Genomic DNA, 72,089 nt, shown 5'->3' with positions numbered 1-72,089 from the left:
TGTCAAATAGGGTTTTCCAGAAGGACGTGTTGTAGCAATATAATTTTTCACAAGAGCTTGCAATCAAGAATAGGTCTTGTTTTGTCAATATTACTAACAATAATAACAAAAAAATGTGAGATTTGTTATATAAAAGAATGCTTTTGTAAGGAATCTATGCTGGTTCTTTGCCATTAACATTTGCATGTCAGGAAATCAGAGATCAGTGCTTTTGCATTAATTCTGCGTTTCTTTTCCATGCACCACCTCAAGTGTTTGCCATTAAGTGCAGATGTGCTTGCAAATTCATATAGTGTAAGCACATCATTTGGCTAATCTTTGCTGTAAAAAGATCAAGCCCATTTAAAGAAGTTTTCTGGTTTTATAACTCACTGAAGCACCAAAATTTCACTGTAAGCAAGAGCAATTCATGATTATCATGTAGTGCTGATTTAGGGATTGACTAACAAATGATTAGAAAATCATATCTCCACTGTAAATAAACAAATGTTACACTTTTGCTATCATTATTATTACTTAAAGTCTATCTGTGAAACATCAAAATGCTTTAAACACAGTTTAAAACTAAAATCTTTTTCTTGAATCTTATTTCAGTAAATTATCACGCTCATTTGTCTCACCTTTCAAAATTTTTTTATAACTTAGCTTCTTTAAGTAGGTTCCTGAGTTGCATTTAAAAGCCCTATGTAAGTGGGGTTGGGAGACGTAAGTAACTGACTATTTCACCCTTCAAACCAGCATCTGATGAGGTGAATACTGCTGTGAATGTGCAAAATTTCAGCAGAATACTGGAAACCACTAGAAGGAATAAATTTGGATGAAAGTCTTAGAAGGAAAGAAGTAACAAGGACCTGTTAAGATACAATAGAAACTTTTGTAGGTGTGGTGGGTTGACCTTGGCTGACTGCCAATTGCCCACCCAGCTGCTCTCTCATTCTCCCTCCTCAACAAGATGGGGGGAAATAATGAGAGGGAAAAGCTCATAAGTTGAGATAAAGACAGGGAGATCACTTACCACTTACTGTCACAGGCAGAACAGCCAGAATCTTGGGAAAATTAATTCAGTTTATTGCTAGTTAAAATAGACATGGCTAGTGAGAAACAAAGACAAAATTAAAACACCTCCCTATCCCCCTGTGGTGGGTTGATCCTGGATAGATGCCAGGGTCCCACCAAAGCCTCTCTATCACTCCCCCTGCCCCAGCTGCACAGGGGAGAGAAAATATAACAAAAAGCTCGTGGGTCAAGATAAGGACAGAGAGAGCTCACTCAGCAATTACCATCACAGGCAAAACAGACTCGACTTGGGGAAAACTAGTTTGATTTGATTGGTAATAAATTAGAGTAGGATAATGAGAATGAAAACCAAATCTTAAAACACCTTCCCCCCACCACTCCCTTCTTCCTGGGCATAACTTTACTCCTGACTTTCTCTGCTTCCTCCCACCCCGAGCAGCACAGGGGGATGGGAAATGGGGGTTGCAGTCAGTTCATCACATGTTGTTTTTGCTGTTCCTTCCTCCTCAGGGGAAGGACTCCTCACACTCTTCCCCTGCTCCAGTGTGGGGTCCCTCCCACAGGAGACAGTCTTCCATGACCTTCTCCAATGTGACTCCTTCCCACAGGCTGCACTTCTTCACAAACATCTTCAGCATAGGGCCCTTCCCTGGGCTGCAGTCCTTCAGGCACAGACTGCTCCAGCATGGGTCCCCTGCAGGGTCACAAGTCCTGCCAGAAGACCTGCTCCAGCGTGGGCTTCCCACAGGATCACAGCCTCCTTCGGGCACCCACCTGCTCTGGCGTGGGGTCCTCCATGGGCTGCAGGTGGAGATCTGCTCCCCCATGGACCTCCCTGTTCTGCAGGGGGACAGCCTGCCTCACCATGGTCTTCCCCACAGGCTGCAGGGGAATCTCTGCTCCGGTGCCTGGAGCACCTCCTCCCCTCCTTCTGCACTGACCTGGGGGTCTGCAGGGTTGTTTCTCTCACATGTTCTCACTCCTCTCTCTGACTTCTGTTTCACAGCAGTTTTTTCCCTCCTTCTTAAATACATTATGCCAGAGGTGCTACCACTGTCACTGACTGGCTCAGCCTTGGCCAGTGGCAGGTCCATCTTGGAGCCGGCTGGCATTGGCTCTATCAGACATAGGGGAAGCTTCTGGCACCTTCTCACAGAAGCCACCCCTGTAGCCCCCTGCTACCAAAACCTTGCCACACAAAGCCAATACATGCCTTTTTTCCTAGGGTCAACTTCTCTCCTTCATTCCCGACTCTTCTACCTCCCCAGTAAAGCATCACAGAGGGTATGGGGGTTGTGGTCAGTCCATAACCGGTCCTCTCTGCTGCTCCTTCTCCCTCACATTTTTCCTGTGCTCCATCATGGGGTCCTCCACAGGCTGCAGTAAGGCTATCTGCTCCACTGTGATGTCCTCCATAGACTGTAGGGGAATCTTTGCTCTGGCACCTGGAGCACCTCCTCACCCTCCTTCTTCTGTGACCGTGGTGTTCGTGGGCATAAGTCTCTCACATGTTTTTTCCTCATTCCTCACTGACTATGCAGCATTTTGACTTTTCTTAAATATGTTATCACAGAAGCACGACCAGCTTGGCTGATGGGCTCAGCTGTGTCCTGTGATAGGTCCTTTGGAATCAGCTATGTCCAGCACAGGGCAGCCCCTGGCCACCTCTTACAGAGGTCACTTCTTCAGCACCCCCGCTACCAACACCTGGATGTGGACACCCAGTACAGTATGAATAAGAGAAGTCAGAAATTGCTTGGTTTCATACTATCTAGAGAATAATTATAGCAAAGAAATCATCTGCGTGACAGATGTCTGTAGAAAATGAGAGATACATTGGTGTTTGTAATCTGATGTATATGGTGCCATACTTCTAAGTCTGTGAGTTAGCAATGTCCCAAGGTAACACAGACATTTCCTGGCAGTTTCTATAAGCTTAAGATCCAGTCTTCTGCCTTCTAAGGTATATAACTACTATGAAGAGAATAAAAGAAAATAAAAACCTGTTTTGCAGAGGAGGAAAAATTCAGTGTAACTCCGCCAAGTATTATGGGAACATAACTTGCAAGAAATATGGCAATCAGCTCCTCTCACAACATGTTTTAAGAAATGTGTTACTTTTTTGTTACTAAGATGTGAAAAACGTGTATATTTTGAGATTATTCTTTTTTCTTATAGAACTGATTTTTATCACAACCTCCTATAAATCAGGATTATACTTGAGAAAATAATTTCTCTCCCTTGCTTTATTGCTGTCTCACCGGTATTAAAGACAGCACAGATGAAACTGTTACGAGATGTAGTTAGTAACATTCGGCCTGATCTGATCTACTAAATGGGTCAATTGCTGTTTTGTATCCTTTTGCTCCTTCTTTCCCCTTTAGCAAGCTTCCTGTGCTTTCAGCATATTCCCATATGCTAAATACTATTGTTTTGCACATCTCCAAATAAATAGAATAGCCTACAAATGGTAAGAATTCAATTTTGTTTGTACAATTAAAATTTAGTAAATATTCCAAAATGGTAACTTGTTTTTTCACCAAGTTACTTAATAAAATACTTTACTTTGAGTTGAAATCAACCCAACAGAGCCTCAGAAAGCAAATGTAAATGTAAAAAAATATGTTTATTGCCTACAGGAAGGCAAAACCTTCCTGCAATGATTTAAATCAAGAAGGGGTAGAAAACTTTTTGCTGATTTTTTTTTTTTAATACGCTAGCTTGGAGGACTCAATAGAAATGTATTTGACGATGCTTTGTTATGCTTGTATTAGTAGGTTTTGACTATCCATGATGACTGAAGTCTATCACAGGGCTCAGTGATAACGGTGGTGTTTGCAATTCTGGATCCTGTGACCACATCTGAACAGATTCCTACAGACAAATTGGCTGTCTCTGCTCATGCTTTGGACTGTCTGGATAAAATCCAGTCTTATAAATCCAGTCTTACATCCATAAAGCAGTATTAGTATGTCTTAGCCCACTAAGAATCAAGACCTTTTTTATAGACATCAATCTCATTGTCGTTATCCAGGCTGCCCTCAGAGAAGGAAATTCCTTTGGACAAATTATATCTAATGAAGATAAAGGCCATTGTATCCAGCATTACCTTGGCAAGACAGCTTTGGCAGAGAGAAAAGGGGTTGGTGGTCATGGGAACTAGCATGACTAGACAGCTTTTGTAGGAGGCAAATATGCAGAAAGGAAGAGGAAAGGGCAGGAAGCTGACAATATTCCAGGAACCTTGGTCTTAGACAAAGTAGTTGAGTCTGTCTAAACCAAACAGACAGCTGCTTCTTGGAGTTCACTGAAACTTTCTCAGTTTTTCCAAAGCATATCTGCTTCAATTTATACTCTAAAACCACTTCCAAAGTACTGGACCACAGTATCAGAAGTAAATGAACTCATGCGAGATTCCTCCAAAGCTTTTACAGGTAGAAAACTGACAATACTAATACTTAAAATAATGAAAAGTGGTAGTTTAGTGTTGGAAAAGAGGTACAAGAATGGAATATACTCAAAGAACTTCACATATCACATTTTGAAATTAAAGTTAATTGCTATCTATTGACTGTAAATCCATTTACATCACCTGTTTCATTAAGGATCATAGGATGTATTAGTCATGATTATGCTAAACTAAAAATCAGATAACACTGGTAATTTATAGCTTCATTCCCTGGTTGAGAACTAGGTGTCACGACCCGAGCTGGACAGACCAGGTAGGGGTTGTGGTGAATTTGGAATTCCCTCAGGCTAAATCAAGGTGAAACAACACCAAACTATCCGTTAAACATTTTATTCATGGCAGAAGCAAACTGAACTTGGAAGCTATAACAGTAGGTGGCGGGGTTTCTTACAACAGGAATTGGCATGAAACTACCTCAGTAAACCGGGTAATCTGTGGTAACCGTATATACACATCAATTCGGGGAATAAGGAGATCCCTCCCGTTGGGTCAGGAGGTTCAGAGCAGACCCCCTTGCTTTCTAGACCCCTTCTCAGAGAGGAGCCTGGGGGCAGCTGGATCCGCTCCTCGTCCCAGACTTGGTCAAGGGTTTATGCCTAAAGGGATGAGGTGCAGGGACCATGAAAGAGGAAAGAGAAAGAGAGAGCAAAACAGAGAGAGAAAAAGGAAAAGAGAAAGATTTCACCGGCCCTGGGTCCAGCATTGGTCCAGTCAGCCGAGGGGTCTGGTTCCAGAGGACGCATACATGTGGGGCTTCAATTTGTGCCCTTTTATCGTCTCCTTGCCCCTTCTTCGGGCGGGCGCTCAAACTCATTAGGCTAATTAGGTGTAACCTTTGGGAAATGGGTCGCTGGGTTTGGGGGTCATTTGGGGAGTAGCTTCTCCTTCCCCTCAGATGTGACCATAGTTTGATCTTTGGCTATGCACGGTGAGCTGCCCTGCTCAGCACATCAGAACAACGTTATCAGAACCGGGAGCTGCGCACCCTCCGGCCTGACCTCCCCTTCTGTTGGTGACGGGTGCTGATCGGCTTCTTTTCACCTGGGGTTTCTTGCTAGGCAGCCTTAGTAGTTAGGCAGAACTTGCCCTGCCACAATGTTTGAGACATTAACTCTTTCAGTCTTTCACACTAGGTACACAAAATAATGTGTTTCCTCCCACATGTATATATTGTAAAAATTAGAAAAAGTCACAAGTGGTCCGTGGCTTAGTATTTTATTTAGCTACTGAGTTGCCTACCGTACCTTGTTCATTGTTGTAGTCAGGACAGTTTAATCACCTACCGGTTAAGTATTTATTTTGTTTTGGAAACGTCTTATTTGGTCTTTTCACTGAGATGAACAACAATGAAGAGTCCAGGCCTACTGGTAATCATTGAAAGGTTTGACAGCTGTGAGACCAATGCTTTGGCTTAGCTCTCTATGAAACCTAATGCATCTGAAAAAGTACCATCCTTTTTCTAGGTCTGTGACTAGAAAGATAAAAAAGTCTCTGCTCCTAAGACTGCATTTATTTATCAACTGCCTTTTACTAGAATCTTTTCTTCAACTTGAAAGTCCACCACATAGATAAGTGATATTCCATCTATTTCTTTGACAATACTGGATTTATAATCCTTCCTATCTCAAATTCTCCATTAAGAATTCCTGCCACATAGGAATACAGCCATACCATGCTTCACAACAAATATTCAAAAAATCTTACATAATTTATTCTGACTAATGAGGAACAGTCATTATAATTTGTTTTGTGGGGTTGAACAGCCTCAGAATGGCTTCAATTCTACTCACATTAAAATATATTTTTAAAGATTCTAAAGGAAAGTGTTTAGATCAGCATTTGGTAAAGTTGAGCGCTGTCGCACAGGAACAGGTTCCTAAGATGTGTCTATGCTCTTAAGTACTTTTACAGCCTTTATTTAGTCAGATTACATACAGGTGTCTGTCAGGAAGAAGACAATGCATTTTTAATAGTCAAGTAAAAGATATATCAAAGTTTTTATTTTTGTATCTTCATTTTCCAAGGTCAATTCTGGTTTTGGTTTAGTCAGTTACTGAAAGACATCAATTTCTTTCACTTGTCAGCACCCAAAAGATATTCATAATCCAAACAATTCTTTTCCTGTCAAGAGAATAAAAGAAACAAGTCACCTTTGATTCCATGATAAAAATGAGACTTGTCACTCAACACTGGAGAAGAAGCACTGTAAACTTCAACATCTAGTGTTTTCTATTTATTTATTTATTTATTTATTAAAGAAGAATAAAAGTACATTTCTTGCCTGATGAAATAAGCATTGGTTTTGATTCAAGGTCATGTTACCATAATAAAAATTACACATTTTCACTGAAAAAACTTCTTTTAAATTTCATTTAGATGAAGATTTATCCATGTGCTGTATATTTCTTTTGGGGTAAGTGGAGTTTTGTTCACGTCTCTAGCTAGGCCTTTCAGAATTAATAGGGCAATGATCATGGTCTCATAGTAGAATGTGCTACAATCTTTCTATGATCACTACTGTAAATATTTTAGTCTCACTGTGAGCAGAACTAAATGTCTACCCAAATGTGCAAAACAGAGATATTGAAATCTCCTATAAAATGAGATATAATGAGACTAAATCTTTTCTGTTATCTCCAGATATCTGAATAAAATCAACATGAATGGAGTTACTCTGCTTTGCCCAAGTATCAGAGAAAGCAAAATTTTACTTGATTAATCCAAATCACTTTTCAACTTGTGAAAGATGTTTTAAAGGAAAGCTCCATTTAACACTTAAATACAGGATGCTGTAATCAGAAATGTCACGATTAAATCTTCCATTTACCAGAATATAAATCAAAGTTTTAGTAAATTTTTTTCTAGAACTTTTTAAGTGGAGATAAACAGTTTGTTGTTAGGGTCAGTGATTTGAACAGAAGACTAAGAGGAGATAACAATGGTATTTAGAGGTCTGTGAGTGATTTGCAAGTTGAATTCTGTCAAAAGATTTATGTGCCTGAGTCTCAATTTCCAAATTTGTGAAATAGGGTTAATGATCTCAAAAGAATATTGTGAGGTGTAACAATTGGTTGTAATGCTTTTTTAGAATATCAGAACAACATATTAACTTTACTGTAATAATTTGCTGGAGTTCCAAGGGGACATAAAACATGACCCACATTCTCAAAAACAACTACTTTGACTTTGGGAATAGAGTGTAGTACTACGAGATGGGAAATGCAATTCTCTTCCCTGTCCTTTATTGATCTGTTGAATAATATGAGGTTTTATTATTATTATTTTGCTTCTGCTCCTCCTGTAAAATGGAAGAAATTTCCCTAGTAAAATGTTCTGTCTGCTGACACAGAAAGGCAGCAGTATTTGTCAGTTGTTCATGGAAACACTTCTTGAATCAGATTTTTAAAAAGTTAATTTCTGCTGCTAACTCTTGCATTTCTATGGTTTGTCCTAGTCCCTCCAATACTAACAGTGTGATATAGCAGATCATCTGCTTTGTCTATGTGTGTTTGTGTGCATATGGTGGTATGTTGATTGGTCCTTGTAATATGTAATTTCTGAAGTTTAGTTTAGTAGCAATTTATGGGTTAGACAAGTGGATATTGAGGTAGATTGATTGAAAACTGGTTGAATGTATGGTCACCAGAGGGTTGTGATCAGTGCTTCCAAGTCCAGTTGGAGGCAAGCCACTACTGTGTGCTCCAAGGGTCAGTACTGGACCAATACTCTTTAACGTCTTCATTAATGACCTGGATTACGGGGCAGAGGGCACCCTCTGCAAGTTGACAGATGATACAAAACTGGGAGGAGAGGCTGATAGACTAGAAGTTTGTGCTGCCATCCAGAGGCACCTGTTCACCCTGAAGAAGAGAAGGTTCAGGAGTATCTTATCAATGTGTATAATACCTGATGGGAGGGAATGAAGATGAGGCAGGCTCTTCTCAGTAATGCCCAGGACAGGACAAGAGGCAATGGACACAAATAAAAAAGTGTGAAATTCCATCTGAACAAAACAAAGCACTTATTTACTGTGAGGGTGGTCAAACACTAGTGCTGGTTGTCTAGAGAAGTTGTGGAACCTCCATTGGCCAATCTGCTCTAGCTGACCTTGCTTGAGTAAAGGGTAGAACTAATTGATCTCAAGAGGCTCTTTCCAACTGAAATGATTCTGTGACTCTGTGAATTTAGTACTGTAACTACTCTAAAGCATCTACACTACTGGAAAACACCAGACTAAAGTGCTCCAGTGTAAAAGTACCATCTTCCACATATTCTCCTAACCTTACAGATGATTCCTGCCCAGCGCTGCTTACTGCAAAGTAGATATAAATATTATTGGTATTTTGGCTAAATTGTTCCTCACCACATGCACTTCACCCAGCCTATTTTAATAACCACAGTGTGTGAATTGTCCCTTTGTGAAGCTAAGATCTAGTTATGTCCGCTGGAATGATTCTGTTCTAAGACAAAAGATAATCTTCCTAGCTGTGACCATAGTTCCAGCCAGTTTTAAGGGTGCTACAGTACAGCTTTTCATAAAAAGGAATCAGAGAAGACCTCAGTATATAGCAGGAAATCACTTGTAGCATCAAACTAATATAATTATGTAAATAGTTTTAATATGTTTTAAATTCAACACAGAAAAATGAAACAGGACAGATGTCAGTTATATTACAAGGAATTTTCAGCTTTTCTCTATATGAAACTGAAGTCTTTGTCCTACTAGTGGGGTTTGGTTTTTTTCCCCCATTTTTACACATTGTTCATGAGTTTCATTGTTATATATTTACACCATGTATTTACCAATGCATCCTTCCATACTTTCTCAGATAGAAGATACAGGCATTATATGATAAAGTAATTCACAGATTGATCTGATATCAGTTAAGGGACTCTGTTAAAAAAAACCCAACATATATATACACAATTCAGTAAAATCCTATTGGAAAAGATATCCCCAATCTTTACTTCAGACCTGTAGGCACAAGTTTGTAGTACATAGTCAGCCTTGTTTGCAAAAGAATTCTTAATGCATTTTGAACAAAAGCTTTACATATCTCCATTGACCAGTTCCATGGGGATTCATCCAGATTTGTAATTTTTGCTAATGGTGTGGATCATAACAAGTATAATCTAGAGATTATGTTCACTACGTTTACTTCTGAGCTAATCTAGTTAGTACTGTCAAAAAATTGGAAACAAGCTTAGAATTTTGATACAAAGATACTCTCTTTGGAGCAGAACAAAAGGATATTTAACATGTATTTAAAGATAAGTAACGTGTAGAAACTACAAAAAGTAGGCAGCAATAATTGACTACACAGATACATGATTGGGAAGAGTTGCCTACAAAACAATTTTGCAGAAAACAGTCAGGTATGTAGTGGATCACAAGCTGAGTCAACAATCTTGTGAAAAAAGAAAGCACCATTATGGGTTATATAAATAAGCATATAGAAGCCACAGAACATGAGGTACATCTTTGATAAACATACTTCAAAGAAGACCTGTGCTGGAGTAATGTATTCCATCCGGACAACTGGGTAAGTCTCAGTAGAAAGCACTGCTAATGGTAAGGGAGGTAGAGAACACAACTGCCTTAAAAAAAACAAAAACAAAAACCACACCACCACCCAAAACACAACACCCAATTAAAAAACACAGATAAAATAATTAAAAAAACAAACAAACCAACCAACCAACCAAACAAACAAAAACACCACAAAAAAAACCCAAACGACCAAACCAAAAAACAGGGGTTGTTTAGTCTAAGGAGGAGAGAATTCAAAGATGCCATGATAGAACCCTTTAGCTGTGTAAAAAGTCACTGTGAAGACAAAAGGCAATAGGCTATTTTGGAGGACAAGGCAAGAAATAATGGCCTTAAACAGCAGCAAGGAAGATTCAGGAGAGAGATTAGCTAATACTTTTCACTGAAGCATTACATTGCTCAAGGAGACTGTAGAGGCTCCATCATTCAAGACTTTTAAGAATGGCTTAAACAATGTCATGGTGGATCCTGCTCTAGGCAGGAAGATGGTACAGGTGTACAGTTTAGTCTCACAACTTTATACAGTGGGGCAAAGAAGCATGATAATGAAATACAGGCTATTGTCATTCCAGAAACTACACTATCATCTTTTGAATAGAAGACTTGGACTGCAGTCCTCTTGGGCAGGGATTGACTTTGTTACAGGATAGAATAGCATAAGTTTCAGTGATGTCTTGATTTGTAGGTGTTATTCAAGGGAAAGCACAGATCTTAAATTAGTACAGGGAGTCTGCTGCTTGCTTTTCTCTTTCCCAAATCCAGCCTTATTTCACACTGATAAACAAATATGTGAGAAAATATAATACTTCCATATCATATCTGTCATGGAAGATGAGTTTCCTAACATGCTTTGGAAACACAGTTCCTGTGGTAGGCAGAATCTATGCTTATTCTCTTCCTGGGCTCAGATATTGCCAGCAAAGAAATCCACAAAACCCCAACAAATTTCTATTCAAATCTACTCTTAGTTTTGTCTGCGTCTAAAATTACTTTCTTAATGTCTCTCTCTAAGTCTACAAGCTAAATCCTATTTCTCCACAGCAAGCCCTTTTCTACTCAGCTAGGGATAGCTTGCAGCAGAGGATGCACTGAATCATTCCAGTTCTTTCCCAAGAAGATCAATGATTGTTAACATGCCTGTCTCCCAGCTTTTTCTTGGCAGGTTTACTTGATTATGAAATGCTGACTACATTGTTTTGCCACCAAATCCTGAAAAGAATACTAGGAAGTAATAAAAACATAGGAGAGTATGTAGGTATTTCCATACACATCATATCAGTAAAAGCCAGCAGTGTGTAGTCCAGATAAGCAGGAGACCTGTACATTGACAAGAGATGTGTTAATCAACTGAATAGCTTACATTCAATGTACAAAAGCAGCCTTGTGGCTACTCTAATTCAGGAATTGTTACTATGATTGTTTGTAGAGGAGATGGACTTACTAATGATTGTTCAAAGTTCACATTAATAGATTTTAAAAAAAATTGGTGATTAGGAAGATCATCAAGAGAGAACAGATTTCTCTCCACATAACATAACCACTTCAACAGTAATATAAATGTGTGATCAACATAAACATCTGCAATACAGATATCTATATATGGACACCCTGTCAATAAAGGTGACTGGCTCAGATATAGATGTTTACACAGTAAAAATCTATCAGAAAGGTGAGACGAAATTCATAAATCTTTTTTTCCTATTCAAGAAACCTCAGTGGATATCTCTGACCAGTATGCAGCTGCTGTCCAAACATAAATGAAGTTGTGCTCTTGAATAAATGAAATGTTGATTTGCTTAGACAATATTAGGGTAATGTTATATGTATCAGCACTACACAGTAATTTGGTATTCTAAGAATCTACACACTTCTAAGTCACTACAGATATGTCATCTCAAAAAATAAACTGTATTATGAAAGTCAACTTATAGAAGGAGAACTGAAACTACAAGGTCTGCAATAAAATTCCAATAACAAGACAGTTTATACTGCTTACTTCAGATAGCAAATGCATAAAAAAAGTGGATACAGTAATGAAGGATATGAAGAAATAGACCTGAAATGTTTTCTGTAATTGTTTTGGAAAACAAAAGGAACAAAATAATTAATGAGACAGATGTTATTGGGCTATCTACTTACAGGGTGGCTGGACTATGGAATCCTAACAACAAGAATAACTGCAACACATGCTTACTGCTTTTCATGATTGTACTTAGACTGAAAAGGAGTCTCTCAAATAGCAGCCTTTTTAAAAGACAGATGTTCTTTGATATATGTTATTTGTTCAGGCTGCTTAAAATGACACAGAGGAATGGATTGATCTGAGAATTAAAGTAAAATAAATCATAATCTTTAGTGATGAGCAGCCCTTGTAGCTCCTTTTCCTATTTCAACATTGTTGTGGTTTAACCCCAGCCAGCAACTAAGCACCATTCAGCTGCTCACTCACCACCACCACCATTACCCCCCCTCAGCGGGATGGGGGAGAAAATCGGGAAGAGAAGTAAAACTCGTAGGTTGAGATAAGAACGGTTTAATAGAACAGAGAAGAAGAAACTAATAATGATAATGATAACACTCAAAAATGACAACAGCAATAATAAAAGGATTGGATTCTACAAATGATGTGCAGTGCAATTGCTCACCACCCGCCCCCAACTCCCCCCAGTTCCTATACTAAATGGGACGTCCCATGGTATGGAATACCCTGTTGGCCAGTTTGGGTCAGCTGCCCTGGCTGTGTCCTGTGCCAACTTCTTGTGCCCCTCCAGCTTTCTCGCTGGCTGGGCATGAGAAGCTGAAAAATCCTTGACTTTAGTCTAAACACTGCTTAGCAACAACAGAAAACATCAGTGTGTTATCAACATTCTTTGCATACTGAACCCAAAACATAGCACTGTACCAGCTACTAGGAAGACAATTAACTCTATCCCAGCTGAAACCAGGACAAACATTCATACAAGGATCATGGAAAACAGCCTCACTAGGCTGCTGAGTTATAAGTGGCTGTTGTACATAGGTCTACAGTGCAAGGATAATCATGATGGATGGAAGGCAATGCCACTGAAGATTGCTGTGATGCAAGTTGTTTGTATTCTATTTTATTCAAGACTCAGAAAACACTAAAACACTGTGCTTGTCACTTGAACACATATTTGTAGCAAAAGAGTAGTTGGCAACTTTCATCAGTGACTTCATTTTGAAATATCATGGCCCCATTTTCTTCCTTCACTCCCACCCCCTCAGTTGCACCTCTCCACTCCCTGAAATTCTTAGTGAGAAAAAAGCATAGACAGAAAGGTCTGTGAATGCAGTCTATAGCAGGATCATATCTCTTGTGGTGTCTTGGCATGCCATCTGCCATCTGCCACAGCTGTGAATCTGCATGGCCAGATCTATTCCTATGGACCAGGCACCTTGTGCAGGGGAATTTGTGAGACTTCCCATGGGCCTCTCACAGACATGTACTTTACCACTTATGTGAGCATCTCTGTATTTTGCCCCCCTCTTCCCACTGGGGAAGAAATTAGCCGCACTGCTCTGCCTGCAAACTCATTCACTCAGTGTATCTTTTGAGCTGCCTGTGGCTGATTTAACGTATGTTCCTCTTCCCCTTCTGCTCTGCCACTGCACTTGCAGAAAAAGATGGCACATTGCTAACAGCAGGGGTGGCAACCTCTGCCTGGATGCCACTGATGATCGGTGCTGTGCACATAATCCCATGCTAACAACTTTTTGCCAGTACAGTATTTTGGGGTTCAAGTATATTGTATTGCTAGGTACTTAGTAAAATGTATACATTTCTAGTCTTGTAAGCAGCATGCCTTAATGGAAATGTTCTCTAATTGGGGGGGAGAAGCTTACTTTCAGTGCATACAATACAAATACTATGTCTCTGTAGACATATGCATTATATAATAATCCCCTCTCCTCTACTACAATAGACTTCTTCTCTTTTACTTACATTAATAGAATGAACGCATATTTCATTCTAAACAGTATTGTTATCTTTATACATAGCATCATGTCTAGGGCTTTCTGCCTCAAGAGTTGCTTAAACAAGAAGTAATTTCTTTATAATATTATGAAGAAATTTTCTTCAATGCAAATAATGTAAATATATTTTTCAGCTACTGGCTTCCCTCAGCAAATAATAGAAAACATCTAACAATGTCATCTGGGAAATTAGTACATCTGGAAAAACTGTAAAGTGAACAGATATATGCTTCTTATGTTAACATGCATAGGGGATTTCTTTCCCTGTATGGAACTAAAATGGATTGTTTCCATCGCACTATTTGTTCCTACCATAAAGCACAGCAGAAGCCTCTGTTACTTTGAAGTTTTGATATTCAGGGAAAAAATAATTTTTTTTTTTTTTAAAAAGGCTGAATAGTATTCCTTTTATCACCTTCCCTGACTTAAGGAAAAATATTTGCAATCATGCTGAGTTTATTTGGATGTCAACTAGATCAGATTTGATTTGCTATAGCTAGCGCAATCCCATATACAAGGCCAATGGTTCATTAACCTATTTCTATAATTTTACCTCCAGATACTCTTATATTCTAAAGAAAAGAAATTCCACCAGTATGGGCCCAATTCTCTAAATACTGAGATAAATTTTCTTAGACCAGCATAATGCATGCACAGACACGCTTCCAATTTTGGTGTATATTACAGCAAATAAAGAACATAGAGTTGAAAAATATAACACCCCTAGAATAAAAACAGAAGACATATAATTCATGAGTTCTTATTTTTACAAATCCAAGTCTTTGAGTATAGAGAAAACACACTGTAAAGGCATTCAATATTTTTTTTCTTGTGCTCTTAAGATCAAAAAATGCCTCCAAAACTAACAGTTATGGGAAAGGATGTGCTTTCTTATGAGTCTTCAGACTTTAACCTAGAATTGTGCAAGTATTCTCAGCATTCTATGTAATAAAATGATGTGCTACTCATCTTATCTGGATCAATGTTGTTAAGCTATTCACACTGAGCCCTCCTTAACCACTCCTTGATAGAGTGAGAAAAATTCAGCATTGATGTAAGTGGGTGCAATTCCAATGACTTAACTTGATTTATGCCCACTTATACCTGAGATGAATTTGGTTGACTCACTTAGGCATGGGCCGAATGAATGACTTAATCACATCAAGCGACTGGAGATAAAAGCATTTTACTAACGTAAGCCTCATTCTGTGAACACTTGCAATTTTCTGTATAGCTCACTAAAGCTGGTTTTTAGACAGACTTGCACAGGCATAAGTCATTCAAAAGAAAACAAAACAAAAAAACCCGCAAAAGACCAGAATCCAAAATCATACTTTATCTCACATCATTAAAAGCTGTCTCTGTAGTTTTGGGGATGTAAAAATCACCATGCTTTCTGATGAACGCTTACCATGGTCTGGTAGGCATGATCCACATCAGCAATGTAACGATTCTCACCCTATGAACATTTATGTTTTATTTTGGTGGAATCCTAAGAGAATTCCCTATTAGCTTCTTAGCCTTTATAGACATTTATGGGTTCCTTCATGTTAATTAGAACCTAAGCAAGAAAACTATGTCAATAAAAATAATTGTAGAACCTCAACATGAGCAATATCTTTTTTCTTTCCTTTCTGTAAGCAGCTCAGCTTAATGAAATGTACACAAGAGCTTTAAATAGAACATAAAGCAGAATGGTACTGTCCTATAACTTTTTCATTTTAATATTTCATAATACCTTGTATAGTATGGTTCAAACAGAAAATTGAAGTGAATGAAAACAACCCACTACCACAGGTCTCACACAGATGTGGAAAAGCTGCAGGCTTTAATTGTTTCTATGCCATGGTGTGAAAGCACTATTAATATTAATTAAGAGATCAGGAATATGTTATCTGTAAGTCTTATAGAAAAGTCATTTAGGACTTGGTCAGGCTTGATGTGAAATAGAGATCATCACAAGTCATTTTATTTTCCTCAGGGCCCTTTGAAATCTATATTGAGTGAGCAATTCCAAATACACAGTTGATGGGAAAATGTCTGTTTATTTCATTTTTTCCCTACTAAGAAAAAATGTAAAGGCTAGGTAGAACTTTCTGTTTCAGCTTTCAATTACTAGTTACGTGGTTTCATTGCCTAATCACCATGCAAAATTACCCATATTTCTGTCAGTAACAGTACACAAGTTGTACATTAATCCAGAAACAAAACCTTTGCCTAATATTGCATGTCTCCCAGTAACTGCTCAATTAACTCACGATGCTGATGTACAGTATAGGTCTCATCAGAACCTCTCCAGAGTCAACTCTCCAAGGACTTGAAGTTCAGCTGCTTGCCAGGAATGAAAGCACTTCATTGTCATTGAAATTACAATGACATAAGGAGTATTAATTAGTTTATTTGACAAAGCTACTTGTTTACAGTTTCATATTTTGGGGGTCCTTTTTTTTATTTGCATGTTAATTATTTGCACAACAAATTTGTATTAGAAATTGAGATGGATCAGACCTATTGAGTGAATTATTGACTAATATTACCAGTTTAATACATGTTTCCCTAACTCTCTGCTGGTACTCAGAGTCGATCTTTTATCCTTGACTAGCCCTTGCAGTAAGGTCATCTGCCTCCAATATTTTCAGTGTGCCTTATTTCATCATTTTACCTCTGACTAACTTCTCTTGCTAATTGAGAATCCTGCTTACAGTTTTTTGGAGGCATGTTCACAGATCCCCAAGTTACTTTGGAGGACAAATTAGTATGTAATACTCTCTTATTTGGAAGCAGTGATAGAAAGAGTATGCAAGGCTAGTGTTCATGTAGTATTTAACTCAAAACCTCCAGGATTAGAGGAGCCTGGAGAGCTCACTGATCTAAGAAGTGTCCCCAAGCCCACAGTGTGCTACCAGTACAAAGGGCAGACACTGTTGAAGAATGTAGGACTTGGCAAACTGCTTGCTTAGAGAATATAGAGATACATGTGAAAAAAGCAATAAAGATGTCAGAGGAACTCAAAACCCAAATTAAGTTGTGTAAGCTGATCTCAACGTATAGTTTATTTGGATGTAAGAAGCTAGTTTGGAAGTTGACACATATTTTTGAGAAGAGAGCCTAGAAACTGATGCCATCCATGGCTTTCAAGATTAGAAGCAGATTCTTGCAGTTAGTAATTTAAGTATTCAACATATTTAGCTCCTCTTTTTTACATGAATTTCCATGCAATAATCCCAAATATGTACACTATCCATGCAGACAGCTATACTTCTGTGCATGCCCAGTGAATTAGGCATCTTTATCGATGATCTGCATATGCAAAATATTTAATGAACATTTAATAATTCAATATAGCAATATTATGCTTCCCAACATCAGGTTTGCTATTTGTGTGCTGTGTAGTACCTATATACAGACTTCTGCTTGAAACTACCTCAGGTTCATAAGTCATCCTACTGCAGAAGTCCTGAGCATACTTTTAAAAGCATGTCTCCAAGCACCTTCAAATGATCAAATCTTACACTCTTCACAGCTCTTTTTATGACACTAGACTTAACTGTCATGAAAATATGAAGCCTGGAAGAATGGAAACTTTGTGGTCCCTGATATTGGGGCTGAAAGAAATTCACATTTTTGGTTGATTCCTGCACAAAAAACTTAACCTTGTGGTAGAAAAAATAAAGTATGTGAGAAAGGAGATTAGATGTGTGAAGGAAAGCAGAACAGACAGTTAATATGGGGGAAGTAGAAAGAGGATCAGACAAGAAAACAAATAATTTTACTTCAGATTGAAAAATAAGCCCAAATATTTATATAAAGCCCCAAACATATCACTTTTCAGACAATGGATTTAAGTATTCTTTTCAGTATTTCCAAACCAGATACTTTTTTCAAGTACTAAAGGACAGCAGCAAAAATTATTTCAGCTCCTGAGGCACTGTCTTCCTTGGATTATCAAGACTAAAGAAAGTGTTTCTAGTAATAAAGGTAAAGATGTTGGTCTGATTAAAATTGGTGGCTGCTGTATAATGTTAAATTATAACTCACTATAATTTGAACTTCTAAATACAAGAGAAGTGATAAGAAGTAAACTTCTTTCAGACACCTTGGCTGTATTTGTCTATATACACAAGAAGAGCTTTTTATAAAAATGTCACATCTACAATCTATTCTTCTTATAGCTTACCTGCCAAATGGACAAATATTTTAAATATAGTAAGGATTTTAAAAAAAAAAAAAAAACAAAAAGCAAAAAACTATTGGTTCTTGTGTTTTCAGAAAGGACTGCCTGAGAGACAACACAAAAAATTTAATTGCTAAGTACTCAGAAACATGAAGAATGTGTGGGTGGGCAGGGGGGATCATTCTGCCTAATTGCTAACAAATGCTACTTTTTTTTAATATTTTTATTTTATTTCATTTCATTTATTTCAAGAATAGTTCCAATGAAGGTGCAACACCTAAAATTCCATGAGAAAACCAATCTTGTCTTCTTCACCTTTCTAAGATTAAGAAGGCTTAAGCTTATTTCCAGATCTGCAACTGCCAGATAACCTTGGGAAAACTCTTTGTCTTTTTCTGCTTCTGTTTTTTCCCTTAATAAAATGGAGCAAATCACAATGACCTTTTAGTACCTTATGTAGAATATTTACAGTTACAACAGCTGCTTCTTCTTTGTAATCAAGTGCCAGGTATAGTCTTTTTCATAAAGTAGCATCTCTGAGTACCTTTAGATCGAGAAGGGCAATATGACTCTAGTGCCAGGCAGATAATCTTTGCTGCTGACTCAAGCAAATCAGGCATTATACTGCAACTAGAACCTAAATAAAAGACCTGAGTTTCAGATCTCTCATAGTACTGTTTGGTTACATGCTGGGACAGCACTTGATATCATTTCACCCATGCCTTTCAAAAACTTGACCAATTAAATTAGGCATCTGAATGTTTGGAAATATGACCCTTTTCATGAATGGCCATTTTGTAGGGTTTTTCTTCCATAGAGGATTGGAAAAGGAGTACTTGAATGCTTAAACGTCTAGCCAAGCTTCACTAAAGGAGACTATTCCAGTGCATCATGAATTCTCTCTTATGTGGAGAATATGTTTTTGTTTACAATAGCTTCACAAATCTTGAAGGTGGCTGGCAGAGAGAAGTGTTTATGAAAAGAAGTGTCAGAGACCAGCAAGTCAGCCAACATTCGTGTGATTGCCAGTCACATCCATAGCGACAATGCAGATCTGAGGTCAGGCCAGGAAGCAAAGTCAGTGATGCCAAGTCAGGGACAGCAAGGGGGAATGCTGAGCAGAGACACATCTGCAAGAAAATTCACACAAGGACATAGGACAAGGACCTGAGCTAAAATGCAGCAACGAAGCAAGGGGACAGAGACCCCACAAGAACCTCCTACAACACCTTCTCACAGCTTATGTGTTTTCACAGCAGACTGATCCCAGGTAACATAGATTATTTAAGAATACTTAGGCAAATTGAGCATACTAAATCCATGGGCCCCGATGGAATGCACCCATGAGTACTAAGGGAGCTTGCAGATGTCATTGCAAGGCCATTCTCAATAATCTTTGATCATTCATGGCAGTTGAGAGAAGTGGCCAAAGACTGGAGGAAGGCAAACATCACTCAAATCTTCAAGAAGGGCAAGAAGGACAACCCAAGGAACTACAGGTCGACCAACTCACCTTGATCACTCCATCACTGAAAGATGATGGAGCAGATAACCCTGGGAACTGTTTCCAGGCACATGAAGGACAAGCAGGTCATGAGGAGCCATCAGCGTGGCTTCACCAAGTGGAAGTCATGCTTGCCCAACTCAAGGAACCTCTACGATGAAATAACTCACTTGGTAGACAAGAGGAGAGCAGTTGATATTGTCTACCTTGACTTTAGTAAGGCTTTTGATACTGTTTGTCATAAGATCATCACAGAGAAGCTGTTGAAGTATGGGCTGGATGAGCAGACAGCGAGGTGGATTGAAAATCAACTGAACAGTTGGGCCCAGAGAGACCAGATGATCACTGGCATCACGTCTAGTCAGAGACCAGTAACTAGCAATGTACCTCAGGGGTAAATACTGGCCCAGGGATCAATATGCAACATAGGAGGTTCCATCTGAACATCAGGAAACACTTTTTTTTCACTGTGAGGGTGACTGGCACAGGTTGCACAGAGAGGTTATGGAATGTCCATCCTTGGAGATATTCAAAAGCTGCCTGGACATATTCCTGGTCAACCTGCTCTGGGTGAATGTATGTGAGCAGAGGTGTTGGACCAGATGACCCTTCCAACCTCAACCCTTCTGTGACTTCATGAGATGCAACACATCAGAGCTGACCTGTGGAGAAGAGGAAGACCTTGCAAAGCTTTTTGGTATACTCAGGGCCCTGACAAAAGAGGTAAAGGTCAAGAATAGTATTTTCAGGTGAAGTATGAATATCCTTCAGTATGGGAAAATTATATTCATATGGTAGAAAAATACTAATGTAGGATTATATAGGATAAAATAAACATTTTTCAAATTATCATTTTTTAAATACTGTCTTTCAGTTACTTTTCTTCCTGTCAATGTTGCCTGGTGCCTTGAGGCAGCCAAGTCTATTGCCTTGTCTTTGGCTGCAAACAGGCTGTGAACTCCCTGTTTGGTCTAAGGCAAAAATCATGCTAGTCAAAACAGTCAAAAACAATGAAGATTTTTTTCCCCCTTTTCATTAATCTTATTTAATTCTTCTATTTTTATATTAATTTTACATAAATAAAGACTTGGGTAGAATTTAATTGGACTACTCCTTCTGGGTAAAACATAGGAAATCTGGAAAAGCCAAGCACAGACTGTTCTTAAAGTAGATGGTCTAGACAGAAGACAGCAGCTCTCACTGACATTTTTGCTTTCCAGACCTTGCAGCATTATCTTGCAGAAATTCCACATTTCCCTTGAGAGAAGTTTTGTACTAAGAAATGGGAGTTCAGCCAATGAGTTCATAGTAAGTTCAGAGGAGTCATTGCCTTGGGTGTTGGAAAGCTTAAACAGTAGCATTGATGTGCAGTTGTTTATCAGAATATGTCATCCATGCTTAGGGTCCCCTGAGCATTTTGGAGCACTCACAAGAGACAATGACCATGTATAAAACCTTATCCATAAGGGATGAAAACAAATCCAGAGCAGACTGATGCCATTTAAATTCCATGCACTGAAATTCCTTGTTTCATGGCTGTTAAATGGTCTTTTGATAACTTAATATGACATAGTCATAGTAGTAAGGTCCAGTGGTAAGTGATGGAATAAATGGAACTGCATCAGTTCAATTTCTTTCTCTCATCTGATTTATGGCTTGGACTCTAACATGAGAGACACAAATTCAGGAGTGTTCTCTTTTGTGTAATTCTAGTTCCTCATAATATATGTATATTTTTTATGCTTTAAATGTTTTAATTCAAGATTTGTTTTAAGTCAGTTCCAACATCTGTTGGAAGATGTTTTAAATAAGATTTCCCACTTAATTTGGTGCAGCAAATCTCCCTCCAGGTTGCAGACAAAAATGAACTGGAAGTGAATATGGTGTTTTCCTATAAATATTCCCTTACAGAAGCACTTGCAGTGAAGATGAACTGGAACTAATATTGTGCATAGTTGAATTGGAATTAATACTGTGCATGCTGTCGGACCCTGCTTCTGCAGGGGCAGAATTTAGCAAACAGAAGGCCACTCACTGAAACATCACCTTAAAAGAGTCTCTCTAGCAGACATTGTGTGTAAGTACTGAAGGAAGCAAATATTCATGAACTTTATATTTATTCTTGCATCAGATTTTTTTTTAACCTCATATGATACTTTCACAGCTTAATAAAGACTGAATTATGTCTTCCATATACTGTGTGTTGATACAGTTGCTGATGGCTATTCCGATCTCAATCACACTATCTTTGTTCTCACAAAAGTGTTCAGAGAGTGTAATTAGTATTCAGATTTACTAAGAATAAGTTATCATAAGGCTGATTGTATCTAGTATGCACAAGTACCTCCCCTGAAATCAATGTTAAATATAATGGTGGCATATTTCTTAACATAGATGGTAGTAAGCCAGTTATTACACCATAACAATTTACAACTAAGTCAACTAAGGGATGTAAGGGAGGAAAAGCTTCTAGCCTATAATGTAAAAATTTAAGTGAATGTTTTACTTCATGAAGCAGGATGCTCACCTGACTTGCTGCTACTTGGTAACTTGGTCAACTGTGGTCATTTGTCCACAGAAAAGCATAATTTCCATATAAGCAATAATGTATTGATTGTATTTCACTCACATTGTATTCTGACATCTTTGCTGAACTAATTTTGAAATGGGAAAAACTTTCAGACCTATGACATCTATCATCTACATTTTGCTTTGTTACCTTTCCATTATTTCATAGTACCTCTTCTGTAGATATGAGGTTTCTGATGGGTTTACTTCTAGAGTTAGTAATAACATAATTTGGATCTCTAAATGCAATGAAGTCATGTGTGACCATTTTTATTAGAAGTGTTCTTCCAAGCGTGGTGAACTTCAGAATATTTCATTAACATTAGGATGTTTCTAATACTTAGAAAACTGTCTGTTTGTAAAGCATTGGCAAGAAAATGTTATAACAAAGGGAAAAGATATGGACATCTGTAAAAACCTGAAAAGTTAAATAAAAAACATGTTCCTTGGTCTCAGAGAGATTAAAATTTTATATATTTGCAGCTGATAAAATGTAAAACTAATAATAGCTTCATAAACTTGTACTTTAGGTCTCTGAAGCCAAAACAAGTTCAGCAGAATAACTAAAACATTAAGACCTACCCTACAAAATCTTACATATTTAAAAATGGTTCTTTGTTATATATTATATGACATCAAAATATCATGACTTGTGTTTCAGTCAAAACATTATAATCTCATTGAATTGGAATTTTTATGTTAATGGTTAATATAACTATTTTCAAATGAGTTTGAAAGCTCACATACTTTTAAAAAAAAAACAATTTGAAGATTTTATATTCTATTTTTACAAACTACATCCGAGCACAAAACCCACTGGCTGGCAGAACCCATAATAATAAACAAAACCAGTCAATTTGCACAGATCTGCTGTTCAGACTTAATTTATGCATTAGAAATTGTAATTAAGCATTAATAAGCACACAATATTCAAGTTGAAGTATGATTATATCAGAGTTTAAAAAAAGAAAGACAGATACTTGATTATAACATGTTTCTCAATTATCTCCAGTAATTCTGGGTCAAATCTGAAGATAAAACTCTAAGCATCTAAGATGAACATGTTCATTCAGTTTTTAAAGCAAGTTGGGGCAGAGCCCAAAATTCTCCTCAGCCAAATCACCAGATGAATACTTGGTATTATATAATGCTAGCAAAAAGTCAGTATTCACTGCATATGCCTGGTATTTCTGTAGAAGTTAATTTCTTCTCTCAGAACTGGATGGAGAAGGGACTCTTTAAACTCTTAATGTTTCTTACTATCCTTCCAACTGTAATCCTCCCTTTTAAAAGAGTATTTGGAGGCTTAAGGTTAAAGACATGATAGGCACTGTGAAAACAAAGATCTTGACACACATACCTCCTGTTCTTCCCCATGGGAGGACATAATTCTTATCCCCCAGCTTCCAAGAAGAGTAGGCTTATCACTACCTAGTTTATGCAGCCAAAAAGATACATTCATTGTAAGCCATTTTTCAGTCATACAGATCAGTTTAGGGTTAGAGAACAAAATATTTCTAAACATTGTAGAGGTCATTAGTAGTAATGAAAATTAAGAAGACCCCCTGAGTACTGTGTCAAGTGCAAGACAATCCTAGGTCCTAAATACATTTATCTGTGCCTTTAGATCTTGACACAGATAAGAAGCTCCACAGGTATCCTGGGCTGTATGAATAGGAATGTTGCCAGCAGGTCAAGAGAGGTTAGTCTTCCTCTTAGCACTGGTAAGATATATCCAGAGTGCTGGATTCAGTTCTGTGGTCTCCAGTACAAAAGAGACACAAGCATATTGGAGTGAGTCCACCCAAGCTCCACGAAGACGATGAAGGAAGCAGAGCATCCCTCCTGTGAGGAAAGGCTGAGAGAGCTGAGACTGTTCAGCCTGGGGAAGAAAAGTCTCAGGGGGCTTTTACCAGTGAGTATAAATACCTCATGCCAGGTGTAAAGAAGACAGAACTAGACTCTTCTCAGTGGTGCTCAGTGACAGGACAAGAGGCAATGGGAACAAGCTGAAACACAGGAGGTTCTTCCTCTCTGATCATCAGGAAACACTTCTGTCCTGTGAGGGTGACTCCTTGTGGAGTCTCCATCCTTAGAGATTTTCAAAACCTAAGCAACCTGCTCTAGATGATCCTGCTCTGAGAAAAGGTGTTGGACTATCTGTTCTACAGATTCTGCATCATTAGTGATATTCCAGCTGGTTTTAATTCAATATCTCAGTATTGACTCAAATTTATCATTTTATAAAGCCATGGTTAAAATATTTAGATATAAGGTAATACAGGTTTAGACTTGCAAATATTCATTCTTTCTAAAGCTATGGAGTTTGATCAGCTTTTACATTTTTGTTTATTGTCCTCCATTTCTGTGCTAATGTATTGATTAATGAAACAAAGGAAGAATAAGATAAGAAACTTGGATAAGACCAGTGATGAGTGGCATTCCTCAGGGGTCAGTAGTGGGACCAACAACGTTTAACATCTTTGTTGGTGACATGGACAGTGGGATTGAGTGCACCCTCAGCAAGTTACCCAACAACACCAAGCTGTGTGATGCGGTAGACACACCGGAGGGAAGGGATGCCGTCCAGAGGGACCCTGACAGGCTTGAGAGGTGGGCCCGTGTGAACCTCATGAAGTTCAACACGGCCAAGTGCAAGGTCCTGCACATGGGTCGGGGCAATGACAAGCACAAATACAGGCTGGACAATGAGAGGATTGAGAGTAGACCTGCAGAGACGGACTTGGGGCTATTAGTGATGAAAAACTGAAGAGGAGCCAGCAATGTGTGCTCACAGCCCAGAAAGCCAATCGCATCCTGGGCTGCATTGAAAGAAGCATGGCCAGCAGGTCGAGGGAGGTGATTCTTACTCTACTCTCGTGAGACCCCACCTGCAGTACTGAGTCCAGCTCTGGGGCCCCCACCATAAGAAGGACATGGACCTGCTCGAGTGGGTCCAGAGGAGGGCCACAAAGATGATCAGGGGGCTGGAGCACCTGCCCTGTGAGGACAGGCTGAGAGAGTTGGGGTTGCTCAGCCTGGAGAAGAGAAGGCTCTGGGGACACCTTACAGCAGCCTGCCAGTACTTAAAGGGGGCCTACAGGAAAGATGGGGAAGGACTCTTTAACAGGGAGTGTAGTGATAGAACGAGGGGTAATGGCTTTAAGCTGAAAGAGTGTAAATTTAGATGAGATGTTAGGAAGAAAGTCTTCACTGTGGGGGTGGTGAGACACTGGAGACACTGGAAGAGGTTGCCCAGAGAGGCTGTGGATGCCCCCTCCCTGGCAGTGTTCAAGGCCAGCTTGGATGGGGCTTTGAGCAACCTGGTCTAGTGGAAGGTGTCCCTGCCCATGGCAGGGGAGTTGGAACTAAGTGATCTTAAGGTCCCTTCCAACCCAAACCATTGTATTATTCTATGATGTTCCTGCTTTGGCCACAGGGATCCTATTTAGATTTAATTACGCTAGACATATCAGTCACATCTCTTTAAAATAGATATTATTTAAAAACTGAAATGAAATCTTATTTTAAATGTGTGAAATATAATTATAATCTTGTTTATTTATTTAACCTTTGTAGAGTTTATTATAAACTTTCTAGATTTTCTGTATTGTTGCCAGTTATGTCTGTGGTTAACAGCTACTAAAAATAAGTTATTTGGGAATCCTATTTAAAAAATGTATTTCTACATACAGTAAATAACCACAGCTTTGGTAGAATAAGACAGAAGTTATTGTCCCTGGGACCACAATTTTTTTGTTCTATAAAAGTAAGCAAATGTCTCATATCACAGATTTCAGCCACTCTTTTTTCTTATAATTATTTTGAGCAGATTCCCATTCTTCTTAGCAGTACAATTCCTTCATTAATGAACAGGAGGAAGGTGTTAATAATTATATTAGTAAGTTAAATATTTCTTGCTTGCTTGCTTGCTTTCTCTTTCATTTTTCTTTCATGAAAAATCAGAGTGAATTGCCAAAGCACATTACTTGGCAGCGACAAGTTCAACTAAAACAAGAAAAGATTTAATTTGTTTTTATTTCTTCCTTTCATGTGTAACCACTTCAGGGGCTCTATTTTCCCCCTGCAGGGAGGAACTCTCTTCAACTTTAACACTGAGCTTTCTATCGTCCTGCAGGAGAGTCGGCAAAAGAAGAAAGGAGGTGGTGGCTTTTGAGAAAGATTTAATCGCACTGTTTGACCTTGCATTCCCTTTTTTTTTTTTTTTTTTAAAGGTAGGAGGAACAAAGAAGTATCCCAGAGGCTCCCTCCCAACACCCAAAAGCACTTTGTCCTGTGTTACAAAAGATTCAGTGCAGAAACAACTCGGTCGAATATAATCAGCTGATGGAAAACACTTCTTTGGCAACACAGAAGCTCTTACAATAACTCGTATGACTCACCTCCAGGTTTTTCTTTTCACTTAAGCAGTTTGAATTTGGACTTTCCTTGTGAGTTGGATCCTTACAGTATCCGGACAAATTTCATCAGGTAAACTGAAAGCAATGTATTAGCTTGCATGTCACCTTGCCATGTCAAGAAATGGCAAGGACTTTAATTTCACCATGATGTCAACTTTTCTTAGCTCATTTCTGATCAATGTTCAGGGCTATGACAAGTGTCTTCTCCAAGTCCAGAAATAAATACAGAACCAAAATGGAACCTTTTATCTGAACCTTTCAGAGCTTTGGGGAATTTATTAGAAAGTGAAATAACAACTTTGTGTTTTCTTTTTCACTTCCTCCAAAAGATATAATAGAATTGGCACTAAAGAGACCATCACAATGTCCATATTCTACATCTGTCAGTGGGTCTGAGTTTACATATATGGTTAACTTTCCAAACACACTGGAAAACAAGCACATAGACAGATCAGGAGGACTTCAATGTTTTCCCTATCTTTACACATTTGATCTAATCACATTTTAAATTCCAAATCTGAGGATAATGCATATTTTGCATCTAAGAAACTGTGGCATGCCAGGATATGCTACCATAATCATGTGTAGCTATTGGGTGGTATTAGTACCATAACAGTAATAAGAAGATTTCAGTATTCTAATATTGGCATGTTTTCCTTTTACAAACTAAGAAATCTTGACCGGGTAGAACTGGAAGACATTTGCACTTTGACTGGTATCTGTAAGTTTCTCCTACTAATTACACTATTGATATGATGACTATACAGCAGGCCTAACATATCTAGGATGTATCAGATGAAGCTGCAAAACAACAGCAGTCTGTGCAGGGATACTGAGTTTAACTCATATATTGCACAGGTGATCAAAGAAGATATAGCAAATGTGATATGTTCAGAACATGTCAAATTCCCTGTATATGCACTACAGAGTGCAGATAGACCAATTTGTGTCTGTGAAATCCCTGTCTTCGTATTAAATGAACACATGCAGTCTCAAGTTTACTCTATGACAGAAACCAACTGTTTAAACTTCAGGACAGGGATAAATGCAGAGGACAGGGTGGTTTTCTATTAGCTTAATTTCTTTCTTCACATCCTGAAGCCAGTAGGTCAAAAACACAACATCCTGAGCTGGCCATCACAGTTCTGCATGTGAAACAGTTTCGGGACATGTTTAAACAGAAAATAATTTGCAAGCAGCAATGTTGTTGAGACAGAAGAACTAAGTGAAGTTAGATAAAGACTCCTTTAGCTTATTTAAGTCAGTAGTGCAAAGACCTAGGACCAAGCACGACCTTCTCAAACATGTCTTTGAATGTTTAGATGCATTCACTTTTGTTTCTCTGCGAGTTTATAAGAAACACGTATGATAAAAACCTCGCTGAACGTTCGTAGTGAGCAGACAAACAGTTACTGAATTCACACCTGCAGCGTGAAAGCTAATTCATGAAAACAATCTTTTTCAGGACAAAACCTGTTTTATTTAAAGTGAAATATGTTTTCACGTTGAAATACTAAAGCAGGACAAGAATCATACCTATTTATCTCCACTAGCTATAGATAGAGAAATAGGAATGTTTCCTAGTAGCACTACAGCCTAAAAACTACTGCAGTCATAAAAACCAGGAGGAGTTTAATCCTACCTGCACCTCACTACAAAATTTAAAAATCAGCATGATTTCAGCAGACAAGAGGATTTTCTAAGAAGGTCATTCCACTCTGTGCTATTATCTCTTCCAACAGTCTCTGAGTATTGTTTTCCAGAAGAACCTGCTCTGCTGCTGAATCTGACAAGGACCAGGTAGCCACAATTCATTTAGGTAGTAAAGAAAAAAGTGTACAGTGATTTCTAATTGTGCTATTATCTTCTTTTAGGTCAGAATTGGAAGTTTCCCAAGTTCCTGTGTGGGAGCAGATCAGAAAATGAACATGTCACTCAGCCTTCCATATAAATTATTTGGGGTCCCATAGTTGTCCTTGAGAAAAAAATGAAAATTAAATGTTAAATATACTCTCTGTGGCCCCTACTGAAGCACTGACTGGTTATTTGACAGAGTAGTTGAGTGATCATTTTGAGGTATTGAAATAAGCATTCCTGAGTTCTTGTGGCAAGGAACACAAAGCCAGGTTGCTCTCTTTCAGAACTTATTTATTCATTTCATCAAAAACTTCTATCAAAGTTGAAAAAGAGAAAGGAAGCCATTAAAAGGCCAACCTGATGAATAAAGAAATTGGAAAGTTTGACTGCATTTAGAGCAATTATGGAATAATTTGTGACCAACCTAACCATTCTAGCAAAAAAAGACACAGTACTAGAGAAAATGCATAAAAACTCTGCAGCACTACATCCCAGGAGAGGAAAAATATATTTTCTCTTCCTGTCTCTTGTGATAAATTTCAGGGCTACATGTTGCACCCTTTCATATGCCAGAATGTATTTTTGTTTGTTTTGCCACTTGCTTTTTGCTAATTCAGAAACATTTTTGTTTCATTTTTGGGGAAAGAGTAAGGATACCATGGTAACAAGAATCCTTAGCAAACCCAAGACAGACAAACAGGAACAAAAGGGCCAAATTATTTCTTTAACAGTAGTGTGCTGGTGAGAGAACAAAGTAGTTCTGCCTAAAGTCTAATTAACTCCTTGAAAAATGCTGTTTAGAGACAATGTTAATTAGATACTTAGCTACTATACTATAGCTTTGTTGTAATTTAACCCCAGCCAGCAACTAAGCACCACACAGCCGCTCGCTCACTTCCCCCCTACCCAGTGGGTTTGGGGAGAGAATTGGGAAAAAATAAGGTAAAACTCGTGGGTTGAGATAAGAACAATTTAATAGAACAGAAAGGAATAAACTAATAATGATATTAGTAACAATAATAAAATGCCAATAATAATAATACAAGAATTAGAATATACAAAACAAGTGATCCCAAATGCAACTGTTCACCACTTGCCGACCAATGCCCAGTTAGTTCCCGAGCAACGATCCGCCCCCCGCCAGGCCAACTCCCTCCAGTTTATATACTGGGCATGACATCACATGGTATGGAATACCCCATTGGCCAGTTTGGGTCAGCTGTCCTGGCTGGGTCCCCTCCCAACTTCTTGTGCCCCTCCAGCCTTCTTGCTGGCTGGTCATCAGAAGCTGGAAAATCCTTGACTTTAGTCTAACCACTACTTAGCAACAACTGAAAACATCAGTGTGTTATCAACATTCTTCTCATACTGAACCCAAAACATAGCACTATACCAGCTACTAGAAAGACAATTAACTCTATCCCAGCTGAAACCAGGACAAGTTTCTATACCTAGCTTATCCTTGGGGATTGGAAAAAAATGGCGGAGGCCCTTGAACTATCTTGCTCTCATCAGCCCTTCAGTAAAACTAAGCGTCTATTTGTGTTCTCTCTGAAACTAGTAGATCTAGATGGGTAAAACAGCTCCCCCCATTTGGCATTCTATATTATAAGCATGAAATAAAAAAAATTTAAGACCCAGAACTACACTGTCTTGCCTGCCAAAATCCCAGATCTGCAGTAAATGCACTAAAGAGGGTGTATCAGGCTCCTATGTTATTTGTTAGCTTCATGTCACAGCAATGAATATAGAGTTGCTTTCTATAAATACCTAGTTTATGCTTTCTATTGATGTATGTTTGCATGCAAATCTAACATCATGTCATTTAATTATAAGAAGCAGGGTAATAAGTGTGAAGATAAATATTTCACAGACCTAATCAGGAATTATCCTTTTAAATCACTACTATGTGTTGAGAACTATGCTCAGCAATCAATACCAGGCAAAGCCATCTAAAAGATAATGAGAACTGTGCAGACTATAGCATATCCATTTTGGATGCTGACATGTCAAAGATATCCAAAACCAGCTAGAAAATTATATTGGGTTTTTTGCACAGATTCCTGCATTTCCCTTTATGCTGAGTAAAACATAACCTTCTTTATAACACTTCATTGTTTTTATAAGAGCTTTTGAACTTTCACCTATACAGAGATTTTGATGATCTTTTTCTTCCTGTTATTAACAGTTACACAGTTCATCATAAGGTGAAATGTCTCATGCTACTTACAGAAGGAAATAACAGACATACCAAACTGATTCACCACAATACTGTGCTTTTTATTCAGTGCTGCACAGTAAGCATATCACATTTGTAACAGATTATTGCCAAGTAGCCCAAATTTTATTTTTGGAATTATGTAATAAATTGATTAAAATAAAATAATAAATACTATTCAAATGTAATACTGGGCTGTTATGAAATGGATTTTCTGATTTTAAAAAGTAACAGAAGATGAGGGAAAAATCATATGGTAGTTTAGAAGTACCATATATTCCAAGTACTTTATGTATATGCATTTTTTTTTATGTACTACGATGTGATGGTATGGGTTAGTTTACCTCCAGGACTTTCTCTTATTTTCTTTCTCTTAGGCACACACACTTTTTCCTGATCACCTCTCATGGCCACTATCCTTCTCATCCAACTGAGAAGGAATGGTTGAAGCTCTCTAGGGAGACCATCGATTTCACCCTTTCATCTGTCAAGAGAGCATAAGTGAATGGAAGAACTCACATCTTCTCTCTAGCGCTAAGCATTCTTTCTTGATTCAGCAGTCCTCTTCCCACTTGGCCTGGTGTGGATTGAGCCCTGAATTAAACTTTTATGTTTGAGGTTTGGGGTTTTTTTGTGAGCTTTGTGGTTTTTTCCAAAAAATAAGGGTCAAAGTCATCTAGAAAGCTTAGTCGTTGACAGGATGTCTATTTGGTACAATTTACAGTACGTTGCATATTTTTAAATAGCTTTTGGATAAGAAAACTTGCAAGTTCAGAAAACAAACAGTAAACTAATAATGAAGAACTACTAAGGGACAAAAAATTAGTAAATAAAGTGCTTCTCTGGTGAAAATATAAATAAATTAGTCTTTCAGCCCACCAATGAATTATAATTCTAGCTATTATATTCCATGATATGGTATTTTCTCTCATGCATTGATCCCAACTCAAGAAACTTGAAGGGAAATACACTGATTTGACACTCTGAAAATAACGGGTTGAAAGTCTGCCCTGATCTTGGGCCTCAAAAGACTGTTCAGAAAATTCTAACCTGTCTTTCAATTTAGAAGAATGTGTCTGTTTCAGTGATAATTATGGTCCAGCAAAAATTATGTGTAAATATTACAGAACCAGGCAAATTAAACACAGATTTTTAAAGGAAATAACTAATCTCAAGAAGATCTTACTTTTAGTAGGTCAGATAGCAAACATCTCAAACGTTACAGTGTTCACTAACACAATATTTACACGATGGTAAAGATCTGTATAATGCACGCCTTGGCAATAATGAGATGCTTAGTAGGCTAATTATTTTGTGAATAAAATCAAACAAAATCAAGTAATTAAACAACAGGCAGAGAATATGTTAAAGATGTGCACTAATAATTGTTGAAGTTCTGATTTAGCAGGGCACTTTATGCATTAATAATGTAATGTTGTATGCCAGTAAACAAAGGAATGTATAAAAATATTTATGTATCTAAGGGCTACTATATTAAAACATTTCCTTTCCTGATACTATAGGATGGTCTATTTTTAAATGTTTTCATTTGATGTAAATGTACAGGAGGCAAAAGTTAATAGCAAGAAATTTGAGTTAGGTGCATTTAAAAAGAAAAGGTTCTCACAGAAATTGCTGTAAGACTTTTCTTCATATAATGTGTCTCTTTCTCTGTAGAACGTGACAGAAAAATCCTCAACGTTATTAGTATCTAACATATTAGTATCTAACATATCTGACACCAGCTTGCCAAGCTGGTGAAGAGGGCTTTAAACTAAAGTTGCCAGGGGAGGGGAACCTCAATTCATCCCACTGCTAACAGTTTGATGCCAGTGCCAGCAATAGATGCCCAGAGCCTGGAGAGGGATCACAGGTCAGCAGGAGAGCACCTGAAGATCAGCACAAAGGAATTCCAGCCAGTAAGTCAGCTTCATCAGGGGCCCGACTTAAATGCCTCTATGCAAGCACACGTAGCATGAGGAATCAACAAGAAGAGTTAGAGATGTGCGCACACCTGCAGGGTTATGATTTTATTGGCATTGCGGAGACATGGTGGGATGGCTCCTATGACTGGAGCATTGGAATGGAAAGATACAGGCTCTTTAGGAAGGACAGGCAGGAGACACGAGGAAAGGGTGTCACCCTGTATGTCAATGACCAGCTGGAGTGCATGGAGCTCCACAGGGCGATGGATGAAGAGCCGAGAGCTTATGGGTCAGGATTAAAGAGAGGACAGGAACAGGTGACTTTATAAGGTGACTTTATAGTGGGGGTCTGCTACAGGCCACCCAACCAGGAAGATCAAGTGGATGAGACCCTCTATAGACAAATAGGAGCAGCCTCATGTTCACCAGCCCTGTCCTGAAGGGGGTCTTCAACCACCCCAATATCTGTTAGAGGGACAACATAGCAGGGCATAAGTAGTCCAGTAGCTTCTTTGTCCGAGGAGCCAATGAGAAGAGGTACTATGCTGGACCTTGTTCTCACCAACAAGGAGGTTCTGGTGGGGAATGTGAAGCTCAAGGGCAGCCTTGGCTGCAGTGACCATGAAATGGTGGAGTTCAAGATCCTTAGGGCAGTGAGGAGGGTGTAGAGCAAGCTCGCTACCCTGGACTTTGTGAGAGCAGACTTTGGCCTCTTCAGGGATCTGCTTTGTAGAGTACCATGGGATAAAGCCCTAGAGGGACGAGGGGCCCAAGAAAGCTGGTTAACATTCAAGGATCACCTCCTCCAAGCTCAGGAGTGATGCATCCCAACAAAGAGGAAGTCAGGCAAAAACGCCAGGAGGCCTGCATGGATGAACGAGAAGCTCCTAGACAAACACAAAAAGGAAGCCTACAGAGGGTGAAAGCAAGGACAGGCAGCCTGGGAGGAATACAGAGAAATTGTCTGAGCAGCCAGAGATCAGGTTAAGAAAACCAAAGTCCTGACAGAATTAAATGTAGCCAGGGACGTCAAGGCAACAAGAAAAGGTTCCATAGAGATGTTGGTGAAAAAAGGAAGAGTAGGGGAAACGTGGGCCCTCCCTGGAATGAAACAGGAGACCTGGTTAGCCAGGATACGGAGAAGGCTGAGGTACTCAATGACTTTTTTGCCTCAGTCTTCACCGGCAAGTGCTCCAGCCACACTGCCCAAGTAGCAGAAGGCAAAGCCAGGGACTAGGAGAATGAAGAACTGCCCACTGTAGGAGAAGATCATGTTTGAGACCATCTAAGGAACCTGAAGGTGCTCGAGTCCATGGGACCTGATGAGATGCATCCACAGGTCCCGAGGGAACCTACGGTTGAAGTGGCTAAGCCACTATTCGTCATACTTGAGAAGCTGTGGCAGTCCAGGGAAGTTCCCACCAACTGGAAAAAGGGAAACATGGTTCCTATTTATAAAAAGGGAAAAAAGGAAGACCCAGGGAACTACAGACAAGTCAGTCTCACCTGTGTGCCTGGCAAGATCATGGAGTGGATCCTCCTGGAAACTATGCTAGGGCACATGGAAAATAAGGAGGTGACTGGTGACAGCCAACATGGCTTCACTAAGGGCAAGTCATGCCTGACAAATATGGTGGCCTTCTATGATGGGGTTACATTGTTGGTGGATAAGGGAAGAGCAACGGACATCATCTACCTGGACTTGCGCAAAGCGTTTGACACTGTCCCGCATGACATCCTTGTCTCTCATTCAGAGATAAATGGATTTGATGGATAGACCACCCGGTGATTAAGGAATTGGCTGGATGGTTGCACTCAAAGAGTTGCAGCCAGTGGCTTGATGTCCCAGTGGAGACCAGTGATGAGTGGCATTCCTCAGGGGTCAGTAGTGGGACCAACAACGTTTAACATCTTTGTTGGTGACATGGACAGTGGGATTGAGTGCACCCTCAGCAAGTTACCCAACAACACCAAGCTGTGTGATGCGGTAGACACACCGGAGGGAAGGGATGCCGTCCAGAGGGACCCTGACAGGCTTGAGAGGTGGGCCCGTGTGAACCTCATGAAGTTCAACACGGCCAAGTGCAAGGTCCTGCACATGGGTCGGGGCAATGACAAGCACAAATACAGGCTGGACAATGAGAGGATTGAGAGTAGACCTGCAGAGACGGACTTGGGGCTATTAGTGATGAAAAACTGAAGAGGAGCCAGCAATGTGTGCTCACAGCCCAGAAAGCCAATCGCATCCTGGGCTGCATTGAAAGAAGCATGGCCAGCAGGTCGAGGGAGGTGATTCTTACTCTACTCTCGTGAGACCCCACCTGCAGTACTGAGTCCAGCTCTGGGGCCCCCACCATAAGAAGGACATGGACCTGCTCGAGTGGGTCCAGAGGAGGGCCACAAAGATGATCAGGGGGCTGGAGCACCTGCCCTGTGAGGACAGGCTGAGAGAGTTGGGGTTGCTCAGCCTGGAGAAGAGAAGGCTCTGGGGACACCTTACAGCAGCCTGCCAGTACTTAAAGGGGGCCTACAGGAAAGATGGGGAAGGACTCTTTAACAGGGAGTGTAGTGATAGAACGAGGGGTAATGGCTTTAAGCTGAAAGAGTGTAAATTTAGATGAGATGTTAGGAAGAAAGTCTTCACTGTGGGGGTGGTGAGACACTGGAGACACTGGAAGAGGTTGCCCAGAGAGGCTGTGGATGCCCCCTCCCTGGCAGTGTTCAAGGCCAGCTTGGATGGGGCTTTGAGCAACCTGGTCTAGTGGAAGGTGTCCCTGCCCATGGCAGGGGAGTTGGAACTAAGTGATCTTAAGGTCCCTTCCAACCCAAACCATTGTATTATTATATGAATCTATATTTTTTACTTTCTAAATAAAAATATTAGTTTACATTATAGATGATTTGTGCAGTCTTGGGGACTGACAACACATATTCTATTGGCGAAACTACAGAATGTGTATTTTTCAAGACAATTCACCAACCTACAAATAATTGCTTATCTGGCATAAGGAAGTATGTTGCATAAGGCTAAGGGAAATGGTAAGAGAAAGAAAAGTGAAACCTTGGAAGGTAGAAAAGGTAGAAGAGAAAGGCACCCAAAACACTGGAAAAAACAAAAGTTTTCTAAAAAATGAAACCTGTAGTCTGAAAGGCTCCTGCTAAATCCAACTGGACTACTTACAGGTTTAGAATTAGTTAAAAGTTTAACTGCTTCTCTAAGGTCAAAATAAAAACTTCATCAAGGTGTAGCAACAGGTAAGCAAGTTGTTCCCTTGAAATATTACCAATTCTCCCAAGACTATATATACCCATTTACTCACATCCACATGCATACACAACATGTAAAGACAACCCTTCTTCTATTTCTCTTACATAGATCTTATTTGTTGCAAAACAGGAAAGAGAACAAGGAAGATAATGGAAAGGAGAGACAACATAATTCTACCTAATCATATTTAGAGTCACAGCAGGAAGATCTCAAACACTAATCCTACAGGATGGGTTTCTAATGTCAGTTTAAACCACCTCAAACTTAGGTGTTTTATTCTCATGTTAAGTGCAAATTAAACATTTTGAAAAGTTAATTTGCATTTCATAAATCCCTAGTTTAAGAAACAATTTTTTTTAAAAAGTAGACAAAATAACAGAGATAGGTGATTTTACTACATAGTTCAGAAAAATGTTCTGTAGTATTTCATTTGCAAGTTTGTATTTAATCTGTAATATATCTCTAAATATTTCAAAAAAATATCAGTCTTTCAATGTTTTAGATAGTAAGATGTAAGAACATAAATCAGGCAGACAGTCTCCAGCTAAAGACCCAGTTTTGGTTTATATATTGTGTCTGACATTAACCACAAATTGTTCGTGAGGAAGAGAAATTTAGGTATTCTGAAATCTTTAATGATATTTCCCATGGTATATCCTCTCAACTGTCAACTGTATGAGTCTTAGGGATGTCCACATTGTTGGGTTTATCAATTTTTAATTCCATTATTTAGTTAATTATCTTATCTACCTCTTGAGAGCTATAACTTAATCAATGAGTACAACAGTTGAACTGTATATTAGGATAAATAAATAAATAAATACGTATTTCTTCTCACTGTTTTACACCAGCTGTCTGATAGTTTCATAGAAAAGCTGCCTCATTTTCAATCTGTGAGAAACAGAAAGTGATCATTATCTCTTCACATTCCCCAAACAATGCGTGACTTTATTACATTTATGCTTTGGTAAGGGACAGCCTCAGTATTTTTAGCAAGTGCAAGCATACTTCACCCACCACATACAAGTGCCCATCAAAGAACTCAAAAGGATGAGGGGCGTGTTTTTCCTTTTGCCATATTGAATTCTCTCAGTACACTTTATTTATCCAAGTTGCCACTATTTTTTTCTTTATTATTTCTTTATTACAGTCTTAATCCCCTTTTTCTAAGTAAATTAGAATTACCACTCTGTAGTTTTACAGATCACTTCCTGAGCCCTTGTTGAATTAAGTATCCCAATCCTGAAAGTTTCTCGATTAACTGTGAGGAATTTGTATGACCTTTCTCCCTTTTTCATGCCAGCTAAACTCTGAGGGAAATCTGGAACCTGAGCCTCATGTTCCTGCTGTTACACTACTTTAGATACTTGAGTATCAATTTGCTTTATCCCTTGCCACTGAACTTTGGTTTGAGCTGATCTCTGATATTGAGGCATTGCTATGCCTAGCACCAACAAACACTAGTCAAGGGATTTATGTTTCATTTTCCAAATTTATCTTGGATCCCAACAATCTGCATCCAAATGATTTAACTGTCCTGCTTTCAAAGATATTCAGGTGCATAGCTCCTTGATTTTAGTATCAATTAGGAACCTCACAATATGTTTTAAAAATCTTGCCAGTGGGGTTTTAAGTGCCTAATTTAAACATAATATGAAACAGTACCTTGAAAAAATACAGCACAGGTATAAACCGGGAGAAATCTCTATAGAAACAGAGGGACACATTCAGATGGACCACAGGGTAATGGAAATAAGATTTTACCTTGCAGGGAAGTTTGTTGCAACCCAAAATACCATGAAATTCACTTGATTGAGAGCACAGAGAAGGAAGGGACCTGTTTTTAAAAGACATAATTGAAAGGGGGGAGATTTGCTATAAAATTTTCTATTATAATCTCTCACCCAATAATTCTGATTTTTTTTTTCTTTTAAAAAGCTACATAGCATTTTAAGAAAACCTAGTTTCTGTTACTTTTCCCCTGATCACATGTCAGAAAAGACAGGTAAATTCTACCTCAGGGCAAATAGGTTTTTGTAACATTTGTCACACTTAAGAAATTTAATCATAGGATATTTTTGAAAGAGCAACTAATAGTTGACCATACGGTACTGAACCAGGTGTTGGCATTGACAGGTTTGCTAAGTCTGGCATCACCAGTCAGACACAGTCATTCCATTCAGTGACAGCTGGAAAACTAGGTAAAATACCATATGATATTGGGTTAATTCAGTAAAAATAACAGTTACTGCGAACCACTGTTTCTAAAATTCTGTGTGTAGCATGTATTATTATCATGCTTTCAAAGTTGCTTTGATCTTTGCATAATATGTATTGTGCATCAATTTTCATTTCTGGAAAAAACCAACCCCACCATACTATTTTTGAAGCTGATGGTGTCTTTGATTTAAGGATACTTTATTTCTGTAAAGAATAGACTGAATATTGTCAGGAGTGTACTGTTGTTTGCAGCTTTGCTTATTCATTCTCCAAAGCTACTTTAATATGCTTTGCTATTTGACTGGCTTTCTGGAAAAGTGCATGTTTTGGAGTTTGAGCTCATTTTGGCACTGTTCTTTTGCAAGATGTGAAATAAAGAAAATTCAAAAGTGACAATAAATTGTGAAAAGCCAGTTTAAAACAGATCTTTTAGCCATGTCTGCAAATGTTCACGGTTGCAGCAACATTCTACTGAATGACAGAGTAAAAGAAAAATGTAGATATTGAACCTAGGGAAAAACCTATAAACACTGACAAATCTGATGTGATACTAAGAAAATAATTTAGAAGAGTTAAGTTGCTCATAATAACCTTCTACTCTTCCAGTAGAAATCCGGTAATATAGAAGGTACATCTCCACTGCAGTCAAAGTGAAACAAGACAAACTAGCACACACCGAGTTCTGTGCTTGCAGTTAGAATGCAGCTAATAAGCTAGCTACACCACACAAAAACATTTTCGGTAGATATACACTCACAGGGTTATCTTTAAATGAAGAAACATCTATTGTTGCTGAGGCACAGATTCCCCTGTGACACATAATGGTACAAATTTGGAGCCATTCTATTTTATTCTGGGTTATTCTAGACCTGTATGGATGCAGAAATTGCCCTTGCTGTATGGAATGCTTTGACAGCAAATCAGAAAAATGAGTTTTGTATAGCTAGTGCCAGTTAGGTAGGATGGAGAAAATTTAGCATATGGCAAGTGGGATGATAAATGGAAAGGACAATCGACAGGGACTAAGAAATTTAGAATTGCTTAGTTCAGAGAAGACAACACTGAGAAATGACAGAAATATATTATGTTTACAGTTTAAGGTGTGTCTAGACAGAATAAAGGGTATTTTATTCTGAAATACCAGCACTTCTCAGGTGGCAGTAGTGAGATTTAGACTTAAGCTCTTCTCCTACCACTGTTCCAGACATGACAGTATCTCAGCTTAGCTCATCCCCAAACATGATTAGTTGTTTAACTCAGTGGTCAGTTGTAAAATGGGATGCATCCAAGGATTATTTCAGATTGCAGGCAATAGCTGCTAAAAACCAGAAATACACTATAGCTATAACCTACTCAAGTGTAAACAGACAGCCTAAGTTTAACTAAAACTACAAAATTATGTTTGAAGGAATGCATATTTCAAAGAACTCAGAAAAAAAAAAGTACCTCCAGCAAAGAGAATCTGGGGGAGGAAAGCAGAGAATATCACCCAGAAGTAGTGGGACAAGCACTAGGATCCACATGTGTGACAATACTTTGCATGAACATGAAGTGAGAAGGGATGCAAGAAGGGATGCACAGGGAAAGGCATCAGACAGGTTTGTGAGAAGGAATAAGGCAAATGGCAGTCCCAATAGTCAAAATGTTTAATGACTGTAGTGTATCCTGACACTCTAGAAAGAGAGTTGAGTTGAAGGTAACAAATTCAAGCACTGTGAAAATTTTGCACAATTTATAAATTGTAGATTATGGAGATTAATGACAGATAAGGGAATACTTAAGAACTATATTTTTCCCTTCTGAATTTGAGAAAAATACTAATTAAAGATCAAATTAAGAATAACAGATATATAAATATACATAAAAATTGTGGGGGAAAAAGAAGGGGAAGACGGAGTAAGCAAAGAAATTACTCCCTTCTCGAAGGAGTTTCTACAGACACAGAGATGAAGGTGAAAAAGGTTATGTTTTCATTATTATTCTTAATAAGTATAGTTTTTTATGGAAATAAATGGGTAGGTGAGAAACCAGAAGTGATAGGACAGAGGAGGCAAAAGCAATATGGATAGGTTACGGTGAGTAGGAGTTTGTAAGAAGATCAGAGGAGGAAAAGTAAAGTTAAAGGATTTTGAGTAGTAAAAGTTACCTGAAATTTCTGTCTTAATAATTGAACAAAACTCCAGACTGGAACATCTGGACAAAGACAACAACATTTGTGTCAACAAATAGAGCAAGAAAATCTAAGAATTGTGGAAAACTACCAGAATTTTATGTTAGATGACAGCCAATATTTTCTGTGCCCATGGAAAATGTAACTATGGCCTATGGCTCAGTAGCTGGTTATTTAGCCACGAATGCAATGCATGAATCAAAACCTGACATAATACAGCATTAATACATGTTAACTGAAGACATCATAAGCACTTCTGACAATTAGGAATGAGGGCTGATAATAGTTACATTGCAATAACCCAGTTTAACAAATTTACGTAACAAAGTCACTTTAAGTGAGCACTGAATTACACACACAGCAGAAAGGAGCATCAAAGACAGATAAGGCATGGGATGGGTTTTTTAAAATTTAGGTTTGAAACTACATTTACATATCAACACATAAGGAATATAAGTGTTCTTACAGCTCAGACCATCTTTAGATTGTTTTGCCTGTTATCACATTCAAGCATATAGGCATTCAACTACAAAATCAAAAATGCAGTTGATGTGGGAGTGAAAATTATATGGAACTAGCAAGCATTGCTTTCCTCAGACACAGTATTAGTTCAGATAATGATGGAAAAACTTAATCAGAAATTCAAAACATCTCAGCTGTCACTGAAGTAGCACCCTTAATCCATGTACCTCCTCTTCACAAGAGACACAGGAATCTACTTCTGTAACCAGACATCATTCTCAGACCATTTGCTAATGGTAGAGATTTTCTTCCTCTCACAGTCAGTGTAGGGAATAATAAGAATGACAAGAAAGACAAAAGCAACTCTTACTAGTGGGTGGATTGAGACATGTTGTCATATGGAGTTATAATAACGGTAGGTTGTGGGGTTTTTTTCATTTGAGGTAGGCTTTGAAGTATAAATTAAATTATTAGCTGTGGAAAAAAAACTCCAGTAGACAAAATCCTTTACAGTTTTTGAGTTGTTAGAATTTGTTGACTTAGTGAGTGCCAGGAGTTTTAAGCAGCTGTCTTATCTCTCTTTCTCTGCAATACCATAATATACAAGTTTCCCCTTCCTGTTGTAACTTAAAAATTTTTTTTCTCAAGTCAAGATTGATTTTTTGCTTTATATATCTTTTCAGTTCTTTTCGCGAAGACTTACAGACAATAAAACTCTGTATTAAAAAAAATTGCCTGAATCAGCGTAAGTACAGCTTAGGTAGCTGCATTTTTGTGTTTTATTTAGCCAGTTGTGTCTGTCAATGATTAAATTAAATCACAAATTCTCAAAAAAAGGGGTACCCACTTCACCCAGCAACCTTTCTATTTGAGTTCAAATACCCTTCTGCTTATAGCTGCAACAATATTTTAATTGCACTTTCACCAAACTCTGAAAATAAAGCACTGCTATAGCTTACCTATTGGCTTTGAAATTGAACCAACAGAGAAGCAACGAAATAGGAAAAATAATTGAGCTGCTGCTTCTCTGTTGAGTGTGGAGAGCTCATTCTTTCCTTTCTTTCTATGGACACAAAGTTAACCATAACAGGAAAACTTTTCAGTCTTTGAAAGATAAAAAGTGTTGCAGGTACTCACTCAAAAATAGCATATACATTCAAGACACCTTAATTAAAATCTTGAGAAATCTAGAGAGGCAGCTAGATTAATTTAGATTATTTACATACACAAGGACAGATAATTAAATAGATATAATTGTAGTGTGTCTCCCTGTTCAAAGGGTCCAACTACCAGTGAGCGGGTCTGGATACATCTTACTATCTGACTTCTCTAGGATGCTAGGCACCTAGGAACTAGGATTTGTGCTGCCTTTCAAAGTGCCAGCACTGAAGAGAATGACTGTGGCAGAGAATGCAGAAGCAGCATCCATTTACAGTTCATAGACAGATCACCATCCACACCATTCCCACCTTGCTTTTTTTTTTCCCCTAGATAAAGACTTGAAGGAATAATAGATGCTGAAATGCTTCAGAAATGCTAAATGTTATGGTATTTTTCTTCTTTTCTCCTCCTCCCATTAAATTAGCAACTGCTAACATCTAAAACCAATTTACAGATCCATCTGCTTAACAAATGGAGCATTTACATCCCTGCAACTGCCTTTCAGGCAGGGGAATAGCTTATGCATAATAAAGTCAATCGGTTCCTCCATGTTTCCTTTCAATGCCAAGAGAAACCAATGGAGAGTAGGATGAATTGGAGAAAAAAAAAACAACCAAAAAACCAACATAAACAAACAAACAAAACAACTCAGAACTTTAAGCATAAAACTCTTGCCTGTATTGGCCAGTCTGTCATTTTGCCCCACAATCAAAAAACACCTTCCTTCAAATTCTGCTGTACTCTGTCAGGAAGATTTTGTGTCATCTGATCTACTGATTTCAGCAAAACAACTAAGTTCCCAAGTTTCTACATTGTAAAACTTCTATTGTCTTTAGCTTCACGGATTATAAATCTAAAAAAGAGACCTTTCTTCCATCTAATCATTGTCAGATGGCAATAATTCCCATTGATGTTGAGATGATTTTAATATTGCTAGTGACACTTGGTCCTCCATGATTTATGGTCATTAAGCCCCTTCATTAAGTCAAAAATGAAGTCTGTGGAAGAGCTGGAAAATACAGATATTCTAGCTGTTTTAGCAACACTCCTGTGCCATATTCTCAGCTGTGGAAATTCAGATGTGCTCCCTTGACATCCAAAATTTGCTCAAAGACCAACAGAGAATTTTTTGCCCACAGTTCAAAACATTAAGACTTGTTCTGACTATGAACACATTGCAGAGCAGACAGTTGAGTAGGAAATGCACCTTAAAACCAGGGTTACAATGTCTTCAGCTAACACAAAAGCTCAGTTTAAAGACATGCAAAAACACACACCTCAAAATTGCCTCAGAGCCTAACAACTGACATCTTACAGATAAACGGAAATTATTATGTCTGGCTGTAAACAAAAGAATTCATTCAGTCTATAGCTTTGGATTAATAAAACATATGAAACGCAGTTTCATTTAATTACACTGAATTTACAATATAATTTGTAATTACTGGATAGATAAAAATTATCCCCCTCTTCCCAAAAGATTATTTATAAATTTAGGTATTATCTTTCTCCTGATGATTGATTACAAAGTGTTTTGCAGTACCTGTTAAAAACAAGGGGAGAAAGGACTTTAACTGTTATGTGCCAAAAAGCTGTTCTTCAAAATTTAAGTGCTTTTACTGTCTCAGTAATTACAGTCAATCACTGTTTCCACAAGCTTCCCAAGTTTTCATCAGAAAAATATGTTCCCAACAAAATTTAAAAATATTTACAGCATGCCTTCTCCAGCTAGGTCAAAGCTCTTTTAAGAGTCCAAACCAAGTAAATTGAAGTTTAGGTAATGCTGTTAATGGAGAGCATATATCCAGAGTGAGAGCCACTTAAAGATGCAATTTCAGTATGAATCCTGATTAGGTGTTACAGCTCTGTGTGTTCACACAGGAATACATTAAAGATTAAGGCTTCATCCTTAAGGATGAAGGAGAGCAAGGAGAGCATTGCTTCATGGCAGAAATCACTAGAATGTTGAATGGAAGTCTGCTTATTAGAGTATCAAGATTTTTGTCAGAAAAACCAAACTGATTTGCTTAAATTTACACAGATGAAAAGCCACACTCATTTCAATGATTTGATCAAATTACTAAAAGAACAACCACTTCCAAGCCTGTAATTTAGGTACGTAGTAGCATTGATTTTACACACATATATGTATCTGAGGTATATAAAGCAGGTTTTTCTCTAAATATCTGGCAAATGTGCATGTCATGCCAGCTGTTTATCACTAGTTTCTCTCATCTGACTAGCTATAGGCAAGCAGCACTATATTTCATTTCCCAGACAGAGGATCAAGAAAGGGGATATCACTGTCACTTTTATTCCCTCTATGAGAAGACAGAATGTTGTGGTGTTTCTCCTGACTGACAGATGAGTGAAGAAGTCGACCAACTGTATCCTATGGTTCAGGTTATTTCCTTCAAAGAGTATCAGAATAAAATTGGAAAATAAGTTCTTGCTAAAGAACTGGCATAAAATAATTCAAAAATCCTATATAACAGCTATCGTTCTTTCTTAAAATTGGAGAGCCAAGCATCCTTCTATGACACGGGCTTGTTCTCAGACTACCTGAAACTCCTATTTGTTCCTGCTGCCACTCTTCTACTTCATTCAAACATGTTTGTGCTTGTTCTTCCTCTCAGAAACCACCCTCATCTTGAAAAAACCACCCTTCCCTCTATGTTACTTTCAGTTCCTATTGGAATTTCTTTTGTACTAAGCTGAAAAGTAATAACAATTAAATGAAAGATAGAAAATATTAAGAATAGTGAGTTAAAATGCAAAAGCAAGTATCTATGTTAGCTCTTGAAAAGACAAAGGTTTTGTAAAATTAATTGCTTCTTACCTCCCCACCATCCCCTGTGAAGATTAAACTAGCTGAAAGCTGAAGCTTTTTAATGTTTCCAAAAAATATTTTCTTTCAGGTAAAAAGAAAGAAAAGTCAGCACTCCACAGAAAGAAAGGGGGGGGGGGGGGGGGGAGGAGGCAGCGATTGCTTGCATCTGAGAAAGAAAAGGAACATTCTGTCAAATGTGCCCAATCAATTTCTAAATGCAACTTGATCTTGGGGGGAGGGGGAGAATTCAGTGGGAACACATAAATGCTGCTGAGTCTCTTGGAACTACCTGGTATTCATTAATGTAACCTGCTTTTATGCAACATAAGAAACAGGATAGGGATGTGATAGTAACTCTCAGCTGTAACACAGCTACCCTGCCATACACCCTTCTCAGAAGGAAACAGTGGGCCCTGTTAAAGCATTTGGTGACATGTGGAAGACATTCAAGTAATCCTTTTCTGTCCTGGAGTAGTTGCAATTAATGTTTCTTTTCCTAACATTGGGGTGTGTCATAAAAAAAAAAAACCACACACCCCAAAATGTATCATTTCCAATTCAGGGAATAATCTGGTATCTATTTCAATCCTTTGCTTACTCCTATCAAGACAAATATGAAAAACCTTTTTGGGCCAGTATTTTGTCAAAGGGACCTAGACAAACAGCAGAGGGGAGTCTGGCTGCTAGTTCTGTTGTGGCTGTTGTGCTCTGGGTCGAGTGTAAACACTTGGGCAGAGTTGGGGAGGTGATGCTTTCCTGAAAACAACCAAAATTTCACACTGCGAGAAGCTTCTGGTGTGCAGTGTAGGGATGGTAAAGGTGTTTCATATTGAAATCCAGATGTTGGTTGCTGCTTGTTGTGGTTTAAGCCCAGCGGCAACAAAGCACCACGCAGCCGCTTGCTCACTCCTCTCCGCCCCAGTCCTGGTGGGATGGAGAGGAGAAAATATAAAGGAAAGCTCATGGGTCAGGACAAGGACAGGGAGGGATCACTCACCACTTATGGTCATGGGCAAAAGACAGGCTCAACTTGGGGAAGAAACAAAATCAATTTCATTTACTACAAATCAAAACAAAACAAGGATATTAGGAAGTAAAACTAAACCTTAAAACATCTTCCCCCACCCCTCCCTTCTTCCTAGGCTTAACTTTAATCCTGATTTTCTCTCCCTCCTCCCCCCAGCAGCGCAGGGGGACGGGGAATGTGGGTTGGGGTCGGTTCCTCACCCCTTGTCTCTGCCGCTCCTTCCTCCTCAGGGGGAGGACTCCTCACTCCTCCCCTGCTCCACCGGGGGGTCCCTCCCACGGGAGACAGTCCTCCGTGAACTTCTCCAACGTGAGTCCTTTCCACGGGCTGCAGTTCCTCACAAACTTCCCTGGCGTGGGTCCTTCCTGCGGGCCGACTTTCAGTCACACACTGCTCCAGCGCGGGCTTTCCCATGGAGTCACGGCCATCTTGGGGGGCCTCTGCTCCCCCGCTCCCCTCCGTGGGCTGGGGGGGACAGCCTGCCATCTTGCCTCCCCGCGGGCTGCGGGGGCATCAGCCTCCTCCTGCCCTTCCTCCCTGCCCTGGTGTCTGCAGAGGGGTTCCTCTCCCATCCCGACCCCCTCTCTGCTGCAGGTTCCCCCTCTTCCCTCTGTTGTCGCTGGCGGGCTCGGCCTGGGCCAGAGGCGGGGCCCACTCCCAGCCGGGGAAGAAGCTTCTGGCGGCTTCTCACAGGAGCCCGCCCTGCCGCCTCTCCCCCACTACCAAAAAACCACCACACAAACCCAAAACAGAGCTGTAAAGATCTTTGCCTCCAGCTGCATGTCCGTACGCCTTCTCTGTCTGCTCTAGCAATCAGGAGCTAAACTGAAGTAGGTGCCAGATGCAAAAGGAAAAGGGGGTTGCTGTAGCAGAATAGGAAGAAAGTAGAGAAGCAAAAGAACCCCTCCTGCTGGGAACTGACAGCTAAACCAGATTAAGTATAATGAGAAAAAGCATGAGATTCACAGCAAAGAGGTAGCCTATGGGAGAAATGCTGGTTGAGCTATTTCTGAGGCAAGTAGAGGGAAGAAAAAAGCAGCACATCAAAGATAACAGAAAGAGGGACCTATTTTCATGGGCAATTGGAAGACAGAATAGTGTTCCTGCAATCTGGGAAGCCATTCAAAGCAGCAGGAGCAAAAACCAGTGTAGGGGGAAAGGATCCCCCCAGTAAAGATATATATATGTGGCGGGTTTTAAGTCATTAATTTTACTATCATTCACAAATTTACCTCAAAGTTAGTTTGTTCTAGTCTCCAGTCTAATAAAAACTCGCATTAGGAATTGAATGCCCTTTTACTGTTTTCAGTGTACTGATTAGAAGTGAAAACATTTCTCCAGTCTGGTATATACAGGATCCTGATACAGTGTCTTAGCATGGGTGCATAAATATGCATGATATAAGTTTAAAAATTCCTCAAAAGTTAGGTAGAGACTTTACCATATAAAGATACCACACCAAAACTTTTAAAAGCAGCTAGTGGGTCTGAATGTCCAGTGTAGCCACACTGAACCTAATCTTCAGGAATAAACAGGCTCTATCTTTTCTAAAAAATGGGTCCTTTGCAGCTAGACACCTCAAATAAAAACAGCAAAATTAAAACTATTTGGGAGTCATTAACAATTTTTTATAACTTCTTCTTAAAAGATGGTCTGCTATAAACTAGATCTGTACTATAAGGATTCAGCTGACAATTTTTAGAAATCTACTTTTTTTTTTTCCTACAAACAACAAAATATGTCTGATAATAACTCGAGGTCTAACACAATAAGAATGAAAATATTTTTCCCTCGTAATTTGCATTAAGTTCCTCCTATGATTGCTCCTAAGTACACTTACTAATCGATGCATGTATTTATCAGAAATCAAAGTATCCAGTTTCAATATCTGTATAAATGGAAATCAAGATGTAAGGCTAACAACTGTGCATGATGTACTGTTATTAGCCGGCCTTCATATGCTTAATCACCACATTCATGATGTATCTTAATGACCTTTTTCTAAGTCTTCTACAAGCTCAAACAGTAAGTATTTAATGCTGAATAAATTTGAAATTTGTACATAGATTGTACATTTACTTTTGATATTGTTTATGAGAATCTGTAGTTTATTTCCATGTTGCTTTTAAGTGACCACATAAGGAAAGCTCTTAGGAAGATAAGCAGGGTACCACAGTCCATCCTACAAAATTACCTGGACCTACCTCATGACAAAAGAAAACCTTCTTTTTCTTAGGGGACTTCACAGCAGATGCATTTATGTTGCCTATTAGAAAGCTCCCGAAGTGCAGGAGTTCCAGCTGCTCACTCCAAAATGGGAAAATTCTGAACTGCCTCAATACACTTGCTCTGATTATAGACACACCTTTCTCCTCTGCAATCTCTACAAATTCACTTGTTTGCCTGTGTGAAATAAAGTGCATGAATATTTTTCCACCCCATGCATATCTGAAAATAAAAGTTTGTCCTTTAAAAAAGAACTCTGACTTCTAACACTAATTTACCAAATTTTTTTGTTGCTTTATGAAGTTCACAGCCAAATTACAAAATTAGAATCTGTACCAGATTAATAAACAATTGGAACATCTAATGGGTGCTGAACAGATTTGGCTGTCTAAAAATAAAAAAAAAAATAAAGATATAGATTTTGTGTAATACATATTTCAACATAGAGAGAATATATGAGAAAAGAGGCACAACAGACCTTCAAAGCTTTAAAGAGAACAGTTCAAAATAGAACAAAACCAAGGCAAAAACATGAAGATGAAACTATACAACTGTCATGATGATGTTGTCAAAACATTTCTTTAGCAGACAAATAATGAACAAGGTATGAAAGACCTTAAACTGAGTCAGATCAGTTCGGTATCTGACATAACAGTACAAAACCCCCCTTGAAAGTCTGCTTCAAATTCACCTTTAAACTATTTCTGAGATATTGTTTGTTTGCTTCTGACTCATCCCTGCTTACTGAGGCTCTTAAAATCATTTAGCATTTTATGTGGTATATCACATGAGAATGGCAAACTTGAGTCTGTTGTATGTGGGATGTGGTTTTAGTACCTCTTCTATTTCTTAAAAACAGAAGAAGTGTATTTTCATCTTCAGTGAGGCATTCACAAATCTTTACTTAACAAAAAAAGAAGACTGTAGTTTAAAAAAAATAAAATTATTCTAGTCCAACCACCTACTCAGAGGTCAGCTTAGAGTTAGACCAGGCAGATCAGGGCTTTATCCAGATGAGTCCTGAAAACCTCTCAGGGTGGAGAGAGGCTTCACAATCTTTCTGGGCAGCCTTTTCCACTGTCCTTATTGGGAAATAATTTCTCCTTATCTTCAGTGAGACAGGTAGGATGCCAAGTCTTCAGTTCAGCTGTGCTGATGTGTGGACCCTGTTGATTCAGCCCTCCACTTATAGAGTGGCTTCTTGGCTTGACCCTGTACCTTTCTAGTCATCATGGACCTGCCCAACCGTCACTGGGTACTTTCTGACCCTGGTAGCCCTCACCAAGACGATTTTGATCCCAACTCACTGACTTGTATTCCTGGTGCCCTGATCCTGAGGAATTCTCCAGCTCCTGTGGTACTCTGACACTTCCTTTGTGTTCCTGCTCATACAGTCCAGGTGACTGTTACCATTCTCTGCTGCCAGGGTGCTTCTGTCTCATCCTCAGTTTTCTGTCTGCCAAGACCTCCAGAGCCTTTCCCACAGAGCTGCTCCCCACCACCAGTCCCCAGCCTGTATCACTGCAAGGAATTTTTCCTTCCTGGGTGCACGAATTTGCATTTGTCCTTGCTGAATTTCACAAGGTTCCTGTTCCTCATTCATCCAGCTTGTCTAGGTCCCTCTGCCTCAAGTAAACTAGGTTATCTCAGTTTGGTGTCAGCTGCAAACTTGACCGAGGGTATATTTCATCGCCCCCTCTAAGTCATTAATAAAGAAGTGAACCCCAAGACAGATCCCATACTAAGGCCCCTGTGGTACTCCACTTATCAGCCTCCAGGCTGTGTAAATCCCATTAACCATGGAGTTTGATCACTCAATCCATTTTTTATCCATCTATTTCTCTATCCATACAGACCGTAATATCCTAGTTTGGATACAAGCATATTGTGGCAGACCGTGACCAAAACTTTGCCCTATAAATTCTATCTGTGGCTTTCCCCTCATTCACAAATCCAGTCATTTGATCTTCAGGGCCAATCAGGTTGGTCAGACATGACTTACCTTTCGGTAAGTTATGCTGGCTGTTTCCAAACACCTTCTTCTCCTTTGTGTGCCCAGAAAAGTGCTCCAAGAGGGCTTGCTTTATAATTTTCCTAGGGACCAAGGTGAGGCTGGCTGGCCTTTAGGTCCCCTGGGTTACTCCTGGCCTTTTTGAAGACAGATTTTTGAACATTTCCCTCTTGCCAGTTGTTGGAGTCCTTCCCCAGTCTCCATGACTTTTCAAATATGATGAAGAGTGGCTTTACAAGGACATCAGCCAATTCTCTGATCACTTTTGAATGCAGCCTGTTGGGTCCTATGGACCTGTATGGGTCAAGTCATCTCAATCAGCCCTGGACCTGACTCCCATCTATCTACTGCTGGTCCTTCTTCTCTTGGAACCATTTCTCTAAAGGCCTGGGCAAAGAGATTTTGTTGGCAAAGACTGAGGCAAAGAAGATTTTGAATACTTCAGCCTTGTCTGTGTTCACTGTCACTAAATCACCTACCCTATTCAGCAAAAAGCCCACATTTTCCTTGTTCAGCTTTTCACTACTAATGTAGCAGTTGAAGTTCTTTTCGTGTCCTTGATGTCCCTTTCAAGCTTCATCTGTCATTGAGCTTGGCCTTTCCTAACACCATCCTTACATGACGTGGCAATGTTTCTAAGTTCTCCTTTGTAGTACATCACTCCTTCTACCTGCTGTATATAAGAATAAAAAACTTGAAAAGTGCATAATTTACTTAATGTAGAAATATCAAGAGAACCATGTTGTCTCTCTACTCTTTCATAGAATTTTATACTGTAAAAAGAACAGTAGTTTCATTGCCGTTCATCTCTATACATTGCTGAAGGTCAGTGTATCTCATACAACATTGTGCATCCTTTTGTTAATAAATCAGACACTGTGTGAACAAGCCATACAATCTGTAGTGCTTCCCATTCTAATAGATGAGTATCTTACCTTTACTAGCTAAAAATCTCTTTTTACTTTTTTTTTCTTAAAATTATATTTTATTATTCCAACACAAAAAAAGGGTTCCAGTCACATCCTTCCATTCTCCTACAACATGAGAAGCTGATTTTCAACAAAACTAAAAATTGAATAATTTAATATATTTTTTACCTTTAATATAACCAGTAGAATCCAATGCTGTAGTGTTTAGCAGGATTAAAAAATGGACTGATTGAATCTAAACATGAACTTCTATAATAATATAATTAGGATTATATGTTATTATGCATATAAATCTTTCCACTTTAGAATCCATTGTTAAATATTCAGAGTTGAAAAACTGTTTTATAAACAGATTATAATGTAATTATGGTATCTGACACTGGTTAATTGTCAAAGAGAGAGTAGCAGATAGAATAGATCATTGGTCAAATTTAGTATGCAGCTTTGTTGTTTTCCTTGAAACATGGAGAATTTGTATTTAATACTTACATTTGTTTTACATAGGCATTAAGTAGCTCTAACACAACAGCAATCAAATCCCAGTTTTGATGGCAATTTACAAGATAGAACATTGCTTTCATGACTATGAGATCATTTATAATCCCTCCAACTACACCCAACAAATTCACATTCATACGCAACAGCACGTTTGCACTGTAAAACATTGCTTATGAGGAAAGGTTATTATTTCTTATTGCAGGAAGCGGATTTTTCATGAAATACAAAAAGAAGATGTTTAGGTAGAAAAAAGTGGAAAGAACAGAAATTGTAAAGGTTTTTGAACTTTTATACCCACATAACTGATGAAAGAAAAAATCTCTGATAGCCTAGCTGTGATGATCTATGGAAGTTTTCATGAGAACAAGCATATCTCACTGCATAGTCTTCCTTTCTTCAACCAAAATAGAGAAATGTCTTTTCTTTAAAGAAATTATGGTTTCAGAGCACCTAGACTAGAGCTTTCTGTCATGAGAGACAGGAGAATATTGACATGTACAATCCAAATCCTGAATTGGACTAACTGGAGATCTACAATGTAAATCTGGGAAAGAAACCTCTTTTAAAGAAGTGAAACTTCTTGAGAAATCTGAGATTTCCCATCCAGCTCCATGATGAACCAAAGATTTTTCAATAGAAAGCAAAGAGAGCCCCTCATCCCCTCAAATAATCCCAGAGGCTAGAGAACTTATTTAACATGCAGACTTGCATTCAAACACTCCCAGCAAAAATAGGTTAACAGTACTGACTTTTCTGTTGGATTTTTTCCATTTAATTTAAATATCTAAGAAGTCAGTGGAACTGAGACTTGAACTTTGATCTCCGTGATTCTAAATGAATTTCTTACCTACTGGTTTGGGTTTTTTATTCTTCCAACCTTACACCTGGGAAAATGAGGGATTTTAGAGTTAAAATTCTGTAGGCTGTGTTATGTTCCAAGAGCATTATAACATTAATAAATGGATCTGTTATTGTTTGCCTTCCAAAGTCTCCTGGGAAATGAGCAGTTGCAATGATCATGGTTATTTATTTCCTTTTGAAATGAGAATGTTAATAAATAAATTTCAATGTTAGTTTCCATGTGTACTGTAACAGTTCTGAAAAAAAATGCTGGTAAGATATATTTCTTGGTGATTAATCTTCTTAAAATGCAGAACCAAAATAATCAAACAGCATACAAATATGAAACATATTTTACAACTCTCAAGCACTACTTCTCATTCATAGGGCATAGCATATAAACAGGATCTTAAAAGACTGAATTAGTGCCATACTATACCAGTCACAACCATTTCCAAAGAATGGCTCTTCTCCAAATAATAGTATTGTCTAGTGCCTGCACAATATCTACAGCTGCACCTGTTAAGTGTTTCTTCTCTTCCTAAAAGCAGATGTCAGATTTATACCTGTAGCATGACCAAGACTGCAAATATTAATTAATCTTTTATAGCTAGTGACTGAATGAGCCTGACTGGCATGTACAACACTGGCAAATACAAGCTTTGTGCTAAGTAGCTTCACAGGATCCGTTTGGCAAAAACTGGTCAGGGATGCATAGCACTTGAACACTACTTCAATAAAGACTGAAAGGCATGTTTTTCACCTACACTTTAGTACTTGCTACACTGGGTAGTCAAAGCACACATTTTAAAGAGATGAGTGTTTTGCCATGTTTCTTTTTTTTTTTTTTTTTACTTTTAAAAGTAAATCTTTTACTCATTTAATTATCAGTGGGCTGCATGAAAAATATCAGTCTTCCAGAAAACAAAAGCTATTGGTGGCTTTTGTGGAAAATGAGAGAGTTATCATATTACATATACTTACAAATGTCATGGATACTTCTGTGACGTTTTTCAGCTGGTTAAGGCTGCCTACAGAGGCAGTTGTTAGAGAAAGTAAAAAGGAAGAGAAAATAATTGAAAGAATGGATTCAAATCTGTCTAACATGGGCAACAAACTTGTGCCAAAATTTTAAGGTTCTAGGGGCACATTCCTCATAAATACATGCCTGTGAGCAAGGTAAAGAAGAAAATACCATTGATGGAGTAGAGAAGAAGACCTTGTGTGCCTAACTTAGGGTCCTGAAATTAATCCCACCTTGAAAAAACATCACTGGGTAATGGGAATGAAGTTTGGACATGATAAAAAGACACTACATCCATGTGCAAAGAAAAAATACAAAATCCAAAAGGTGTCAAAACTTTAATAACTTTTTTTTAGGTAGGGAAGATGACTTTATCATCAGAAAGAGTTTCTGGGGGTGCTGTTGCTGACATTATACCTATGACAAAGCTGCAGCAGAGGGGATAAAACAGTCTGGAACCCAGCCTGAGCAGAGTCAAGAGGTGACAAAAGCTTTTTGGATACAAAGAATGGCTGGGGAGACAGTGAAGAAAGATTCAGGAACAGCTTGTTCCTAGGCACACCTATACTGTAAACCATAGCTCAGCAGTTGCAGTGACATTTGCTGTAGCAGATATCTCTTATATTGGAGGCACAGCTATCCTTCACCTACCTCAGCTCATCATGCTGCCCTGCAAAAGAATGATAACAAACATGGCAAAGATTAGGGGGTTTCAAACTTCTGTTCATTAGGACTTGACAGCCTTCCTGTGCAGAGAATGGAGATACACTAATTTTCTTGTCATTTGGATCATACTTCCTTGAAGAATAGATGCAAAAATTAGGTCAATTTGCACAATTTTGTGGGGCAGAACCATTTGTCCATGCTTTGGATCACTGGATTCCCTATCAGGCACAGAACAATTGATGCAATTCACATCTATCCTGGAAAGGGTTATTGCTTAGAAAATGAACAGATATATATATTCAATGGGTCATTAAATGTAAAAGTGTTCCAATTTTGAATGATTATTACAGTGTATTGTGTCATAAAATTACATGGAAATTCATCTAACTCTCTAAACCAAATAACAACAACCTTAGGAAAAACTCTAGGTAGTATAGGCCTAGATTTAAATTTGCTCAAATTTTCCCCTGCCTAGAATCAAATCTCACTTTGGAGATGTCTGTAGCATTTATTTGCAATACTAATTTAGTGAATGCTCAGAAGGTATTGGCTGTTAGATAACACTACTGAAATAAAATAAGTGTTGAGTGCACTGCAGCTGGAGTGTAAAACATGGACTAGGAACTATTTGTCACCTCTGAGACTTGAATGAATTCATTCACTGTGGCCACCAACACTCTGGGAAGCTGTCCATGTTATGTTTTCTTGGAGCTCAACAATCAAATCTGTAGGCATTGACTATGATAAGAAGGTCTCTGTTAAGTTGCAAGCTCATTAAATCCTGCTCTAAAGCAGAATTAAACCCTCTGTGGTTCGAATCTCCCAAACTGCTGATTGCACTCTTTAAATTATAGAGCTGTTAAAAGTAACAAAATGGAGAAACATATCATTGAGACCTTAAGAGTACTTTGGACACAGATAAAGAACTCATGCCACCTTGGAGAAAAAAACAAAGAAATCAACTTTTGCTAAGAAGCCACCTTTGCTTCCATTTAAATCATTAGTTAGCCCCAAAGTCAAGAAGGGCTATATAATTGCTCTGTGTCTTCCATAAAGTCACCTTCAGAGAGTAGAGATGGCCTTGAAACTACAGTGGTCTTTATTCTATGTCCAAAGGGCATAGCAATGGCCATGCTTCCAATGCTCTTTTGTTAGCTTTTACAGTTCGCTCCTCTATTCATCATTTCTCTGTCTTGTTTAATACTCTGCTCTGCTAACTCTTGTCAATACATCTTTTATACATCCTCTACCCTTGATTGACCTTGATTCATCTGAGGATGACAGGATGAAAACGTAACTGTTCACACAGAGGCATCAAGGATGCCCACAGAAAGATTTGTAACAGGTAGTCAGTCTCGAAGAAGCAGTGATCCATTCTGGAAAAAAACAAACCAAAACAAAACAAAACAAAAAAAAGCCAGTCTCTGAAAAAACAGTTAACAAACCTGATGGTCCTGTTTGTGCCTCTCCACCCTCCATAACATATACCCAGTACCTGTGCATTTAAATAATGCGTATTTCTTCAGTCTCTGGATGCATTCCCCTCATTACATTAATTCTTACCAGAAAAAATTGCTTTGTTATGTATGAAATCTGTAGCCTCCACTTTTCAGGAGCACAACTGCAACAGATAGTAGGGTATGGCTACACTTGTTTAATTCCATAGAACAACATTAAATATGACTAAATAAAATGCATTCAGACTGTGTTTTGAGAACACATTTTCTGTATATCATTTAGTCTACAGTAAAAACACTGTTTTATATCCAGGCAGATGGTTGCTCAGTCGTGATGAATGTTGTAGTTGACTCAGCTATGTGGGAGCTACTGCTTCAGTATTGCAGGCCAATCCAGGAGAGTGGGCTTTTATCCCTTTGAAGTGGGTACTAGTGAACATATGTATGAATATAAATGGCTGAGTAGCTGCATTGAAAAATCAGTGCCTTTGCTTTTGATGAGAATGAGAGGCAGCTATAGTATATAGATTCTTCTTGCCTGCAGATAGTCAAGAAACATTAAATATGTTAGTCAGGAACCAAGACTGCATAATTTTAGAATAGATGCTCTACCACAGATAAGGTAGCCTATTCTTGCGTATGTTTTGAAGGTGTTCAACTTCTCTGAAGCCTCATTAACTACATATTGGTCTTTATCATAATGATGTTGTCAATTTTTAAGTTACCTCAAGCTATATGTTTTCCATGATACATCCAAAGGAAAAGACAAATTATGCCCCTTATTACATGAAATATCCAAACCCTTATCATGCATATTAGATATTTTCCTTTAAAATATTGTTTATTCCTTTAAAATGCTGTTTGAAGTGTAGCTTTAATCAAAACTATAATATTTTGTTATATAAAAATTTGCAAAAAATGATACAAGTTCTTTTATCCTTAATGAAACTTACAGAAATAATTTTATACTAAACTGTTGAAAGACAGACTTATGGGCCAACAGTGAAAAGTTCTTTTAATAGCTAACTTATAAGAAGCCATTGAACCAAAGGGATATGAAATGTAAATGCTGGCAAACCCTTAACTATAGCATTCCAAATGATGACAGTCTAATATGACACTAATCATCCTATCATTCTTCAAAAAATAATGTTCTGCAAATTAAATATAATAACTGAGAAGCCCACTTCAACATAAGTCAATAAACTAATAAGCTTGTTAAAAGAAAATAATTACTTGGCTACAGTCTTTGAAGAGCATCTATTTATTTTGAAATCCTCTGAAATACAAGAACAGAAAAAGGAATAAATCTTAGCACAGGAATAAACCTTCCCTCTTGGATTTCATGATAAATTAATGATTAACAGACTGTTTATATATGAGGCTAAACAGCTGAATGCTTAGAAATCAAGAAAAGAGAGTCATACAGCCTTCTCTCTCTCCTCTGAACTTCTGTAATAAATATGTTTTCTTGACATATTCATATGCTATATGAAAAAGAAACTTCCTATCAAATTTGAATTTCCATCTTTCTCCATCACTATACTTCTAGTTGCATCAGCAAATTTGGCTTGAATATTTGGGTTGTAGAGCTGGTGAATCTAAACCAGAGGCTAACTGCTTGCATTTGGTTTAATGGGAAAGAAAAGTACTTTTGAGAAAACATCCTCTATTCGTTCAAAATTTCAACTAGCAAGTATGTTGCTCCAGGACTGATCAGATGACTGCTCATTCCATGGTGGGTTAATAGATTTGTTTGTAGATTCTTCTGCTTCTGAATAATTTTGGCAATAATATGGGATGAAATTTCAGTATCAATTTTAAAGCCCATGGACACAAAAATTTGGTCTTATAAAAAAACAGTTCCAGAGGAACAGCAAGAAATTTTCTGAACAAAAACAATGAAGCCAGACTTCCAATGAATTTGTGCTTGTTGATTGCTACTCTCTCTCAGACATCAGAGAATCCAGGAGGGTAGGAGGAGGAGTGAGAAAGAGAACTTTGCCTGGGGAATAGATTCTCTGGTGTCTGTTTGATAAGCACAAACTCCTGCTCAAGCTTATTTCCAGCGTTCTCTTAGCAAACCTCACCTTGTGTATTCTTGGGATATTAAGGGACGAACTCTTGCTTCATTTTCTTCCCTGGGAGGAGTCCAAAGTAGATTCTCTCCTTCCTATCTTTCTTCTCTTTCTGTCTGGAGAAATTTTACATTTGTGATGTCTTATCTCCTGTGTGTCACAGTGTCACTTCTATTTGTTTCACATTATTTTACATCAACTCATTCTGTATATCACAGTCATTATAGTAAAGATGTAATCAAATTTGCATTGTATTTTATAAGAGTTAAAAAGGAAAAGAGAAAGAAGATACAGCTCATGACCTCCTCATTTATGCAAAGTGGAGTCTAAATAAACAAAATGTGTTACTTCTGTTGTGCTGTTTTCAGACCCGAAGACAATGCTGCTTCTTTAAAGAATTTATAAGGTCATCTTGACAGATAATGCCATTCTCTGCTGAGTAATTACTTCACAACTTAACCTAAAGAAATAAAAAGATAAGGTCTGTGAATTTTCCATTTTTTTCAGTGAAGTGTTAGCAATACCAGAATCTATGATTACTATTATAAGATAGCTACATATCTGATTCTCAGGAATATAAGCTCCTAACCAGAAACCATTAGAAAAATACATTCATGAACACATAGGCTAAGTATTACAAATGCTGATGAGTGAGTGACATTAAGTAAGTCACTTTGATTAATAATTTATTAGTAAATTACTCAGTCTTGCCTGGGACTGTCAGTAACACAGGTGGATCTGGGTTTTGACTGGGTGTCAGAACAATGAAACCTGTTCTCCCATCAGTACAGTCAGAGGCAGATTTTTGGAAGTAATCCCCAATAACCTCTCTTGCTTGCAAATTGGAGGTGATATTCAAGTGGGCTCTTCTGCCCACTTTGCATAACTCACAACGTTTTAGGATGACCTTTCCTGAAGACCCAGAAGGAGAAAAAACTTGGACAGAATGATAGCTTCTCACTGGATTAGCTGAAGAACTTCTGTTACTGGTTATTCAATAAGAATGGAAGTATGAGAAGCTAGTGACTGTCAAAGGCAAATTATAGTAAAGAAATGGGAACCTTATGGGCATACAGACTTGAAGTCATGTCACCTAACTGAGACTCCTAATCCAGAAACCTACTCACTCTTATTTAGTTCTAATCAACAGGGATTAATAGATGCTTCCAGCAGTTGTTTAACATACCTGAAATGTGAATTACCCTCAAATGATACACCTTTCTGTATCACTTGAGTGTATAAGGAATATATGTACACACCAATTTTACCATCTCAGGCTCTTAAACCAAATGAGATCAATACAGACAGAAACAGTTTTATAATTGTTGATAATGTCGTAGTGTACCTAAGCCTTAAATTATCTAGCATAGAAGAGACCATTGCTGGACAGAGTATTTCAGAGTGGACTGATTACTGTCTACCTGTGGAGTAGTAACTTCTGTGGTGTTACAATATATACTTACAGAACACCAGACTTTTGCATAATGCTAGTCTAGACACTGGAACAACATTTTGGAAAAGCTCTGCAGCACTAAACTGACTGCTTTCTTCAGAATAAATGAAATGTTGGTGTAGAAATTTAGGTCATTATTCTTAGGTGCTGTGAACTTTTTTCAGGCTATAGAAAACAGAATATTACAAAACTCTGTAGAGGGCCTGGAGAAGGTAGTTTATTCGGTGTGGTTTATATTAATCTTAATTTTAATTTTTAAGATGTTTGAGGTATAGAGCAGTGCAGGTCATCCTCAAATCACTGAGGAATTTGATTATATCTAGACTGGAAAAAAAAAGCTACTGATCACACTCTATTCAGAAAAGGAAATCAGTGCAACAAACCTGTAAAAGGTATGTCTTCTACTTATGGCACAGGATGAAAGAGCAACTGAGTACCCCTTTTCTAAATTAAAATTCCTCTCTCCATCAGCAGTAAGGCCACATTTTGAAGGAAATACTACCCTTTCTCCATTCATAGCCGCAGTCCTCTGTGGAAAGTATTTCCAAAGTGCGACAGCAAAGAGACAGTGGAAATTGCACTTCTTTTACAGACTTGCCTATTCCTCTGGGAATGGAAGCAAGGAAAAATATTCCTCTCCTAAATAGAAAATTTTGGACTAAAGAAAGAGGCAGAAAAAATTCTGCTCTTCTGGAAGAGGATGAAAGCTATGCAAAATTATTCTGAATTTTTCTTTTACCATCTCAAAAGCTGGAGTTTGCTGATAGAAGCTGTTTCAGATCATGTCACCTTGTCAATATGGAAGATAAGCAAAGTCTGGTCTTCTAAATGCATTGTAAAAGTTTAATTTAGAGCTTCAAAACACTGATTTCTTCCATGTAGCTTGTTTATTCTCCATTTATCATACCTAAATATTTTTCATTTGACATTTTTACTTTCCTGTGGGGTGAAAAGTGAAGTGTTCGTGATCACAGTTCTCCCTTAAACCATAGTAGGAAAAGCAGTAGCCTATTAAATCTTTCAGGCCTAAATAGTTCATACCATTGAGTCTAGGTGCTCAGTGGTTGTCAGAGTCAGTGAAAATGAAGAAAAATTTTCTATGAAAGTTAAGTAATGTAACCAAACACAGACCACTTTGTCTTCTGGAGACTGTAAGTTAACTAAAGCAGCTATAGTGCTGTGTCAAGAAAGACAGCAGTTTCATATTTATAGGCTGAGTAAATAACAGAGTGTACTTAAGGCTCTCAAGTATAACAAATTGGGTCCTAATGCCCATATCCCAGTTTGCCACTGAAAACTCTATACCACTTCTTTATGCCAACCATTTTAACCTGACAGTGAGGGATGACAATCTACCACCTGACTAGGTATAAAAAAGCTACATCACGTACAATGTAATTAAAGCAGAGCAGCTCTGTACTAAGGCTTAGAATTTTGCAGGGTTTTAAGAATGTAAACAGGCAGATAAGACATCAGCCCCTCTATGAACATCTCAAAAACTGCAGCTAATGTAACATCCATATCATTTGGCTTCTAAAATTATCAAAATTCTGTCCGTTGAGATCTGTAAAGCAGGTTAAGCACTGATGTTACTCTGAGCCCTAGATTAACTTAGAGACCCTGAAGCCAAAATACTAAGCAGAGAAGGCTATGTGGCAGGTGGAGCCAAGTTCTAAAAAGAGGATATTTTTCAGATCCCACAGGAGAAATGTTAAAAGCAGGCACTATTATGCAGCCAGGCAACACAATGAACAAGATGTAGAGGATAAGAGTGAGAAAGAAACTAAGCTTGCACAGAAGATTGGAGATAATTATGGTCTTAGAACACTAGCTATTTGTGGAATTTTAGTCTTCCTAAAAGATAAATTTAAACCTGTTGTCACCCCAAAATGATTAATTGCTGTTATGACTTGTCTCAATCATGCATTTATCCTAAACATGTGTTGTACTAGTTATGTTTCTTTACATATAGTATGATGAAAATGAGAAGTGTAGTACACAGAGACATTTGTCACTGAGAAAAAAAAGAGAGAATGAGGAATTTAAGAAATTGCTTAACATGTCAAACACTAGATGAGATGCCTCCTCAAAAATGTGATGCTTTCATAAATGAATAATTGTGGTAGTGCTTAGTTAGAAGACTGAAAAACACTCATCCAATTAAATTAGTAGTAAAAAGTTTACTATGTTGGCATTATAATGATAAGAGATACCTTATACAAGTTTTTGGCATATCTCTAGACCAGGGTAACAGCACACTCTGATTAGTCCCAAGTGAATTCTCCAGATTATCAAAGAGTAATAACATGTCAATATAAGATTCCAGACCTATCTGAGTGCTGTTATCACAGGGTCCCTGAGAGGAAGACATCTCTTTCATGCAGTAACAATGATCAGAACATGTAAGGGGAAGGCAACAGGGAGAACACCAAAATTCTGAAGATTTCTAGGAAGTCTGATGACAAGGGTTGTTTGGCTTATGTGCTTCAAGGAAAGAAAAGGCAGAACAATCTACAAAAGAAATTTAATATGCATGAGTTGTTAGACATGTAGCCTCATCCAGAAGTGGATTTAGGTGCCTATGATGGAATTTAGGTATCTGAGGTTGGAATTCATCTGCCCTAATTTAGAGTTTAAACTCCTAAATTAAAAGTCCATCAGCTGATGGTAGAAGAAATAGGCAATTCAAAGGGCAAATCCTCCAAAGTACCTATTTTCACACATAAAGGATGGTGCTATCATCTTTTATATCTGTAAAAGAATCTGATGTAAATAATTTCCTGATAAAAACTCCCTGTAGATAAAGAAAAAAAGTACATAAATATTTTCCTACAGTTTTAATATGCAATTCACTAATGTTTTAATATCTGAAGTACATTGGTTTAATTATTTTTCTTTCCCTTTGTGTTTAACAAAAGTCTAAGATTATCTTAAATATGGTTCTTAATACAAGTAAGATGTGGAGAGAGCCAACAAAATTATGAATAGAAGACATGAGCTTTTAGAAGTGAATAAGGCTGTATACATGTACTGTGCCTATTGCTTTTACCTTACCAAGAATAACATTAGTCATAATTCTGTCACACTAACAAAAAAGTTCTATCAAGAACTCTAAATGGGTAGAGTGAAGTATCAACAAACCTGTAAAATGAAGTTATTGCAAACAAGCAGATATGGAGTAAAAATTTTTGTTCATAAAATTTTACATTTGAAGGAAAATAGTATCATGTGAAATTAACATTGTTTGATAATAGCTTTACAAAAAACATGGAATCTTTAAATAAGACTACATTGGTGTTGGGTCATGACAATGTCACAAACAACTCAGGCTTCTCTGTTATCTGGATGTGATCCAATGCCATTGTGTGCTTATCTTTACAGATCTCAGTCATCTTTCTGGCATTTTATTATACAGATACATAAATTGCTAACAGAAGAGCTTTTCAATAAATATCTCTGTGCTTCCATTGGTTACAAAGCCAATGCATCATATATACCTACCTAGGCAAAATTATCTTTCAAGTTCTATAGAGTTGCCTTTTCTTATGTAAGTAAAGTTTAAAAGTAAAACTGTATTATTAAATTTGCCCAGAGGCAAATTAAACTATTATCCGTCAGACGTATCAGCTACAATTGTTGCATATCCCTAATACTTTTTTCTCTTATTAATGTTAATTTCTTTCATGAAAAGACTGGTGGGTTTGCTTCTCATTTGTTTCCATGGAACTGGAAAAACACCTTCCACACTGTAATCCAGCAATATACTTTTTTAAAAACCAGCTTACTTCTATCCCTGCTGCTAATTACAGAACTCCTATTCAGAGTATGGATCTTCCTTTCATTGCCTCTCTGTGTTGTGATAGAAACCCCTATTAAAAAGGAAAATCCAAAAGAGATTTTCTAAGAGGTAATTAAACACAAGGGGCCATGATTACTAGTCTGTTACTCCACTTTTACACTGGTGTAATTCCATTGAAATCAATACAATTACTCTAGCATAAGAGAATAGTATTGTAGTTATTCAGAACCAAGTTTTTAGTATTTTGTCTATTTTGACATGTGCAGATTAGAGGCTGTTGAATGTCAATTGAAACCAATTCAAACATTTGATGTTATGACCTTTGCAGAGTAACACGTATGAATATTCTTAATGAAGCGATTGAAAACATTCTAAATCACATTTTCTCTAAAAAATAATGTGTAAATGCACAGGAGGGTATCTATTCTGTCCTCTGGTAACTTTTAGGGTGTTAAACATACTTGCTCTTCTGCATGGGAATGAAGACAGAACTTGCCAAATATGCTTAGCAAAACTGAGTATGTCTTATGCCATTAATTCCTGCTCAGAAAGGTCAGACCTGCAGTCGTTCTTATGCTTTCTCTCCTATCACACACATACACATACACACATACAATTTAAAAATGACTAGGAAACTTTGGACCTCAGCAATCTCCTGGCTGAGAATTTAATTCAAAGGTACACAGCTTCAAAAAATTTTGACTTCATTAAAACAGTAAATTTCAGCAAAAACGCATTTTCTCAGAAATATTTCAGCTAGCTTCCTGGACAGTAATAGTGTTTATTTTCTCTTACAAATTATTGGGAGCAATAACTTTCTTTTTTTGTTGTTGTTATTATTATTGTTTGAAATCTGTTCCTCTACAAAAGGTACATCAGGTTAAATGATGAAAGGGACGTTTTAATTCTGATCATTTGTCAAATCTATGATACCTCTTCACAAAAACAATTTGTCTTTGGCCTGGAACACTGACTGGCAAAATCCCAGCTTACAGCACCTGTTTCATAGCTCACAGTGAAGATTTTATAAATACCTTACAGTCATCTTGTGAAATCATTCATTTCATGATATGACTGAAAGTCATTCCTGGAATTATAGGCATTCTATTACACTATTTAACTGTTACACTGAGTCATTATATGAAATGCCTAAAAGTGTCAGGCATTTCATGAAATGGCTGGTGTCAGTGCTTTAGTCATTTTATGAAACTTAGCATTATGACATTCTATTCACTACTGCTGCGAAAAATCAATTTTTTCCATGGGAAACAATGTGCTATCAAAGTCCAACTGATATAAATAAGCAGACGTATTTGTCATATACTCCTCACAACCCCTCAGCTGTGGCAGGCCCTGGGCAGAGTGCCTTTCCTGACTTTGCTCAGACAGACAGACCTCCTCCACTTTTGCATTTGTATTTCCAAGTGATTCTTTCTCAGCATTTGTCACTTAGAGAATGAAGGAAAATAATGGGGATTTTTTATTTATTTTTTTTTTTTATTTATAGCTAACCCACACCCAAGTCTGCCTTCAAATTTGCTTAGTAAGGTGCAGCACTAATAAGATAGAGATAGTCACAGTAGAGATAATAAAACCACCAGCTTTCCTATAATTGACTGAAGCAGAATGGGTCCACAGAACAGTTTAGTGTCATAAAAGACATAGATGAAAAAGGTCTGAAAGGGATTGGTTTGAAAAGCAAAATCTGTCATGGGAAATAGTGTGGGAATTAATTGGGTTTATGTCCCAAGTAGCTTCTTCAGGGGAGGAAATTATTAATGATAATCTAGTTTCACTGTTTTGGAGCTCTACTGCTGGAGATCAGGGTTTTGTAAATGCTGTGGAGGCTGAAGGAAATGTAAAATAAATAAATGCAGATGTTACAAAGCCAAACTGAATAGCTGATGTCCTGGTTCTGAAAACAAGTAGTTATTCAGTGTTACCATATGGCTGTAGAGTGAAATATGAAGGAGGAAATGCTTTAAAATATTCTTTTAGGTTAATATTCATAATTAATCAAGAACTGAGCATTTCCTCTAATTGCATACAATGCTTAATACTGTTATTCATTTTACAAACTACTCCGCAAACCAAACAAATAACAAGAAAGTAACAGTGATAATCTTGAAGAGGAACTGATTTTTTTTTCTTTTTTTTATGATATACTTTGTCACATTGAAGATCCTTGAATAGTTATGATTTTCTTCTTTTTTACATGCAGCTTGATTTTTGAACTTTCCAGTTATTCCATGGGTGAAAAATAGAAAATGAGAGAGCAGGCATGAACCAATTAATCAAGAAATGAGGATTAATAAAAATGAAAAAAAAAAAAAATTACATAGAGATGAATCTCAAATTCTACAAAGTAATTGGAAATACCAGACTGCTTACCAATAGGTAATGGAATTATCTACATGCACAGTTATGATATTTGTGGACTACTCTTAACAAAAAAAAAAAAAAAAAAAAAAAAAGCAGCTAAGTTCTAGCTCTCATGAGGTGTTTCATGATTTTTTGTGTGTATGCTGAATAAGGGCATTCCCACTGAAGCCAGCTTAGTTGCTTATGAAAATCTCTTCCCATAATCATTCTGCTAATGGTTGCCTTTGCTCATTCACAGTAGAAGGAAATTAACATGAGGTGAACAGATTTGCACAGTAGGAAACGTATGTAGGCAGACACCATTTTATAGTTGTTTGACTAATTTGGGGACATTTGCAGAAAACACCAGGCATGACTTTTAATATTGTTATTTGATGTGCATTGCACTGAATTTCTCTGGTGTAAGCAAGCTAGCTGAAGACGCAGCTCTGCAATTTTTATGATAGCAACATTCCATTGCAGCCAATAATTTTTCCTGCACTAGGATGGTAGGATGGGAACCTTGAAAAACTTAGAATTTTCCAGAATTTCACTTTTCTTTGTCTTTCTGTCTATATTCATCACACTGTGCAAAAATTTGTTACAAAAGATAAGCTTTCTATATGGCTCAATTTCCACAGTCTTTACTCAGTTGGATTACAAAAGAAATCTCACTGGTTTTATTAAAAGAACTGAAATAGTGGAGAGCCCAGGACTTGCCTATACAGCGCTTAGATTTCACCAGGTTCTTATAACACATTCATCACTATACATTTGAGTATCTTCCAAAGGGGCATGGAAAGGACAATGTTCTATCATTTAATTTCAGCTGTTTAAAAGCGTCTATTTATATGTTGTTTCTTGCTTGTGTTGGGAAGTTATCTTGGAGACTTGGGCAAGTCCTTGAGGAAGTTGCTTGTCTTGGACTGACTCTGTCAGGGTCTAAAGGTTGTTTGATGGCTCTGTATTAGCTATCTATTTAATGATTTTCCCATATTTCATTCACTTTCTCCAAAAAATGATACAGAATCTAGGAAAATCCATGAACAAAGTTCTCTTCTGCTGTATTACATGTCAAAGAGGAAATAATTGATCAAAATTCCTGAGGACATACAGGGGATATAGCCACCAGCACTCAGAAGCCCCAGGATATTGTATAGGTGAAGTATAGTAATAGCCATATTCTTGTAACTGCTTTTTCTTCTACCCTTGTGTTTCAGCAAATGCCTGCAAGGCTGGAGTGGAAGGGAAATACTGCAAACAGATTGCACTGTAAATAGTAAGCACATTTGATCTCACGAACAACCTTGTGTGCATTCTGCCTACAAATGTCAGGAGCAAGCATGGTGCCTCCAGCTTAGCCACATTTCCTTCTTCTTTCTCAGAACAGAACGTGGTCTAAGAGTCTTAGTTAAGCATTAAGATTACCATGTTTGAGTCATTCAGATAACTCTATGTTGTCATTGGGGCTGCCAAGAGTATTTTAGATCATAGTTATGTTCATAGTATCCTGACAAACCTTATTAAATTATGTGTATTTTTTAAAATGTCATGTTAACATATTTTGCTACCTTTTTCTGCATTTATTCATGTAGTCAAATAATGCAGACCTTGAGGAAGACAAATGGAACCTGCATTTTCAACCCTGCCCAAATAGGATAATAAAACTAAGTCTAGTACTTTGTTATGGTACTTTCAGCACAAATACCTTTTTATGTAACAATTGCAAAGGCATAACACTATTCATTATGAGTGCAGCACTCAAATGTTAAGTGAAATTGAATTTTTTCTGTTAAGACATCGTAATGGGTGCCTGGATAGAAATTATTTTGAAAGCAATAGTTAAGAGAGAGAGAAATCTGTTCACTCTTCTTTTACTCAATATGTACACAATTGCTCCTACAAGGAAAACAGGTTAGATCTCTGAAGCATATAAGACTGAAGTCTGTTCCTGAATGTTCCTACACAAATGGAGTTAGGCAGATTTCTCTGGAGGAAGAAATCAGTTACCATTCTGCTGCATGGATAAATTAAACAGATGAACAGTACATCTGAGGAGAAAAAAAAAAAGTGTCTTAAAATTTCCATGGTACACTTCTTAACATTTCCTAGGATTGCATTTATGCTCAGTAGCAAAGCTTCAGCATTGCTCAGTTGTTGTAACAAAGAGTAGAATTGTGCTCTGCTCCATTTTCTCAGAGAATGGGCCACTGAACAAAATAATGCTGTAAGTGAACAGATAAAAGTGGGCTACTAATTTTACAAATGATCCTCTGCTACTGCCAAGTACTTCAGAAAGCTGGCATGAGCCTGCTAGCAGGAAATATCCCTGTGTGCAATAGTTCCTGAAGAATGCCAGCTAGCGTAGAACAAAGAAGAGTCTGAATGTGTCATGAAGTGGTTTCGAGCATAGAGGGCCGGATATAAGGCTATGGAGTTACACGAGGGATACATTTGGCTCAGAGTTTTTGAACTATGAGTTAGCAATTTCTACTGGGGGAGCTGGGCATAAGAAGTATCTGGTTGTTTTGGAAAGAGGAAGTAAGAAGAAGCACCCCAGAAGACACTAGTGAGAAAAGCTTTTGCTCTTAGCAACTTTGTGTTAGCTGAACAAATTTGTGTTCGGGTTCCAGCCACAAAAACTGTACACTGGTAAATGGAAGTGGTTGTAATAGAACATATTAATCCTGCATCTGCCCACCCATTTTCTCTCTTCTTTGAAACAACCAACTTTCCCAGGACACTCCACAATGTCTATTCGGTGTCATGATAATTTCATTACATACATAGTAACGGCACAGTTTGCAAACTGAGTAATCAAAAGGCTAGCTAGGAGAAAACCAAAGTGAATAAACCACCAGAATATCTGAAGGGAGTGCAGCAGACATAGAAACAATCAAACTGAATTTTTGGGAAGCAAGAAAAAGATAAAAGCCCAGCAGGTGCATGAAGGTGAGGAAGAAAGATCAGAGACAGCAAACAGTAAGTGGAGTAATTAGGCAAAGCTCTGTAGAAGTGCTTTGATATTCTCTCTCCAAAAGCTTTTCTTGTTAATTATTCTTACTGTGTCCTGCATTTACAAACATGCAGACTGCACTGCATTTCTTGCTCAGCCCGCTACTTTGACTCACACTCAGTGCTTTGTGAGTCATTTCTTCCAAAAATCTGTTTTTTCTAAACAGTACTTTCTGCCTTGTTTGTCCTCTACAGAAGACTGTGCATGTTCTCCACCTTTTATGTCCTCTTTTTCCAGGAGGAAGGCAGCACTCACAAACAGGGTGAGGTGGCTTTCATTCATCCCAAATGTCTCAGGCCATTGGGAAATGTTTCTTCCTCACCTTAGCAACACAGCCAAAGGGCATCAGGAGTCAGTCCTCCAACTATCACTTGGTGTTACTTTGTCTCACCTTCTTCAGTTGTTCAAATGAATTGATACACAGGACAAAGGAAGCATATCTGAATGGCTGTTTACAGATATATTTTGTGAGCTAAGACTGATTCATTTCTGTTTGTCTTCTCACCAGAGCACTTAGTGTTGAAAGAGAAGATATATCCTTTTCTTTGTTCCTTAGCAATAACACCTGCATTTCAAAACAAATGCAGGGTTTCAATGAAAATAGGACTACTGTAAGTCTTCACAAGGTTTCTCAGGCATCCACCATGCATGCACAGAGAAAAGAGCCTGAAAAGAACTTAAGATTGGAAGAAGACTATGTATCCAGAGAAGAAAAAAAGCTTTCTGTTTTGATGTATTGATGTATTAAAAGTCAACATTTAATTGGATCTTCATCAAGGCCCTTTCATCCCTTGTTTGTTCTAGCTGGAAAAGGAAAGGACAGTAAGGGAGATGCTGTGGGAAGAAACCAAAACCTGGAACAAATTCTGCTGAGTTTGGAATAACATCTTAGCTTTGTAGGACTTGTCTGTCATGTGTTCTGAAGGAAAATCATGAATAATGGAGCAAATAAAATGAGTAGAAAGAAAATAGATAGATATGGGAAATTTTAGGTCTGAGGGCTCTTCTGGGTTCTCTCCTCAATTTAACCCCCACTCAAGCCCCATTTTGAAGACTTAGGTGAATCAGAGGCTGTGTGATTGACCCCCACAGAATTTCACCCCTTTATTAATGCCTTCCTCATGAGACTTTTTTAATTGATACTTAGAAATCAGTCAGTAAGAGAACATGAGAGAGGGTTTTGATCAGCAGTCTTTGACATTAATCAAGGCAGAGTCAGTGAGGCATTGCTCATTAGCAAGGCTGATCTTTCAGTGCTTCTGCAACACTCTCTCCATCCCTCTTTATGTTCATTCAAAGAGCATGCAGCAGGTTCAGGTACTAACACGGCTTAGAAATGTCAAAAGCTACTTATGCAAGCATCAAAATCGAGAAGTATTTTTTGCTAGGATTTCAGTCAGGAAAGCTGAATTTCAGAAAGCATAATAGTTATGGCTGACTCAAGGTATGAAGGCATAACTAGCATTATGTAAAAGAGTGCAAAGGCATAAGGACATCAGAAACAATATATCAAACTGTGTTCCAACCCTGAATTTAGGTCTAGCTCTTCCAAGGAATGAGAATGAAATTAATGCTTTTAATACCCCTCAACTGGTCACCAGGAGTGACCAATCCCTATTCTTCTGCAGAATGGAATGACACAAGGGTCTAATAGATAATAATATACAGAGATTTATGTCACCAAAATGTAAAATTTCACCACAGTATTTCTGTATAAAGCCTGATAACTTGTGTACAACTAAAGCAGATCTTCCAGAAAAGTTCAGTCATATCAAGAAGTGTTTTATCCTATATTTTTGGACTTCAGCTAATTAGAGCAGCAAGACAGACAATTCAGTCACACATTTGATGTATGGATTTATGTCCTACAATTTTTGGTTGTATTTGATGTCTTCTGGTCCAACAAAGCTACACTGCACTGCCAGAGAAAATTTATCTTAAAGCTACACTTTTGGCACCAATGGATTTATTTCAATAACCTCTTTGTCTAGCTGTTTTCCCAAATTTAGGTGTACTTAGTTGAGAATCTAAATGCAGTTTTAATCCCCTGATAGCTGCATACTTGCTTGAGGACCAATCACACTGCACATTAGGACAGCCTTGCAGTGGCTATAGCTGGTACTGGAGGCCAGTTTGGCCAATCTGACAATCTCAGGATCAAGGAAAGAGGCTCTGAGCAATCTTTGCCTGCAGTCACAGTTATGCCAAGGCTGTGAGGCTCCAGACTTTTCGTGTTCCTAAATTGCTGGGATTAATATGCTTTAAAGAATGAACTACACAAATGAGGCAAATCATATTAACACTTCTAAATTAATATTTAGAAAGACCATACTGCTTTATTTGAGATTACAGATGGCATTAAGCAGCTAAGTTCAATTCTTTGCAAAAACAAACCATGGAATCTAGCAATACAGCTAACAGTATTTTGGCAGAATCTAGGTGTCTAGAGAGCTATTTAGGTACCAAATCTAGACACCAACTTTAAGCTTATGTTTGTCATGTGTCAGCAAAGTTCATCACTCAGCTATTGGGGTGCTGATTTTGGCTGGGGTAGAGTTAATTTTCTTCATATGGGGCTGTGTTTTGGATTCATGATCAAAACTGCATTGATAACACAGGCCTGTTTTGGTTACTGCTGAGCCCTGCTTACCCAGAGTCAAGGGCTTTTCTGCTCCTCACCCCACCCCACCAGCGAGAAGGCTCTGGGGGCACAAGGAGTTGGGAGAGGACACAGCCAGGACAGCTGACCCCAACTGACCCAAGGGGTATCCCAGGCCATAGGACGTCATGCTCAGCATATATATCTGGGGGAAGAAGAAAAAAGGGGGGACATTTGGAGTGATGGCGTTTGTCTTCCCAAGTCACCATCAGGCGTGATGAAGCCCTGCTTTCCTGGAGATGGGGAGATGGCTGAACACCTGCCTGCCCATGGGAAGTGGGGAATGAATTCCTTGGTTTGCGTTGCTTGCATACGTGGCTTTTACTTTACCTATTAAACTGTCTTTATCTCAGCTGACAAGTTTCTCACTTTTGTTCTTCTGATTCCCTCCCCCATCCCACGGCCAGGGGGAGGGAATGAGCAGCTGGGCAGTGCTTAGTTGCCCGCTGGGGTTAAACCACAACAATATGTATTTCAGACCCCTCCATATCTAACTACAGTCTGGGCCATGTATCTCATCTGCCTTACAGAAATGCCTCAGCATCAGTATTACAAAGTAAAGTGAGAAGAAAAGTCCTTCTAAAAATGGCCTCAGCGCTGAAGGACTCAAGTTAATGGAAATCACAGGTAGCCATGCTACAACTATCCTAAACCCTGTCATCAAGAGCTGCATCAGGGAATATGTTGGAATTGACTTTTTTTCTGGGTACTGCCAATGAAAATTCTGGACACATTGTTTGGGAATGTTAAAAGTCACAGAGATCAGATGACGGACACCTTATATGCAGAGGTACATACCTTTTTTCTCCAAATAGTTGGTGGTCACCATTAGGTCCCTTCACAGTTGTGCTAATAATTCACATGCTCCTAGGACAGTAACAGGGCTTCTGTCTGAAATTTCAACTCGTGGATCAGGCGCAAGAGTGTGCAGCACTGCATAATGGTGTGTCTGCCACCTTGGCTGAAGTCTTGTAGAGCTGCCTGACTTCCACTATGAAAATCAGTGCAAGGCATGGAGGCATGTGGTTGGACTACATCTGATGAAACAGCAGTCACTCTGTGTTGCGGCAGTCATTCACTTTTTCCCAAGGAGAACAGATGTATTGGACCACAGTCCAGGCTCCAACTGACATTCTAAGTGCAGCTTTAAGTAAATTCACAGGATCAGAGAGAGAGAGAACAAAATTGAGTATCATCCTGAGCCAGGGTTGAAGGCACTCTACAGGAAATTCTG

This window comes from Buteo buteo, chromosome 4 (assembly GCF_964188355.1).
Source record: "Buteo buteo chromosome 4, bButBut1.hap1.1, whole genome shotgun sequence".
Taxonomy (NCBI): Eukaryota; Metazoa; Chordata; class Aves; order Accipitriformes; family Accipitridae; genus Buteo; species Buteo buteo.
This window is presented reverse-complemented; position numbering follows the sequence as displayed.